The sequence below is a fragment of the Moschus berezovskii genome, chromosome 21, assembly GCF_049115385.1.
Source record: "Moschus berezovskii isolate FMDL1 chromosome 21, NW_MosBer_1.0, whole genome shotgun sequence".
In the NCBI taxonomy this organism is placed as follows: domain Eukaryota; kingdom Metazoa; phylum Chordata; class Mammalia; order Artiodactyla; family Moschidae; genus Moschus; species Moschus berezovskii.
The window spans coordinates 50,410,860-50,465,163 of NC_142480.1; the positions used below are offsets into that span (position 1 = coordinate 50,410,860).

At 45.2% G+C, this 54,304-nt stretch overlaps 1 protein-coding gene across 1 annotated transcript; it reads left to right on the top strand.

The window, feature by feature from the left end:
• Positions 1-428: 428 nt before the first annotated feature.
• DET1 (DET1 partner of COP1 E3 ubiquitin ligase) lies at positions 429-32,255 on the top strand. The gene is made up of 5 exons (XM_055417765.2): positions 429-561; positions 11,558-12,650; positions 16,796-16,983; positions 27,805-27,996; positions 31,589-32,255. Exons 2-5 carry the CDS (start codon positions 11,568-11,570, stop codon positions 31,776-31,778), a joined length of 1,653 nt encoding a protein of 550 aa, XP_055273740.1. The 5' UTR covers positions 429-561; positions 11,558-11,567; the 3' UTR covers positions 31,779-32,255.
• Positions 32,256-54,304: the final 22,049 nt, after the last annotated feature.

Sequence of the window (54,304 nt, forward strand, 5' to 3'; positions counted from 1 at the left end):
TTGCTGTTCAGTCGCCCAGTCGCGTCGGCCTCTTCACGACCCCATGGACTGCAGCACACCAGCTGCCCCCTGTCCCCCCGCCCGGCGTCCCTCAGCATCTCCTGGAGTTTGCCCAAGTTCAAGTCCATTGAATCAACCATCTCATCCTCCGTCGACCCTTTCTCCTCCTGCCCTCAATCTGTCCCAGAATCAGAGTCTTTTCCAATGAGTCGGCTGTCCGCATCAGGTGGCCAAAGTATTGGAGCTTCAGTTGCAGCATCAGTCCTTCCAAGGTTTAGGTGCCTGGTTCCATTTTTCCTTCGCAGCCACTCTAACTGTATTGGCTTTGAGCCCCCTCCGGGCACCAGGGTGCGCTGCAACGTCCCTTAGCGCCAGCTGGACTGTGCCGCGCTCTCCCCACTTCCCCTCTCGTTGCGCCGCACTTCCGGTAGCTCGCGGAAGCGAGAGCCCGCGGCTGCAGGCGCCGGGTTCCGAGGCATGGCGGGGGCGGGGCCGGGGCCGGCGCGCGCCCAGCAGGCCGCGGTGTCCCTTGCCCCGGCCCTTTGATCCCGGACCGGACAGGTGAGGACTTCTCCTTTCTTATTCCAGCCTCTCAGCCCGTCAGGCTCTCCGCGAGGCCTCCTCGATTTACCGCTATGGGGCTGCCCCCTCCCCGCATGATGCCTAGGTCCTGCGGCCCCCGCCCCCCTTAGAATGCTCTTCCCTTTGAGGCCCCGCCCCGGGCTTTTCTTTCTGGGGGCGCCCCCTTGGGCATGTGTGCCCGCCCCTCGGTGTCCCCTTCCCGTTTAGGAAGCCGTCAGAAAGAATGGAGGGTTACGTGCACCTGCCTGCATAGAGTCAGTGGCCACTTCAGCTAGGCTTTTTTCTTTCGTTCAGTTGATAAAGTACAGATGCATGTTATGGGCCAGCTCCAGTGCTAGGCTCTGAAAAAACTAAGGTGACTGAAGTAGGCATGGTTACTTCCTTTCTGGAGAATTTATGGGGGAGTCGAACAGTAAACACTTAGCCGTGCAAACGAAAGTACAGATTCACATTATGGCAGTGACTAGTAGGGAGGCAAACAGGTAAAGTAATGGTAAAGCGAAAAAGATCTCTTTCAGCCAGGGTGGTCAGAGAAGACCTCCTGAAGGAGATGACACTCAAGCTGCAACTTGAACAATGTGGCAAGGGCTAGAGGAAATACCTGCTAGGTAGAGGGAACAGACCCTGTGGATATTTGAGTTGGTAAAGAACGTTCAGAAAAGGAGGCTTACAATGGGTCAAATCCATGATGGGCTTACAGGATATAATGGTTGTGTACTGGTCAGGAGTTCATCGTCTAGAGCCAGTGCCATTTGTTGTTTAGTTGCTTAGCCTTGTCTGACTCTTATGACCCTATGAACTGTAGCCCGCCCGACTCCTCTGTCCATGGGATTTCCCGGGCAAGAATACTGGAGTGGTTAGCCGTTTCTTTCCTGGGGGAATCTTCCCGACCCAGGGATTGAACCGGCATGTCCTGCACCACAGGCAGATTCTTTACCACTGAGCCACCTGGGAAGCCATCTAGTGCCACAGACAGAAGTAAAATGCAGAGATGAAGTTGCAAGTGTGGTGAGTGTTAATGAAGGTGAGATATGACTGGTATACCTGATAGAAAGGTGAAGGAAGACTTCCCTGAGGAAGTGATGATTAGGCTGATGTCTGAAATAGGAGTTAACTTGGCAAATTGAAGAGAAGAGCTCTTTTTAGACTGAGATGAAGAGCATGTGCCAAGTTCAGAGACAGGAGATGGGTCGCCCGTTAAAGAAATGATTAAACGGGCAAAGAGAAGGCATATAAGGATTTTGATCCTTTATATTAAGAGCAATGGGAAGATACTGGGTTGGCCAAAAAGTTTGTTTCTTTCCCCTGTGCAACTTCCCTGGTGGCTCAGACAGTAAAGAATCCACCTGCAATGTGGGAGACCTGAGTTCAATTCCTGGGTTGGGAAGATTCCCCTGGAGGAGGGCATGGCAACCCACTCCAGTATTCTTGGCTGGGAAATCCCATGGACAGAGGAGCCTGTTGGGCTACAGTCCATGCGGTTGCAAAGAGTCGGACACGACTGAGCGACTGAGCACAGCACAGCACACGGATTAAAACAAGATGTAACAGAAAAACCTGAGTGAACTTTTTTTTGCCAGTCCAGTACTTGTTTTAATCCATAGGGGAAAGGATGTGATCAGAAACGAATATTGAAAAGATTGCTCTGGTTGTTAAGTAGATTGGAAGTGGACAGGAATTTAGGGAGACCACTTAGGGAGTGGTTGCAATGAAGTTATGATCATTTTGGGTAAGGGTGCTGGCTGGTCATGATAGAAAGAAGGTAGAGCATTAGAGGACAGTTGAGGAGGTAAAAGCTTCAGGGTTTGGGGACTGATTGATCAGGTGTGGCGGCCGAGGGAAAGAGGTCCCAAGGGAGACTCTTAGGTTTCCGGGTCCTTTGGCAGCAGGTGAGTGGCTGTGCCATTAACTAGAGTAAGGGAAGGATAGAGGGTCAGCTTTTGGAAAAAATATCACTAACATTTTTCGTAACTCCTACTCTGACTGGAAGGGACTTTCATTATGTACTTTTTCTATATTGTCTGAGTTTTTATGAGCATGTAGTTTATAATTGGAATAACAAGACAGGTTGAAAAAGACCAAATTCCACCATCTCTCTAAAAACTGTCATTGTGTGGTATAAAATACGGAGCAGGCAGAGAGCACACTGAGAGAAGGGTTGGGAAATTAAGTGAGGATTTTCTGTACAACTTGGAGCTGAAGCTAGCAGGCCTTCGCCTGCACCCAGCCCAGCCCTCTTCCCCCACCACAGTACTGGTGGCTTTTCCCTTAAAGAGACAAGTCAGAGAATTTAAGGTGGGACTATTCAAAAGGTATACACTTTTTTTTTTTTTTTAAGAATTAAGCATCGAGTTTGCTTAACATGATCTGTGACTGTAAGTCAGACAACTAGTATGCTTTATCTGATTCGGTTATTTGTGGTTAGTCTGCTGTGCATGCTCAGTCACTTCAGTCGTGTCCAACTTTTTGCACCCCTATGGACTGTAGCCCACCAGGCTCCTCTGTCCATGGGATTCTCTAGGCAAGAATACTGGAGTGGGTTGTCATGCCCTCCTCCAGGGGATCTTCCTGACCCAGGGATTGAACCCAAATCTCCCGTGTCTCCTGCTCTGCAGATAGATTCTTCACCTTTGAGCCACCAGGGAAGCCAGTTAGTCTGCTGCTGCTGCTGCTAAGTCGCTTCAGTTGTGTCCGACTCTGTGCGACCCCAGAGACGGCAGCCCACCAGGCTCCCCTGTCCCTGGGATTCTCCAGGCAAGAACACTGGAGTGGGTTGCCATTAGTCTGCTACGGTGTCAAATGCCTGTTCCTTCTTCCATTTGTGGTCTGTACTTGGCTCTCATCCCCTGCTGGTCTCTCTGTCTGACTCCAGCCCCCATCTTGGGTTCGAAGGATGCGAGTGGCGAAGATGTCCTGGACAGGGAGTGAGTGAGGTAGTTTTGTACATTACTTGGTATTTAAAAATGCTTAGACCTTACTAGTATGTTTTTTGGACTATATCAAAATGGGCACATTAACTATGTCACTGTGAAAAGGAGTAGCTGTGTGAAACTCAATATTGTTTATTTTTGCTCAGAAGTGGAGGATGTTGCTTGCTGAATCATGCCAAAATCCTTTTAGAAAACTTAATGAGAGATATTTTTTTAAAAATTCAGTGCTGGGAATTTTTGTGCTTCTTCCAAGCAGCTATTAAGTTTTTATCTTATTGGCAGTGTAGAGTCTATAACTGTGTTTTCCTGTGCCTTGTCTGCTGAGAAAGTCAGAGCCAACTTGGCAGTTCTGCAGTTTCTCATGGTATGCATTTTTGTGTACTTCAGACTTCAGTTTTTTGTCCTTTGTTTTCCCTTCACAGTGATTGTTTTCTAATTAAGAAAAATTCTGAGTAGGCACAAATATTACTTTAAAAAACATATGTAATTTTAAAAGAGTAACAGTACAATGAATGCTAATTCAAGAAAAAAAAAATACACACTTCAGAATTCCTCCAGGGTGTCCCTAACTCCCATCTCATTTCTTAAACTTCCTCAGAGGTAACTGCTTTTGAATCTTATGTTTGTAATTCCTTTACTGTTTCTAATTATATGCCATATGTGTTTGTGTTCTTAAACTAGAAATTTTAGCTTATATAAAGGAAATCACACTGTATGTATTTTGTAACTTGGTTTTTTCATTCAACACTGTGTCTGAGATTCATCTATGTTGTTATATGTGACTGTAGTTCATTAATTCATTGCTTGCGTGGGGGAATTGCTGGGCAGTCCAGTAGTTAGAACTCGGTGCTTTCACTGCTGGGGCCTGTGTTCAATCCCTGGTCAGGGATCTAAGATCCCACAAGTCTCATGGTGCAGCCAAAAATAAATAAAAAGATTCCCCTGCATGAATGTGCCTGGATGAATTTAGCTAGTCTACAGTTTTTGTTTTTTACCTAGTCTACTATTGATGGACATTTGGAGTACTGTCAAGATTTTGTTGTTGCCAACAGTCCTGCTACAGACATCCTTGTATATGTCTCCTGTTATATACATGCAGACATTTCTCTCGGTCAGGATTTTAAGCTCGTGGGCTGTGCGGTCTTTGGTCTTAACAAATTAACTACGCCGTTGTAAAGCAAAAGCAGCCATAGGCGACATGTGAATAAGTGGGTATGACTGTGCTTCAGTAAAAATTTATAAAAATAAACAGGCAGGCTAGATTTGGCCTGAGAGCAGTGGTTTGCAGTCTTTTGCTCTAGTATAAATCAGTAGGAAATGAATTGTGACTACTAGTTTGAGAACCTTGATTTGTTTAGTCATACAAGTGTGCACATTTTTAACTTGACTAACTTAGCTGGTAAAGAATCCACTTGCAGTGCAGGAGACCCTATTTCAATTCCTAATTTGGGAAGATCCCCTGGAGAAGGGATAGGCTACCCACTCCAGCATTCTTGGGCTTCCCTGGTGTCTCCGTGGTAAAGAATCTGCCTGGCAATACAGGAGACATGGGTTCGATCCCTGGGTTGGTAAGATACCCTGGAGGTGGGCATGGCAGCCCACTGCAATATTCTTGCCTGGAGAATACCCATGGACAAAGGAGCCTAGCGGGCTGCAGTCCATGGGGTCGCAAAGGGTCGGATACGACTGAGCAACTAAGCACAGCACAGATAGTATATATACTTAAACCAGGCATTTCCAATTTCAGGAGACAGAATGTAAACAAATTCCCATTGTCTGTATGTTTTTATTTCTAAGATACAGATTGGATCAGTCACTCCTCTGCTTAAAACCTGTAATAACTTGCATGATGTGGCACACAAAGTATTTTCTAATCTGGCTCCAATCTGCTTTTTTAGGTTTCTCTTATCACTGTGTTTCCTGTGTTCTAACCACTTGGAATTGTGTTTCCCAAGTGTACCACACTGCACTCTTTTTAAGTGTGTTTTTTAAGCTACTTTCTTTCTGAAATGTTCCTCCTTTATTTTTACCTAATATGTTGTTTATCCTGGATGACCTTTGTCAAATGTTGTTCCATTTATTCATTTCTATTTTATGAGCACTTGCTGTGCTTCAGGCGCTGTCCTAGGTGCTGGAGAGTCAGCAAGCAATTAGACAAGACCCTGCTTACTGTCCGGTGTTGGGAGACAGATACTAGAAAAGTAAACAAATGGTTTCAGAAAGTGATAAGGGCTGAAGAAAATAAAATAAGGTAAAACAGCAGATTGATGTGGATGGAAAAAGGCAGGACTTTAGGTAAGGTAGTCAGGGAAAAACTGAAGAGTTGCTATTTAGCTGAGATTTGAATGACCAAACAAACAGTTGGTTCAGCACTTTAAAAATGTTGTTTTGCTTCTTTCTGGCCTCCATAGTTTCTCATGAGACATCCACAGGTATATGAATTGTTGTTCCCTTGTGGGTAATGTATCATTTATGTGGTTGCTTTCAAGATTTTTACTTCATGCTTTAGTTTTTCACAGTTTGACTATGATATGTCTGGGCATGGATTTCTTTGGGTTTATCATGTTTGGTGTTCTCTGAATTTCTAATCTTGGGTTTGTGTGTGTGTGTGTGTGTGTGTGTGTGTGTGTTGGTCACTCAGTCATATTGACTCTTTGAGACCTCATGGTTTGGGGCTAGCCAGGCTTCTCCATCCATAGGATTTTCCAGGCAAGAATACTAGAGTGGATTGCCATTCCCTTCTCCAAGGGATCTTCCCAAGCCAGGTATCAAACCCCGGTCTCCTGCACTGCTGCTGCTGCTAAGTCACTTCAGTCGTGTCCGACTCTGTGCAACCCCATAGACGGAAGCCCACCAGGCTCCCCTGTCCCTGGGATTCTCCAGGCAAGAACACTGGAGTGGGTTGCCATTTCCTTCTCCAATGTGTGAAAGTGAAAAGTGGAAGTGAACTCGCTCAGTCGTGTCCGACCCTTAGCGACCCCACGGACTGCAGCCTACCAGGCCCCTCCATCCATGGGATTTTCTAGGCAAGAGTACTGGAGTGGCTTGCCAGTGCCTTCTCCTGCACTGCAGGCAGATCCTTTACTGTCTGAGCCACTAGGGAAGACTTGGGTTTATGTGTAGGAGGGTTTATTTCTCAGGTTTTAATTCTCTTCATTTGGTATACTTTTTATCTTATGTCAGTACCACACTTTTTTTGAAATCAGTAAGTCTGGGTCTTCTAACTTTGTTCTTTTACAAAATTGTGTTTTAGGGTCCCTTGAGGTTACATGTACATTTTAGGATGAAATTTTCTGTTTTTGCAAGAAATGATTTTAGAATTTTGATAAGAATTGCATTAAGTTTGTAGATTCCTTGGGTAGTATGGACATCTTAACAGCCCAGTAAATGTATTTTTTATATGAATTACACACTGAATATGATGTTTACACTGAGAAAATTTGATGTAGTTGAAGGTTTGTTCTTTTGAATATTCCCAACAGCTGAGCATACTTCGAAGGTCTTCCTAGAGAATTCGGTTGTTCCCTCAAAAATTGAGTTTTGATAGACTCAAAGCTATTTGGACCACTTACTAACTGTAACTTGGGAAGGAAAAATGCCAGTCACTGTCATCTTGGGAGCTCCTTCACCCAGGGTATATGGAGGAAATGTATTTGACTTGTGTATCCACGGTTGATCCTCGAACAACACAGATTTTAACGGTGCAGGTCCGCTTACACATGGATTTTTTTTTAGTGTCTCTGCTTTATTTTTTTCCTAAAATTTTTATTTAATAAATGGTACAAAGCGCAATGCCAAAAACATTAACAGTTAAAATTTCACCAAAAGAAAAAATACTATAGAATACACAGTTGTAAAAAGCTACATTAAGTTATTTTACAACTGCCTCAGGCTGCAAAAAGAAAAAAAACCCAGTGCCATGCCTAAGTTATCCCTCTCTCAAAATAATGCCATTTATGTTATAAACCATGAGCACTCCATCAAAAGACGGGAACTGCTTTTGTTAATTCATATATATATATATATATATATATAAAACTGTATCTCTTTGCTATACACCTGAAACAAACACAACACTGTAAATGAAATATAGTACAATATAAAATAAAAATAAGTAGAAAAGCCAAAAGCTGGTTCTTTGAGAGGGTAAATAAAATTGACAAACCACTAGCCAGACTCATCAAGAAACAAAGGAAGAAAAACCAAATCAATAAAATTAGAAATGAAAAGGGAGAGATCACAACAGATAACACAGAAAATACAAAGGATCATAAGAGACTGCTATCAGCAATTATATGCCAATAAAATGGACAACTTGGAAGAAATGGACAAATTCTTAGAAAAGTACAACTTTCCAAAACTGAACCAGGAAGAAATAGAAAATCTTAACAGACCCATCACAAGCATGGAAATTGAAACTGTAATCAGAAATCTTCCAGCAAACAAAAGCCCAGGTCCAGATGGCTTCACAGCTGAATTCTACCAAAAATTTAGAGAAGAGCTAACATCTATCCTACTCAAACTCTTCCAGAAAAGTGCAGAGGAAGGTAAACTTCCTAACTCATTCTATGAGGCCACCATCACCCTAATACCAAAACCTGACAAAGATGCCACAAAAAAAAGAGAACTTTAGGCCAATATCACTGATGAACATAGATGCAAAAATCCTTAACAAAATTCTAGCAATCAGAATCCAACAACACATTAAAAAGATCATACATCATGACCAAGTGGGCTTTATCCCAGGGATGCAAGGATTCTTCAATATCTGCAAATCAATCAATGTAATACACCACATTAACAAATTGAAAAATAAAAACCATATGATTATGTCAATAGATGCAGAGAAAGCCTTTGACAAAATTCAATTTCCATTTATGATCAAAACCCTCCAGAAGACGGGAATAGAAGGAATATTCCTCAACATAATAAAAGCTCTATGTGACAAACCCACAGCAAATATTATCCTCAATGGTGAAAAATTGAAAGCGTTTCCCCTAAAGTCAGGAACAAGACAAGTGTGCCCACTCTCACCACTACTATTCAACATAGTTTTGGAAGTTTTGGCCACAGCAATCAGAGCAGAAAAAGACATGAATCCAAATTGGAAAAGAAGTAAAACTCTGTTTGCAGATGACATGATCCTCTACACAGAAAACCCTAAAGACTCTACCAGAAAATTACTAGAGCTAATCAATGAATATAGTAAAGTTGCAGGATATAAAATCAACACACAGAAATCTCTTGCATTCCTATACACTAATAATGGGAAGATAGAGAAATTAAGGAAACAATTCCATTCACCATTGCAACGAAAAGAATAAAATACTTAGGAATATATCTACCTAAAGGAACAAAAGACCTATATATAGAAAACTATAAAACATTGGTGAAAGAAATCAAAGAGGACACTAATAGATGGAGAAATATACCATGTTCATGGATTGGAAGAATAAATATTGTGAAAATGAATATATTACCCAAAGTAATTTATAAGTTCAATGCAATCCCTATCAAGCTACCAACAGTGTTTTTCACAGAGCTAGAACAAATAATTTCACAATTTGTATGGAAATACAAAAAACCGTGAATAGCCAAAGCAATCTTGAGAAAGAAGAATGGAACTGGGGGAATCAACCTGCCAGACTTCACGCTCTACTACAAAGCCACAGTCATCAAGACAGTATGGTACTGGAATAAAGACAGAAATATAGGTCAGTGGAACAAAATAGAAAGCCCAGAGATAAATCCATGCACCTATGGACACCTTATCTTTGACAAAGGAGGCAAGAATATAAAATGGAAAAAAGACAATCTCTTTAACAAGTGGTGCTGGGAAAACTGGTCAACCACTTGTAAAAGAATGAAACTAGAACACTCCCTAACACCATACACAAAAATAAACTCAAAATGGATTAAAGATCTAAATGTAAGACCAGAAACTATAAAACTCCTAGAGGAGAACATAGGTAAAACACTCTCCGACATAAATCACAGCAGGATCCTCCAAGACCCACCTCCCAGAATATTGGAAATAAAAGCAAAAATAAACAAATGGGACCTAATTAAAATTAAAAGCTTCTGCACAGCAAAGGAAACTATAAGCAAGGTGAAAAGACAGCCTTCAGAATGGGAGAAAATAATAGCAAATGAAGCAAGTGATAAAGGATTAATCTCAAAAATATACAAGCAGCTCCTGCAGCTCAATTCCAGAAAAATAAACGACCCAATCAAAAAACGGGCGAAAGAACTAAACAGACATTTCTCCAAAGAAGACATACAGATGGCTAACAAACACATGAAAAGATGCTCAGTATCACTCATAATCAGAGAAATGCAAATCAAAACCACACTGTGGTACCATTTCACGCCAGTCAGAATGGCTGCTATCCAAAAGTCTACAAGCAATAAATGCTGGAGAGGGTGTGGAGAAAAGGGAACCCTCTTACACTGTTGGTGGGAATGCAAACTAGTACAGCCACTATGGAGAACAGTGTGGAGATTCCTTAAAAAACTGGAAATAGTACTGCCATACCACCCAGCAATCGCACTCCTGGGCATACACACCGAGGAAACCAGATTGAAAGAGACACAAGTACCCCAATGTTCATTGCAGCACTGTTTATTATAGCCAGGACGTGGAAGCAACCTAGATGTCCATCTGCAGAGGAATGGATAAGAAAGCTGTGGTACATTTACACAATGGAGTATTACTCAGCCATTAAAAAGAATACATTTAAATCAGTTCTAATGAAGTGGATGAAACTGGAGCCTATTATACAGAGTGAAGTAAGCCAGAAAGAAAAACACCAATACAGTATACTAACGCATATATATGGAATGTAGAAAGATGGTAACGCTAACCCTGTATGTGAGACAGCAGAAGAGACACAGATGTATAGAACAGTCTTTTGGACTATGTGTGAGAGGGCGAAGGTGGGATGATCTGGGAGAATGGCATTGAAACATGGATATTATCATATGTGAAATGAATCTGACGTGGTTGGGGGCTCCCCACCTCAACACTCTGGATTCAAGAGGCCATTCCTTCCGGAAGTGTATAAATTAGCCTGGGATAGAACCTGCACGCTGAATTTACTAATTAAGAAGTGAGAAACCAGAACTATAAAGGTGGCATAGAAATACAAGAAACCATTCTTAAGTAATCTTTTAAAACTTTGAACAAAGTTACAGATTTTACCATTTGTGATAAACTGGTATATATAATTTAACCAGAACCAAAAGAAAATTAGTATTGTGTGAATTTTGAAGCACTTTCAACATGTTGTAGGAATAATGTGGACTCTCTTGAGTTTTACACATTCATAAGTGAATGGTCTGTATCTCGTGCCTTTGGTGGCTTTCTGTGAGCTGTAGTTTCTGGGAAGTGAGCAGCTCTCATTCCTGTAACTCTTGTAGTCCAGTCATTCGTGTGCCTCCTTCATGAGGATTCAGTATGACTGTGGTGCTGTTGTCACTCTAATAGGAACTCTAACTCTGTGTAAAGCCCCAAAGGATTTTTTTTAAGCCATTCATAATTTTTATTTTATTTTTAGTGGAGGATGATTGTTTTACAGTGTTGTGTTGGTTTCTGCCATACAACAGCGGGAATCAGCCATAACTTTATATATTGCCTTCCTCTTGAGCCTCTTCCCACCCTTGCCTCACCCAGCCAGGGCATCGCAGAGCACCGGGCAGGACTCCCTGTGTTGGACAGCCACCTCCCGCTGGCTGTCTGTTTTGCACATGGAAGTGTATATATGTCATTGCTGCTTTCTCAGTTCGTCCCACCCTCTCCTTCCCCGGTACACCTGCATTTTTTCCAACAGTAAACACTGCAGTACTGCGCATCACTTGAATCCATGGATGTGGAAGATCTGTGGACAGGAAGGAACCACGTATACTGAGCCAGCTGTAAATTATACTCAAATTTTCAGCTGCAGAGGGTTGGTGCTCCTAACCCCCGTCTTGTGCAAAGGTCATCTGTATTTACGTTTTAGTAAATTTTTGTTTTCTTGACTTCTCTTTTTCACTTTCCCATGCAGAGATGTGATAATGGATCATCATGTTTCCACCATCAAACCTCGAAGAATCCAAAACCAAAATGTCATTCACCGCCTGGAACGCCGGCGGATCAGCTCAGGCAAGGCAGGTACACACTGGCACCAGGTCCGGGTGTTCCACCAGAACGTCTTCCCCAACTTCACGGTCGTCAATGTGGAGAAGCCGCCTTGCTTCTTGCGTAAGTTCTCCCCCGACGGACGCTACTTCATCGCTTTCTCTTCCGACCAGACGTCTCTGGAAATCTACGAGTACCAGGGTTGCCAGGCCGCCGAGGACCTCCTGCAGGGCTACGAGGGGGAGATTCTGGCCAACGGCAACGACCAGCGGTCAGTCAACATCCGCGGCCGGCTCTTCGAGCGCTTCTTTGTCCTGCTGCACATCACCAACGTGGCGGCCAACGGCGAGCACCTGAACCGGGAGTGCAGCCTCTTCACGGACGACTGCCGCTGCGTCATCGTGGGCTCTGCGGCCTACCTGCCGGACGAACCTCACCCCCCCTTCTATGAGGTGTATCGGAACAGCGAGTCCGTGACCCCCAACCCCCGGTCCCCGCTGGAGGACTACTCCCTGCACATCGTTGACCTCCACACCGGCCGCCTGTGTGACACCCGCACCTTCAAGTGCGACAAGGTGGTCCTGTCGCACAACCAGGGGCTGTACCTGTATAAGAACATCCTGGCCATCCTGTCGGTGCAGCAGCAGACCATCCATGTCTTCCAGGTGACCCCCGAGGGCACCTTCATCGACGTGAGGACCATTGGCCGTTTCTGCTACGAGGACGACCTGCTCACCGTGTCGGCCATGTTCCCCGAGGTGCAGCGGGACAGCCAGACAGGCATGGCCAACCCGTTCAGGGACCCCTTCATCAACTCCCTCAAACACCGGCTGCTGGTGTACCTGTGGCGCCGGGCAGAGCAGGACGGAAGTGCCATGGCCAAGAGGCGCTTCTTTCAGTATTTTGACCAGCTGCGGCAGCTGCGCATGTGGAAGATGCAGCTTCTGGATGAAAACCACCTGTTCATCAAGTACACCAGTGAGGACGTGGTGACTCTGCGAGTCACAGATCCGTCGCAGGTAGGAGTGCTGTCCTGCCCTTCGCCCTTCCCGTCTCTTTGGGAGGGCGTCTCTCTTTGCCTGTGGCCAGCCTCTCAGAAATAACACATTTTATATGGATCTTGAATTTTTGCTATCCCAGGGCTCAGCCAAACTTAAAACAACTCCACTTCTCTCTGGCCACATGTATTTATTTGGACAAATGGAAGCTAAATATCAAGCCATTGACATATAGGTAGTCAACCCTGTGAATATTATCCTATTTCTTTATTTTTTTTAATATTATTTTTATTTTTTTGAATTTTACTTTTTTGGGGCTGCACTGGGTCTTTGTTGCAGCAAGCAGGGTCATCTTGGTTGCCCTGCAGCATGTGGGATCTTCATTCCCTGACCAAGGATCAAATCTATGTCTCTTGCATTGGAAGGCAGATTCTTAACCACTGGACCACCAGGGAGGTTCCCCACCCTAATTCTTCTGCAGACCATTTTCATTACCCTGGAGAAGGAAGCCCGGATGCTCTAAGGTTAAGATTTGACTCCCTATGGATAGTGCTTTGGTTTTGTGGAAGATTGTACTTATTGGTCTGTTTTAGTTCTGGCAATGAGAATGAACCCACCATACAAAAGAAAATCTTCTAAAAAGTCTAGTCTTTTTTCTTATTTAAATGATGTCAATACACTTTCTCACAATATCTTTAGATTGTAACTAGTCTTTTTCTTACTTAAATGATGTCAGTATACTTCCTCACAAAATCTTTAGATTGTAACCAGCGGGACAGTTCATTTAACAGTTAAGCTCTATGACTTTACTCTGACCTTGCCCACACGCTGGAACATAGATTGTGAAGCAGTGATAAGATGGGAAGGAAGCCAAAGTTTTTGATCTACCAGTGAATCACCAGGACTGCAGGTTCTGAGGGTTTTTTAGTTTGGGTGAAAGATGTTGATAGGGAAGACGCAAATAGGAATAAGGTGTTAAGAGTACAGAAACCGTGAAGATGTTTGGGTTGAAACACCATGCTGTACCTCAGGGTGATGTGGACATTTCCCTTTGAGGAGCCGTCTACTTTATTGTTGATCAAGTGAGAGACCTAACTTCTTTACAGGTCAGTTCAGTTATTCAGTCCTGTCTGACTCTTTGCAACCCCATGGACTGCAGCACACCAGGCTTCCCTGTCCATCACTGACTCCCAGAGCTTGCTCAAACTCATGTCCATTGAGTCGGTGATGCCATCCAACCGCCTCATCTTCTGTTGACACTTTCCACTCCTGTCTTCAATCTTTCCCAGCATCAGGGTCTTTACCAATGAGTCAGTTTTTCACGTCAGGTGGCCAAAGTAGTGAAGCTTCAGCATCAGTCCTTCCAATGAATACTCAGGATTGATTTCCTTTAGGATTGACTGGTTTGATCTCCTTGCAGTCCAAGGGACTCTCAAGAGCCTTCTCCAAAACCACAGTTCAAAAGCATCAATTTTTCAGTGATCAGTTTTCTTTATGGTCCAACTCTCACAACCATACATGACTACTGGAAAAACCATAGCTTTGACTAGATGGACCTTTGTCGGTGAAGTCGTGTCTCTGTTTTTTAATATGCTAAGTTTGTCATAGCTTTTCTTCCAAAGAGCAAGCATCTTTTAATGTCATGGCTATAGTCACCATCTTTGGAGCCCAATAAAATAAAATCTCTCACTGTTTCCATTGTTTCCCCATCTGTTTGCCATGAAGTGATGGGACCGGGTGCCATGATCTTCATTTTCTGAAGTTTGCGTTTTAAGCCAGTTATTTCAGTGTCCTCTTTCACTTTCATCAAGGGTCTCTTTAGTTCCTCTTTGCTTTCTGCCGTAAGGGTGGTGTCATCTACATATCTGAGGTTATTGACTTTTCTCCCTGCAATCTTGATTCAAACTTGTGCTTCATCCAGTCTGGCATTTCACATGTTGTACTCTGCATTTAAGAGCAAGGTGACAGTATATAGCCTTTATGTATTCCTTTCCCAGTTTGGAACCAATAACCCCCCCCATCATTCTCCTATTTCCACATTGTCTCCATATATATGAGTTTGGAAATATACAACAGAACAAACCAGTAAACTGCAGTCAACTGAGTCTGGTTTCTCTCATTGACTGCCCTTAAGAGAAACTGTACAGGTAATTGTCTCCTGAGAACTTACCAACCATCCATGGAAAAATGGTTTCTAATATTTTTCTTCTGAATCATACCTTGTGTATTCTAAAAAAAAAAAAAAGGGAGGGGAGGTGACTAAAATGGTTGCTGTTTAGTCACTAAGTCATGTCCCACTCTTTGCAATCCTATGGACTGCCAGGCTACTCTGCCCATGGGATTTCACAGGCAAAGAATACTGGAGTGGGTTGCTATTTTCTTCTCCAGGGGATCTTCCTGGCCCAGTGATCCAACCTGCGTATTCTGCATTGGAAAGCAGATTCTTTCCAATGACACCAGGGAAGCCCATTGAGATCTGAGTAATAAATTTGTTAGACATTTTTTTTTTCTGAATTTTTTTCTTCCTTATTAATGATGAAGTCGCCATGAGTCAGTTACCATTGTGGGTGAGTGTCCAGTTCATCTCAGTCGTCATGAGAGGGTGTTGGTAGAGCCCTTGACTTCTGTACCCTTCTGTCCTGTATCTCCCAGTCTGCCCTGGTGGGAATGTTAGTAAATGTTTGTGTAATTCTGTATTCACACAGCCACAATGGATCCTGGTGAAGCCCTGATGTGATCAAAGTGTCGTCCAGGTTTATAGAAAGAACACGAGTCCATCTTGTATTTAGGTTTGAGCTATAATTACCTTTTTATTTTGGAGGGAGTATGTTGTCTGTGACTGCTGCATTAGAGATTATCCTTTTCTCCTTCACTAAAACATGACCTCCTTATATCTGGTGGCTACAGTAAGTCATAGCCAGCAACATTGCTAGGACTCTGTGCTTTGCTTACAGAATTTGTAACTTTACACCCGAACTCTCCCCTTGTTGTCCTCCAGCCTCCTTCCCCAGTTTAATTTGATAAGTTCCAATAAGGTTAATGAGTAAAAAGTGTACCTCAGCACAAAGCCTTGCTAATATTATGGGTATTATTCTCAGATTACCCTCCAGCCTCTTTAATTTACAGCCAAATTTAATTTCCAGGTGACCGCAAAAGTCATGTAATATAAGCTCTGGGAAGGACTAATTACTGGTAAAACAGGTGGGCCAGATGTCTCCAAAAATTGGTAATGAAGATTCAGGTTTAATTCTAGGAGGCGGAATACTAATCCTAGCGTTCTAGAAACTTCTAGAGTCCTGGTGGAAGACCCACACTGCCACATTCACTGTGACAAACACTCGGGGTACCTCGCACTTCCTTGTCAAGCTGAGCAGAGCACTGGAGGTTCAGAGAAGAGGACCAGGCACCTGGGGACCCTTTCAGAGAAAGCAGTAACTCTGCCACCAGTAGCATTTGAATGCTTTTCATGTTTCCCGCTCTGATCTGAATTGCTCCAAATGTCCAACATATGTTACAAACGCTCTTGGCTAGAAGAACGTTTATGAAGAAATGGAAAGCACTTTTCTGATTTTTTCATTTGTTCAGCAGCAGTCTGCCACTTGGTTACAACTTGCCTAGGTGGACGTGGTGTGTTTAAGATGTCTCTCTGCATGTTAGAAATATTAAGAGAGAAAAAGAAATGACCCCCAATTGAACTTTCTGCTATACCCATACAAGAGAAAATAATTTGCCAACAGGCAGCTCCTGACTGCAAATCACTTTCTCAGCAGGAAGGAAAATTAAATCTGACATTTTAGAAAAGTGTTTTTAATCTCAGAGTGGGTTGGGGCGTTAAGTAGGGAATAAGCATTTGTAAGGAAACATATTAAATTTGCACACAGTTTGAAATGAAAGATTGGAAGCCCTTTTATGCATATATGCTGAGCAATTCAGTAATTCCCGCAGCACAGGTACAGTGGGAAAGCGGGCAGCTCTGAGGCCCTTGATGGCTCAAGCCCACTGAGGCTTCCTCCTCTTCCAGAACCTCCTGGCATCACATTGCTGCTGTAGTGCCAGAGTGAAAGTGTTTGCTTGTTTCACTCAGGGAGTTTGAGTTTTCAGCCAGATGATGAATATGCTAGGTGAGGTCTTATACTCAGCTGCCCCTTGGGTCTCTTTTTCTGCAGGCATCTTTCTTTGTGGTGTACAACATGGTGACAACAGAGGTGATCGCGGTGTTTGAGAACACGTCAGATGAGCTTTTGGAGCTCTTTGAGAACTTCTGTGATCTCTTCCGGAATGCTACCCTGCATAGCGAAGTGCAGTTTCCCTGCTCAGCTTCCAGCAACAATTTTGCACGGCAGATCCAGCGCCGGTAAGCTGCTCCACTAGACTTAATAAGCTTAATTTTTCTGTACAAAATGTGTTGGTGTGGACCCAGTAGTTGCTTACTTCGGGAAACCTTCCCACGTTCTTTCTGCCCACCTGGTCTTGGGTTGGTCTGCCTGTTGTAACTTCCTGTGTCATCCTAAATGTCTCTCTCTCAGCACCTGAGGGATTACCTGTGTATTGTCCGTGATTCCTCCTAGACTGTCTGTTACCTCCAGAGAGATAGAAACTGTGTCTTTGTTTAGTTTATTGCTGTATCTGCAGTGGTGCACTGTCAAGCACTTAAACTAATTTTTGAATGAATCAGTGCAGTTCGGTTCAGTTGCTCAGTTGTGTCCAACTCTTTGCGACCCCATGGACTGCAGCAGCCCTGTCCATCACCAACTTTGAATGAATAAGGAAATAATTTTACAACTTTTGGTTAAACATGTACATTGAACACATGCATTTATCTCTGCTGTATCCCAAAATCCTACTTAAAGTGACAATAAAGGATGAAGAGATATAAACCTACAAGAGTGAAGAGAATGGGGAGGAAACATCAACAGAGTTTTAGAAGCTGAAGAGCCAATGGATGAGTGATAACTAACTTGACATACCTCAGAGAACAAAAAAGACTACAGAGCTTACCCATCAAGAAGTAAGTTGTCTTGCACCAGAGAATTCTGGAAAAAGTCAAGAAACTGGAGGCCCTATATACCTCTGAAGGATTGGATGACATTCTTTTTTAGTTTTGCTGTGCTTTGAAGCTTGTGGCATCTTAGTTCCCTGACTAGGGATCAAACCTGTGTCCCCTGCAGTAGAGGCATAGAGTTTTAACTACTGGACTGTCAGGGAGTCCCCTAGATGACAGTCAGATACTCTAGTATCTGACAGTCTTAAACAGATACTCTAGTTCCTTTCCTTAAGACTCCAACTGCCAAATGACTGTCTCTTCCCCAACTCAGCAATAGGTTAGAGGTTTATTCTCCGGAGAAATTGAACCATGCAGGCTCTGGTTTCAAGTTTGTGAAACATGGCTGAGAATAGAGATGAGACTCATCATGCTTAAACCAAGAAGTAAGTGAAAATTGATATACTGATGGGGTAGATGCCTATTCCTCTTATCAGATATGGCATCCAGGCATATACTCTTCAGGCAGGAGATTAGAGTTAATTCCCTAGGGAAACTGACCAACCCGAAGAAGAGACCCTTGGAGGACCTTCTCAGAACACCTAAGTCACCCTCAGTTGATCCCCACCTGCTCAGAACCAGAGCTTCTTATCCTTATCTGAGTATATTATTGTGAAATGACTGGTTATTTTGAACCAAGGGCCTGCATGCAGCCCTACTTAAGTCAGTCAGTGTTTCATCACGTTCCATGTACCTTAGCCAGTTATAGGAAATAGCTGCTTTAGGCTCCAGTACAGATCAGATCAGAGTGAGCGGATGAATCAGAATAGGCATTACTGCTGTGGGGGGAAATGGGCAAAGCAGATATCTAATTCACTGGCATTGTATTCCTATAGAAGGATAGTGCGTGATTGAAAACAAGTGGATATTGATTTTCAGACAAGTAGACATGCCCTTTTATTTTTTCTGGCTCACACACATTTTCAGCCTGACTGGCATCTCTCTTCAGTATAGAAGGGTTTTTGGAAGCAAAATATGGATCAGGTTTTGCTTTTTTCATTTTGAAATGAGTTTTGTCTTTTAAAATTGACTAGATATATTATCAACTAGTAACAAAAGCTGGGTACAGTTAAAATATCAAAGAGATCACCAGAAAGTCCAAGCTCCATGAGGGCAGGGGTTTTTATCTGTTATATATACACCGCCATATCCACAGCACCTCGGCCAATGTCTTCCATGTGGGAGGAGCTTGTTAGGCATTCGTTGAATGAATAACATCATCATGAATTAGAGGAGGCTATGTTTTCTGAAAATTTATTTCACAGTGTACCCATAATTAAGTGAAATTGTAGGAAGCCGCAGGAAGAGAAAATAAACATTCTAGCTTCATGATCTTCAAAATTTTGCTTCTTATCAGCAAATGGTTTTGAAAACTGTAGATCTCACACATTTATGTTTAAGTTGCTCTTTAAATTTCTTACTTAGTGGCAGAGGATGCAGTTTTCAGCATATTAAACATTGACATTTAAAAATAAAAGTATTACAAGATATAATTGGCATATAACATTGTATAAGTTTAAGGTATTAAGATTTTTAAATATAGCCAAGGGACTCTAATACCATAGTAATTTAGTATTCATATTTGACATAAAAAGCACAGGGTAAGTTTTTCCTGTACTGTTTGAACTTTTATATTTCTTCTTATTTTCAAATTTATCCATCTTCCCCACAAAATTGTGTCCTAATAACATTTTATCAATCATCTTATACTTTGCTGCATTGAAAATACAATGTATACATATAAATCAAAATTATTTTTGTTTCTTGTGAAGGCATGGTTCTGACGGGTCAATTTTACAGTCTTCAAAGAACTTCTGGTAAAAATGAGTGAAATGGATTATTATTGTTACTATTATAGGTTAGAATAAATGGTTAAGAAAAAATGGACATCAGAGATCACGAGTCACTTAAAGAAAGCCTTTATTTTGAAAGATGGAGACCAAAATAAAACAGTATAAAAAATGAACATGGTATAAACTGAAATAATTTAAACTATAAAAACAGGAACATTCCTAGAATAGTGATGCTAAGTGAGATACTTTAGAAATCCAAACTCTGTTAGATATAGTTTAGAAACTCTCCAAGAAAGTAGGAAAAAGAAGAGTAAGAAAATGGGAGAGAAATGATTAAAAAAAACATTCAGAGCATTTCCCCAGGAGATCCAATATGTGGCTACTTCCAGAAGGAGCAATAGAAAAAATGAAAGGGAGGAAACGATGTCAGCCATTTACTAATATTAAAAGACACACATTTCATGGGAGTTGCCTGGTGACCTAGTGACCCAGCTTCAGTCCTTGATTGGGGAACTGAGATCCTGCAAGCCACATGACATGGCCAGAGGAGAAAGAAGAATACACACACACACACACACACACACACACACACACACACACTCTTCCAGATTGGCAAGCACCATCACACACAGACACACACACACACACACACACACACACACACTCTTCCAGATTGGCAAGCACCATCTCACGCACACACACACACTTCCAGATTGGCAAGCACCGTTACACACACACACACAAACACACACACACTTCCAGATTGGCAAGCACCATCACACACAAACACTCACACACACACACACACACACACACACACACACACTCTTCCAGATTGGCAAGCACCATCTCTCTCACACACACACACACACACACACACACACACTTCCAGATTGGCAAGCACCATCACACACACACACACACACACACTTCCAGATTGGCAAGCACCATCTCTCACACACACACACACACACACACACACACTCTTCCAGATTGGCAAGCACCATCTCACACACTTCCAGATTGGCAAGCACCATCTCACACACACACACACGTCCAGATTGGCAAGCACCATCTCACACACTTCCAGATTGGCAAGCACCATCCCAGGGTGTGCTGGAGCTGGCTCTTTCTGGCTTGTGAGAGCAAACCGTTAAACTTTCAGGAGCTTCTAAACGCAAGTTGTTGAACACAGCCGTTATTAAACATTAATTATCTCCTAATTGTTAATTCACAGCTGCTTTACTCTTGCACTCTTGAGGTTATTTGTGTCTGATTCATCTGTCCGGTGAAAGCACCATAGAGTGGTATGCTGCTGCTCATCTCGTGACAGCTCTGCATTCAGTGATGCCACCTTGGTGCCTTGAAATTGACCACAGCAGGAGAATTTACACCACAGAAATTGGCAAGCACTGCAAACCATGACTTTTTTCCCTTCAGGGAAATTATTATTAAACCTGTCATCACATCACAACTCCATCAAGTACCCAGTACAGTCAGTAAAGAAAAGACCATAATGAGACATATCATCATGAAATTTTAGAACACTGGAGATAAAGAGAAAATTGTAAAAACTTTCAGAAAGAACACATACATTTCACATATAAAAAATTAAGCCATTAATGGTATCAATGTAATAATAATACTGAAAACTTGAAGTCATTACAGTCATGCTCTCAGAATTCTACAAAAAAAATATAAAGATTTTAAAACTAGATGTCCTTTTCATTATAGGGGACTGGAATGCAAAAGTAGGAAGTCAAGAAACACCTGGAGTAACAGGCAAATTTGGCCTTGGAGCATGCAATGAAGCAGGGCAAAGGCTAATAGAGTTTTGCCAAGATAACGCACTGGTCATAGCAAACATCCTCTTCCAACAACACAAGAGAAGACTGTACACATGGACATCACCAGATGGTCAACACCGAAATCAGATTGATTATATTCTTTGCAGCCAAAGATGGAGAAACTCTGTACAGTTAGCAAAAACAAGACCAGGAGCTGACTGTGGCTCAGATCATGAACTCCTTATTGCCAAATTCAGACTCAAATTGAAGAAAGTAGGAAGAAACATTAGACCATTCAGATATGACCTAAATCAAATCCCTTATGATTACACAGCAGAAGTGAGAAATAGATTTAAGGGACTAGATCTGATAGAGTGGCTGAGGAACTATGGACGGAGGTTCATGACATTGTACAGGAGACAGGGACCAAGACCATACCTATGGAAAAGAAATGCAAAAAACCAAAATGGCTGTCTGAGGAGGCCTTACAAATAGCTGTGAAAAGAAGAGAGGCGAAAAGCAAAGGAGGAAAGGAAAGATATAAGCATCTGAATGCAGAGTTCCAAAGAATAGCAAGGGGAGATAAGAAAGCCTTCCTCAGCGATCAATGCAAAGAAATAGAGGAAAACAACAGAATAGGAAAAACAAGAGCTCTCTTCAAGAAAGTTAGAGATATCAAGGGAACTTTTCATGCAAAGATGGGTTCGATAAATGACAGAAATGGTATGGACCTAACAGAAGCAGAAGATATTAAGAAGAGGTGACAAGAATACACAGAAGAACTGTACAAAAAAGATCTTGATGACCAAGATAATCACGATAATGTGATCACTGACCTAGAGCCAGACATCTTGGAATGTGAAGTCAAATGGGCCTTAAAAAGCATCACTAAGAACAAAGCTAGTGGAGGTGATAGAATTCCAGTTGAGCTATTTCAAATCTTGAAAGATGATGGTGTGAAAGTGCTGCACTCAATATGCCAGCAAATTTGGAAAACTCAGGAATGGCCACAGGACTCGAAAAGGTCAGTCTTCATCCCAATCCCAAAGAAAGGCAATGCCAAAGAATGCTCAAACTACCACACAATTGCACTCATCTCACACGCTAGTAAAGTCACGGTCAAAATTCTCCAAGCCAGGCTTCAGCAATATGTGAACTGTGAACTCCCAGATGTTCAAGCAGGTTTTAGAAAAGGCAGGGGCACCAGAGATCAAATTGCCAACATCCGCTGGATCATGGAGAAAGCAAGAGAGTTCCAGAAAAACATCTATTTCTGCTTCATTGACTATGCCAAAGCCTTTGACTGTGTGGATCACAATAAACTGTGGAAAATTCTGAAAGAAATGGGAATACCAGACTACCTGACCTGCCTCTTGAGAAACCTGTATGCAGGTCAGGAAGCAACAGTCAGAACTGTACTGGAACAACAGACTGGTTCCAAATAGGAAAAGGAGTACGTCAAGGTTGTATATTGTCAGCCTGCTTATTTAACTTATATGCAGAGTACATCATGAGGAACGCTGGGCTGGAAGAAGCACGAGCTGGAATCAAGATTGCTGAGAGAAATATCAATAACCTCAAATATGCAGATGACACTACCCTTATGGCAGAAAGGAAGAGGAACTCAAAAGCCTCTTGATGAAAGTGAAAGAGGAGAGTGAAAAGGTTGGCTTGAAGCTCAACATTCAGAAAACAAAGATCATGGCATCTGGTCCCATCACTTCATGGGAAATAGATGGGGAAACAGTGGAAACAGTGTCAGACTTTATTTTTTGGGCTCCAAAATCACTGCAGATGCTGATTGCAGCCATGAAATTAAAAGATGCTTACTCCTTGGAAGGAAAGTTATGACCAACCTAGACAGTATATTAAAAAGCAGAGACATTACTTTGCCAACCAAGGTCTGTCTAGTCAAGGCTATGGTTTTTCCAGTGGTCATGTATGGATGTGAGAGTTGGACTGTGAAGAAAGCTGAGCGCCGAAGAATTGATGCTTTTGAACTGTGGTGCTGGAGAAGACTCTTGAGAGTCCCTTGGACTGCAAGGAAATCCAACCAGTCCATTCTAAAGGAGATCAGTCCTGGGTGTTCATTGGAAGGACTGATGCTAAAGCTGAAACTCCAATACTTTGGCCACCTCATGTGACAAGCTGACTCACTGGAAAAGAGTCTGATGCTGGGAAGGATTGGGGGCAGGAGGAGAAGGGAACGACAGAGAATGAGATGGCTGGATGGCATCACCGACTTGATGGATATGAGTCTCAGTGAACTCCGGGATTTGATGATGGACAGGGAGGCCTGGCATGCTGTGATTCATGGGGTCACAAAGCGTCGGACATGACTGAGCAACTGAACTGAACTGATCTGAAAACTAGAATTCTACATCGAAATAACAGGGTTTAATAAAGACATTTTCAGACATGTAAGGTCTCAAAAAATTACCTCCCATGTTCTTTTTCTAAGGAAACCTCTGAAAGATATTATCCCCCAATGAACCACGAAAGAATGATACAGGAAGTAGAGTCAAACAGTGGAGAGAAGCACAGAGAATTCCAAGGATAATGTTAAAGGGAGGTTCCAGGATGACAGGCCACAGGCTGGACCAGATAGAAACAGGAAGGGGGAGGTTTCCATCACAGATGTACCCAAGGAAAGGTTACAGTTACTGGAATATCTGTTGGGTTTGAATGTATTAAGATGAGATTGTCTGTGCTGTCCTAGCAGGGTTCTCAGCATAGGCCTCACTGAGAAGGTGACACTTGAGTAAAGCTTTTGAAGGAGGTTAGGGAGCAAGCCCGGAGAAGGCAATGGCAAGCCACTCCAGTACTCTTGCCTAGAAAATCCCACGGATGGAGGAGCCTGGTAGGCTGCAGTCCGTGGGGTCGCTAAGGGTCGGACACGACTGAGCGACTTCACTTTCACACATTGGAGAAGGAAATGGCAACGCACTCCAGTGTTCTTGCCTGAAGAATCCCAGGGACGGGGGAGCCTGGTGGGCTGCCGTCAGTGGGGTCACACAGAGTCGGACACCACTGAAGTGACTTAGCAGCAGCAGCAGCAGGGAGCAAGCCATGTGGCCATCAGGGGAAGAATAGAGCAAGCAAAGGGAATGGTAAATGTAAAGGTCCAGAGTTGAGTCTCAGACATTTGAGGAACACTGGGGAACTCAGGGTGGCTGGGCTGGAGGGAGCAGGAGGCAGAGTAGGTAGAGTTGTGTGGTGAGAGAGGACCAGGCACGTATGGCCATTCTGAGGCTTTGACTTTAACTGCAGATGAGATTGTGTAGTGTTTGAAGTGTCTGAGCGGAGGAGTGACATGGTCTCATGGACATTTTTTTGGCCGCACTCTGTGGCATGTGGGATCTTAGTTCCCTAACCAGGGACTGAACCTGTGCCCCCTGCCGTGAGAGCTTGGAGTCTTAACCACTGGACCACCAGGGCGGTCCCTCTCACTTATGTTTTAACAGGGTCACTCTGGTTGCTGTTTTAAGAATAGATCATAGGGGGATAGGCTGGAAGTTAGTAAACCATTGCAGTGATCCAATAATAGTACTAGAATCTGTTTCCTGATGGGAGCTTTAAAAAGTTTTCTTTTCATGGCTTCTGTCAGTTACAAAGAAGGCAGTGCCATCCAGGAGGGTGAACTTGGAGGGTGGGGAGGATGAAGTCGTCATCTAAGGGAGAGGGTGCTTTTGAACTGTGGTGCTGGAGAAGACTCTTGAGAGTCCCTTGGACTGCAAGGAGATCCAACCAGTCCATTCTAAAGGAGATCAATCCTGGGTGTTCATTGGAAGGACTGATGCTAAAGCTGAAACTCCAATACTTTGGCCACCTCATGTGACAAGTTGACTCGCTGGAAAAGACTCTGTTGCTGGGAGGGATTGGGGGCGGGAGGAGACGGGGACGACAGAGAATGAGATGGCTGGATGGCATCACTGACTCGATGGACATGAGTTTGAGTGAACTCCGGGAGTTGGATGGACAGGGAGGTCTGGTGTGCTGTGATTCATGGGGTCGCAAAGAGTCGGACACGACTGAGCGACTGAACTGAACTGAAGGGAGAAGGTGACTTGCCGGACTGTGGGAATGCAGCAGGAGTGCCTTGCAGCATTACGGCAACATATGTATCCATGAGTTCATGGGTATAAAGTGTGTGATTTTAATGATGGTGAAATTTAAGCTGACTCCGGAAGGAAAAGAGGTCATGATGGAGGCATAGGATGGCGAGAAGTTGGTAGAGTCAATGGCATTTTGGTCCCATTTCAGTTGAAGGAAGTTGAACCTGGGATAAGCAGAGTGAGTTATTTGGAAAATTAGGAGAGAAGATAACTGGAGTCTATGTGCTGCTCCCTGAGATTATGGAGGTGCAGTCATTGGTAATAGTGAGATTGAGGGTATGTTGTGGGAATGCGTTGCTGAGGCAGAAAGGAGGTCCAGGAACTAGGAAGCCATGGTGTAGGAAGGATCACCTCTGAGAACTTTGAAATCATGAGTTGAGAGAAGGGTGGTTGGACAGAGTGACAGTGCGCCAGGAGTTAATCAGCTGAAGACATCAGAGGGGTGACAGCTTCATCTTTTAGTTGTTGGGCATCTGAGAGTAGAAGTGGTGGGCGTTGTGGGCAATGGGAACTGCTTCAGCCTGTGGATGGTCACAGAGGCTTTGATTTGTGGTCATCACAACCACAGGTCAGCCCCATCATTTGAAATCATCTTTTGAAGCCAGTGAGCCAGGCAGGGTGGAGAACTAGATCTTGGCTGACAAAGGGCTGAAAACCAAAGAGCCCAGGATCTTTGATACCAGCTCAAATGAAAAGGAAAGAAATAAGTTTTGTGTGGCCCAGGGTTTAATTGTATGATTTACACTGAGGCTGTGAAAAATTACTGTTAAGAGAAGTAATGGAAAAGCAGTGTTGACGCTCGGCTTCCTTCTAGGGGAACTGAGAAGTGTTAATGTCCATCTAGCCCTGCAGGTTGACAGTGAAAACAAAAATCAAAACCCACCTCATCAGTCTCTCTAGTCTCATCAAAATTAGGAACATTCGAGTTATTTTATTCTATTAGTTTCAAGGGTGAGATGTTATATCGCATTTCCCCTGGACTGAAAAATGATTTATTTTCCCTTTGATTATTAAACTGTGTGATGTACTTCAATGTAGAGATTTTAAAAAATAAAACTGATAAAAACAGCTATGACCATTTTGATGTATTTCCACTGTTTTTTTTAAAAGATGTTAATTTGTGTGTGTGTTTTCGATCATACTGTACATACAGAACATAGCTTACTGGTTTTTTTTTTTTTTTTTGGTCATGCTGTGTGGCTTGCAAGATCTCAGTTCCTCAAACAGGGATTGAACCTGGGCCACAGGCAGTGAAAGTCTGGAATCCTAACCCCCATTCCACCAGGGAGCTCCCTGTACCTTACTTCTTTTCCTTACCATTATGATAAACATTTCTTCTGTTACCACGTTATCTTTGAAAATAATAGTTTTCCATTAGGTTTTTAATATTCCTGTCATTTTTTTTCATTTTCATAACCACTGGTATATTGAATGTGCACAGGGAGTTTTCTTCCCTAGGGCAAATTTCCAGAAGAATTGAAATATTTGGTCAAAGGGTATTAAGTTTAGTATTCATTATAATGGTGAGAAATAACTGTTCCATTGTTATTATTACTGTAATTATAGATAAGTGAGATAGATGACTCTGTGTTCGTATTATGTACTTCTGGATTCTGGTGTTTCTGCAGAAGTATAGGTAGCTAGTTCCCAACTTTATTTTTTGGCCAGACCGCATGGCATATGGATCTTGGTTCCCCAACCAGGGATTGAACCCGTGCACCTGCCAGTGGAAGCACAGGGTCTTAACCCCTGCACTGCCAGGGAATTCCCTCCCCAACTTTATTTAAACAAAGCATCAGTAATTTTTCAAGAGATTTGATGCAAGTTGGCTTATAACTGATCCCAAGAAGAGTCAGACACTACTTCTGTCCAGGATTCCTTGCTACTCCTTGTTAATGCAGTCGAAGGCTCTAATTTGGGAGAAATATATAAATTTCAACAGAAATAGTTGTCAGAGGTTAGTTATACTCGTTTTTAACTTTTGTAGGATCTTTACTAACTTTTCTTAAGTAACTTCGTGTTTCCAGTTTTTCATTCTGTTTTCTGCTTTTTTGAGAGTATTTGTAGGTATGTAGAGGGGCTTCCCTGGTGGCTCAGCTGGTAAAGAATCTGCCTGCAATGCAGGAGACCTGGGTTCAGTCCCTGGGTTGGGAAGATCCCCTGGAGAAGGAAATGGCAACCTGCTCCGGTATTCTTGCTTGGGAAATCCCACGGACAGAGGAGCCTGGTGGGCTACAGTCCATGGGGTCGCAAAGGGTCAGACAAGACTGATCAACTTTCACTTCTTCACGTTGGAGACGTGTAGACTTGGGAGGTGTGAGAGTTCAGTATCTAGATTCTGTTTTCAGGATATGTTGTTTTTAGACATGTTTGTCAATTTAAAACAAAGGCAACTTGTGCGCTGCTCACACAGTCTTCCTCCCCGGTGCTTTATTTCAGGTTTAAAGACACTATCGTCAATGCCAAGTACGGAGGACACACAGAGGCGGTTCGCCGGCTGCTGGGCCAGCTCCCCATCAGCGCCCAGTCCTACAGCGGTAGCCCTTACCTTGACCTGTCTCTCTTTAGCTACGACGACAAGTGGGTGTCAGTCATGGAGCGCCCCAAGACTTGTGGAGACCACCCTATCAGGTACACACCATCGCTGCTTCAGCTGTGCGCTGCCTCTGGGCGGGGGCGGCTATTCTCTTCCCTCTCCTGAGCGTCGCTTCACTGTGACTTTGTCTACTTGTACTAACAGGTTCAAGTCACAGGGCAGGCTGTTTCTTGAATGTGGGTGCTTTGGCTTCCCTGGTGGCTCTACTGGTCAAGAATCTGCCTACTATGTGGGAGACTTGGGTTCGATCCCTGGGTTGGGAAGATCCCCTAGAGAAGGGAAAGGCTGCCCACTCCAGTATTCTGGCCTGGAGAATTCTATGGACTGTATAGCCCATGGGGTTGCAAGGAGTTGGACACAACTGAGCCACTTTCACTTTCACTTTGGTCATTTAGGCATTAATATCAAAAATTAATTAGTTCTGCTCTTTCCCTCTGCTCAAAACATCCAGTTCAGATAAGTATTGTTCTCTTTTTAAGGTAGCCAGGGAAGAAAACCATACTTTTCAATTTAATGACCTAATACCATTTCACAGGAAACTTAAAAATAATTGAGACTTACATTTTACCCAGCTCAAATTATTTTATCCCCTCCTGTTACCTAATGGAAAGGAGAGACAGTCTGGGGAACAGGTAGGTTTTGGAGAAACTCATGCTTCCTCGGTTGGAAGAGTGTTGGAATGCAGGTTGCCATGTTGCTCTCAGAACCTTGCAGTTCCTTCGTCACGGGTGTCCAGCTCACAGACCCCCCTGTCCCTCCATACTGGGAGCTCGGGTTCTGTGTGTGCTTTCCCAGATGCTAGAGACAGGAGCTGGCACCACTTCCACTGTGGGGTTACTTCAAGGGAGGTGTGAGCTGGGTTCTGGAAGGTCTTCTTCACATAGAAACAGTGGGAGTTAGTATTTCATAATCCAGCTTCCTTGTGTATTAAGTAGGCTTGTGTAACATACTCTGTGCGATTAATTACTGCTTGTAATATTTCCTTTGGGAAATTGTAATATCGAGTTCTGAAAACCAGTTAATTTTTTTATTATGGAAATTTTAAACATATGAAAGTGGAAGACTGTAATGAGCCCCTCTGTACCCATCACCCCACCTCAGCAGCTATCACTCATGGTCAGTGTTGTTTCATCTCTTCCTACCACCACTGCTGCCCTCCCACCTGCCAGCCTGGATTCTCATAGCTCAGGTATCATAGCATTTCACTTGTAAATATTTCAGTATGAATTTCTAAAAGATAAGGACTTAAAAAAATATAACCTCGATACCATTATTCCATCTTACAAAAATTAAACCTATATTAAGATCACTGCTATCAAGTGAGTTTTCACATTTTCCTATTGTCTTGTATGTATTCTTTTTACAGTCAAGACCTAAAGAAGGTCTGTATGTGTTTTTTGGTTGCTGTCCTCCTAAGTCTTTTTTATTTTATGGGTTCTGCTTCCCCGTTACTTTCTCTGTAGTGAAGTTGTTGAAGAAATCAGGTTGTTCGTCTGGTGGTATTCCCCACATTCTGGATTTTTGCTCATTGCATCCCTGGCGGTTCTCCTTTCCCCCTGTTTCCTGTAAACTGGTAGTTAGATTTAGGAGCTCCAGCAACTGGCTTTACATTACAAGCCCTTTGTGTGCTGGGGACCGTGTGGGTGAGGGGAAGGTTTTCACACATAAAAGCAGATAATGGGGCTCATTTGACATTGTCACATAGCCCACGATAACATTTCTCTCCCTTTTGATTGCCCTGCCTTTCTGATTTGAAGAGGTTAACCTAAGTAACAAATCTGGAAATGCCATTGACCCTGACTTCTTGTAATTCTTATTTATGTTTTAATTTAAAATGAGAAATGTAAGGATATTAAAGTCATTTGAAGAGGTAATGCCATTACTCTAACAGCTTTATTGTATTAAGTATATTCCATTCTAGTCTTTGCCAGTGTGTGTGTTTACATTTATGCAGTTGTAGTTGCAGTTGGCATAGTACCTTGTAGCCTGCTTTTATTTAATAAACATTTTCCATATTGTTACACAGTCCTTAAAGTTACAGTCCTGACGACGGCATATTATTCCATAAGATAAATGTAGCATAATTTATTTAGCTCTTCCCCTGTTACTGAGCATTTATTCTCTACCTGCATTTTTACTTTAGAGCTAATGCTATGTGTGTGCTAAGTTGCTCAGTCGTGTCCAACTCTTTGCAACCGTGGGACTGTAGCCCACCAGGCTTCTCTGTTCGTGGGATTCTCCAGGCAAGAATACTGGAGTGGGTTGCCATGCCCTCCTCCAGGGGATCTTCCCAACCAAGGGAGCCAACCACATCTCTTATGTCTTCTGCATTGGCAGGCAGATTCTTTACTGCTGAGTCACTGGAGAAGCCCAAAAGATGCTATAGTAGCCATCTTTATTTACGGCACTATTTACTTCACTTAAAATAAATTCTGAGGATATAAGCTCTTGGATTATTGAGTCAAGGGATACAAATATCTTTGTATCTTCTATGTATTTGCTTTCCAAGAGGGACATGCATTGTAGAGTTCTTTATTTCAGAGCTCCTTGTTTTCTAGAGCTTCCTCCAATTCAGCCCCAACCCTGCCAATCATCTCTGGTTCCCAAGTTCACAGGGCAGTTGCTTTGCATATGGGCAAAAGGCATTTAAGTCCTGGGATGGATGGAAGCATCTTTGTTCTCACCGTGTTAGATGAAAAATTAGAAACTAATTAGTATTTTGTTTTCGTGTGTGCAAAAGAAGAACTTTCCAAAAGAATTTCTTCTTAATAATGAAAAACTCAGGACTTCCCTGGTGGTCCAGAGGTTAAGATTGCACCGCAGTTACTGAGCCTACTCACTGCAGCTGCTGAAGCCCGAGCTCTAGAGCCCATGCTCCTCAACAAGAGAAGCCACTGCAATGAGAAACCCTCACACTGCAACTAGAGAATAGCCCCTGCTCTCCACTAGAGAAAGCCTTTACACAGCAACAAAGACGCAGCACAGCCAAAAATAAATAAATGAATTTTTAAAAAGAGGAAAGAAAAACTCAAGATATGGGCCTAGATCTGCACTGTCCACCAGCCTCCCGTGGCTGGTGAGCCCTAACGTGAGATGTGCTCAAGTGTCAAATACACATCAGGTTTCAAAGACTTAGTACAAAAAAAAATGAAATATCTCTTTAGTATCTTTTATATCATTGGTTGAAATGATAATATTTTAGATGCCCATGTTAGGTTAACTAAAATATTATTAAAATTAATTTCACTTTTTCCTTCTTACCTTGTTTGACGTGGCTTCCTGAACATTTAGGCATGCCTACTTGGCTTGCATTATCATTTCCAGCCCTGGCCTAGGCAGGTAGGTAGCCTGGCAGATAGCTGCTGGAAAAGGGGAGGCCATAATCCAGGCCATAACTAAGGGTCATCTTGGGAAAGACAAATGACCCAGTGATTCAGGCCAGCATAGTGAAGTTCATAATCTCCCTGCTCGTAAAATGAGCTGATCAGGCGTGGGCGATTTTGACTGGGGGCTGACGTTAGAGGAGATTTCGTCAGTGAGGGTAATTCACGAGTCCCCTGCCGTTCAGGTTTCTGGGTGGGGGTGAATGTCTGTCCCACGCTCTCCTCCTCTCATTGTTCTCCTTAGGTTCTATGCCCGGGACTCTGGTCTGCTCAAGTTTGAGATTCAGGCAGGCTTACTGGGCCGTCCCATCAACCACACGGTGCGACGCCTCGTTGCCTTCACCTTCCACCCTTTCGAGCCTTTTGCCATCTCTGTGCAGAGAACGAATGCCGAGTATGTCGTCAACTTCCACATGCGACACAGCTGCACGTAGGTGCCTCACGGAGCCGCTCCTCGGGTCTTCCAAGCCTCTGGCCCCCCAACCCCTCCACCCCGTCACGTCTCAGTGGACTGTGAAGCAGAGGCTCCTGACGCCCAGCCTTGGGGTTCCAGGCTGTACCTCCGATGTGGAGAGCCGGAGACAGGAGGAAAGAGGCGTGAGGGTGGCTCAGCCCTGCACACAACACAACTACTGATGGATCGACTTGCCTTTTCCCTGTGGGAATGCCCAGCATTAATTAAGTCCATTTAATTTTTTGTCTTATTTTGCATTTTTTTGTTATGAAGATGAGAGCATTACACCTCTGCCCCCTTCATGTCACTTCTTTGGCATTACAGTATGCAGCCTGCAGCAGGAAACTCTTGTTTCCTTATGAGAACTCTGTACATCCTTTCAATTAGCCCACAGCAGGGCTGTCTTTATAAGGAAAAAATAAAAAATAAAGCCTTGGTATTTTCTTACTTAAATATATCCCGTTTGAGGACTGTCTTCTGTTCTGATCTCACCAAATGCTTTTCAGATACATGGGTTCCAGCAAGGCCCGTGAAAGGACTAGAGGCTGCGGACCCAGCGGCGCCGGCTGGTAGGACTAAGTGGGGGTGGGCCAGTGTGGAGACCGGCTCTCTTCCAGGCTTATGTCCTTCCCCAGGGTGTTCGCCCGGTAATTGTTACAGCTGGAGGAACAGAGCCTAATTGCCCGTCCCCGTGTGGAAGCATGCTCCCATCTGTGCCATCTGTGCTGTGCAGGTGGAGAGCAGGCCGTCCTCTCCAGCCACAGCAGAGACAAGCTCTGTGCAGCACGTACTGTCATTTGGAGGGGTGGGAGCTGACAGGCCCCAGGCGTCCCTAAGGAGATCAGCCGAGCTGTTCCTGTATGGCTGAGCCATCACCACACTCCTCCAAACACCTGCCAGGCACCAGGCAGCATCCCTCTGTCACATTCTCAGCTGGTCTCCCCCCCAGGGATTGTCAGGACATGTATGTTTCATCCTCAGAAATGTGTCCACCATTTATGAAATGAGTTGGTTGTGCAGCCTGACTTTGAAGCTCACTCTGGAGTGTTGGGTTTCAGAGAAAGTAGGGAAAGAAGCCGTGGATGCAGACAGCTAGATCCTCCATCCCTCTCCCGTCTAGGGACGAGCTTCCCTTGGGAACATAAGAAATGTGATACGAGATGCTGAGCCCCACCAAAACCAGTTCAGCTAATTTCATCATCTTCAGTCTTGACCAGCTAAATTCATTCTTGTTCAGCATTCAACATAAGATTTGATCACCTACTATGTGTCAGGTAGATGCTGTGCCGAGATGTTGAGGATGAGGGGCGGAATAGGCAAAATGCTAAAAAGCCCCCGAGGTGTGTATCTGGGACCAGTAGAGGAGATTGGAGGAGAAGCAGAGAAGGACAACCGTGCTGGGGAAGGGATGCTGAAACTGTGGGAGTGTGTCATGTGGGCCAGGACAGAGGAAGCCTTGAGTCCTCACCTCTTTTTCTCTATATATTTTTTAGTTGATTTCATCCATTTTATGGTTTTAAATTCTAGGAATAAGCTAATGATTCTCGAAACTGTAACTCCAGCCCTGACTCCTTCCTTGAGTGCCAAATTCACATATCCCTTGGCTTATGTGGCCTCTTCATGTGCAGATCTAACAGGCATTTCAGAATCCGTGCATCCTAAATAATATTCTCTATTCCCACACCCACCCCCAACCTGTTTTTCCTACAAGGTTCCCAAATGACTTCATTATCTAGCCATTTACTTGCAAAACATAAGGAGTTACTCTCAATTTCTTTTTTCCCCGCATCCCCCATGCATCTGACTTCACTCTAGGGATGTGCCCTAAGCAGTCTCAGCCAATCATGGTGGTCTCATACGAATTGCTAGTTACTATAACTAAGCTAAGACCAGTTGGCATAGGGGTTAGTGTAGGAATGTCATGTGACGTAGTTCAGGTCAATGATTCCCTGAGATAAAGGCGTCTAGTGCCTTTGAGGGAACATTTGTCTTTAGAATAGGCTAGTGAGGGGGAATTCCCTGGTGGTCCAGTTGTTAAGAATCTGACTGCCAATGCTGGAAACATGGATTTGATCCCTGGCTGGAGAAGATTGCACATACCACGGAGCAACTGAGCCCGTGCACTGCAGCTACTGAGCTCTTAAGCCCAAGAACCACAACTGCTGCAGCCTGTGTGCCGTAGAGCCCGTGCTCCATAGCAAGAGAAGCCACCGCAATGGGGAGCCTGAGCATTGCAACAAAGGGTAGCCCCCGCTCCCCGCAACTAGAGGAGGCCTGTGCACAGCAGCGAAGACCCAGTGCAGCCAAGAATAAATAGATAATAAAAAGAAAAGAATGTGTTAGTGAGGAAACATGTAGCCACACTCCCGCCATCCAACACCCTGTGATCATATTTCACTGAGAATCAGCCTTAGGATGAAGCTGGCCTTCTGGGCGGTAAAATGAAGAGAGAACCTGAATCACAGATGACAGAGCTGGCCAATTAGATCAGCCAGCCCTGAAACCCACCCTCCATCTGGATTTCCAGTTCTGTGAGACAGTGATTTCCTTACTGTCTAAGCCGCTTGAATTGGATTTGCTGTTTCACGCAGTTGAAAGCAAATTAATAGATGCAAAGAGAAAGGCAGGTTGCCCATGGAAAGAGTCATAAAGTTCCTGGTGTCTGGGGACCTTCTTCAATCCCGTTCCAGTGTCCATGAGGCCCCATTATGATTCCCATTCTTAGATCCCTGTTCTTGAATTTCTGTCAGATTTCTGGCTCTCCTGTAGGCCTCTGCAGCCATACCTGAGCCTGGCTGGCTGTTTTTCGTACCTAAAAGGATTTAACTAAAATGGGAGATGAAGCACTCAGCACATTGAATACTTGACCCATAATTAGTTCTCAAATCCTATGTATTTGTTTACATTAACTTTGTTTCTAAGGGATTTAAAGCTGTGTTAAGTAAACTCTAGTGTCTTTTCTCCGCAAATGTTCACCCAGTAAACCTCAAGAATCTTTGGAGAAAAAAGCTCTTTGAAACCAAAATGTTTAAGAAATGCAGAGACTTCAGATTTAAATTCTTCTCTGAACCTCTTTCCTCTTGTTCCTACTCGGCAGGGAGCTGGCATGTCAACAGTCAGTTTGAGGCTGCTGTGGACCCTTAGGGAGAAAGCGTCCGTGTAAATTGAGCAGAACCTCTTTCATTTAGAGTTCTTGCAGAGAAGCACATAAATCAGTGAAAAGCCTAAATTAGATAATTTTTAAAAGAACCGTAGCTTCATTATTTTCAAGTACACAGAGTAACTCCATCTCAGCCATGAAGTGTTCCTTTGCAGAAGCCCTTAGGGATGTTCCTTAATGAGTAGATCATAATTATTGGTAATCAGCATAACGGTTCTCAGTGTGTGCTTCCAGAACGTTTGAGTGTGTTAAGTGGTTTTGATGTTCTGTGCGGTAATTTTGTTTACAACATTAAACAACATTGCTCAGTGTATACCTTTATAGCTATAACCCTCTGTTGTTTTTTTTTTTTTTAAATTCTGAAGGCTGTCTCCATTGGACAACATTTGATTACCAGAGGCAGAAATAATGTAGGAAGCAGAGAGATGCATAGTAAGACTCAGATGCTTTACAGATGGAGCCCTGATAGAATTATGAGAACAGCTCAGGTTTGCAAATGAGGTCTGTGCTACTAGTTATGTGACCCTGGGGTTGATAATGAGAACCTGATAGAGTCTTAGTTTCTCCTCTGTAAAATGGGGATAATTTCTCATTTGCAGGGTCAGTGTGAGCACTGAATGAGCATTAACTAAACACTTCTTTATTCCTTGGTGACCAAGCAACATAGCTTGCCTTTGCAGGCCCAGCTCCTGATCACCCCCAGGATACTGGTAACGTTACCTCTGTGCCCACTCACCCGTGTCTGAGAGGATCAGAACCTCCCTAACCCTCTTTGCAGCCAGACATGTTGGCTAGAAGGGAACTGTGTTTGCTGAGTTTGTTATCATTGATTGTTAGCATTTTGTAAGAGCTTATTATCATGGACCTGGTGGTTCAGACAGTAAAGAATGTGCCTGCAATGTGGGAGACCTGGGTATGATCCTGGATTGGGAAGATCCCCTGGAGAAGGGAATGATAACCCATTTCAGTATTCTTGCATGGAGATTTTCATGGACAGAAGAGACTGGCGGGCTATAATCCACGGGATTGCAAGAAGTCAGACATGACTGAGTGACTCACAATGTTTGTCATGGAGCAGAAGCTCTGTTAAGCACCTCACACAGGAAGGGATTTGTGTACTACTGCATCCATTCTGGGATGCAGTTTTCAAAATCGGACCCTATCTAAAGTTGGCATCTTCTGAGTGTCAGCCAGGCGACAGTTGTGACGTCACTTCTGTCACCTCCTCTGAGTGATCACGTTGAGCATAGTCATCATGTCATCACTTCTACCAAGTAATATGCATTACTGATGTGACATGTGTTAAAGCTCTGTGCTGTTTAACGTGTCTTCCAAAAGACTGAACTGTAATATTTGGTTTTCTCTTTCTGACTTACTTTACTCTGTATTAACAGACTCTAGGCCCATCTCCATCTCTACAAATGACCCAATTTCATACCTTTTTATGACTGAGTAATATTCCATCATACATATACCATATCTTTATTATCTGTTCATCTGTCGTTGGACATTTATGTTGTTTCCATGTCCTGGCTAACGCATATATGTGGGATCTAGAAAATAACCTATTTCCAGGGCAGGAATAGAGACACATGTAGAGAACAGACATGTATGTAGAGACACAGAGCCGGAAGGGGAGGGTGGGATGACATGGGAGATTAGGGTTGACATGTATACACTGTCATATGTAAAATATATAGCTAGTGGGAACCTGCTCCATAGAACAGGGAGCTCAGCTCTGTGCTCTGTGGTGACCTAGAGGAGTAGATGGGAAGTGTGGATGTATGTATACATACAGCTGATTCACTGTGTTGTACAGCAGAAACTAACACAACATTGTAAAGCAGTTACACTCCATTTTAAAAGAAAAAAGCCATTGTACCATGATTTGGTATTACAATGAAAGGTTATTTTGTACTCAGAAAGGTACAGAAGCAGTTTGAAAATGAAAGTGTTGGTTGTTCAGTTGTGTCTGACTCTCTGTGATCCCATGGACTGTAGCCCGCCAAGCTCCTCTGTCCATGGGATTTCCCAGGCAAGAATACTGGAGTGGGTAGCCATTTCCCTCTCCAGGGGATCTTCCCCACCCAAGGATCAAACCCACATCTCCTGCACTGAAGGTAGATTCTTTACCATCTGAGCCACCACAGAAGCCCTTAGAAGCAGAGCAGTGGGATTTATTTTGGTATTAATGAAGCAGAGGTTTGCCATTTTAGGAATGAACATGAGGTAGTGTTTTTTGAAAAACTGCAATCAGGTGCATCTTGAAAGTGATGTGAAAGTGTTAGTCATTCAATCGTGTCTGACTCTTTGTGACCCCGTGGACTGTAGCTCTCCAGGCTCCTCTGTCCATGGAATTCTCCAGGCAAGAATACTGGAGTGGGTTGCCATTCCCTTTTCCAGGGGATCTTCCCGACCCTGGTCTCCTGCATTGCAGGCAGATTCTTTCCTGTCTGAGTCACCACGGAAGCCCCAAGTGCATCTTAGAACTAGAGGAAAAAAGATACACACTAGTAATTGAAGTTTTACTGACATGCTGAAATTAGTGCAGAACACAAAACAGGGCAAATGAATGATGGGAAAATCGTCCCATCCTTTGGATTAAATGGAAGAAGTTTCTAATGCAGTGAGAGGCCTGGTGTGACCATTTCATGCCAAACTGTCCATGAAATTCTTCAGGCAAGAATACTGGAGTGTGTTGCCATTTCCTTCTCCAGGGCATCTTCCTGACCCAGGGATCAAACTCTCATCTTTTGCATCTCTTGCACTGGCAGGCAGGTTCTTTACCAGCTGAGCCACCAGGGGAGCTTATATCCTTCATGTTTTAAAAATTATTTTTTATTGGAGTATAGTTGCTTTGCAATGCTGTGTTAGTTTCTGCTGCACAGCAAAGTGAATCAGCCAGATGTCCATTATACATACATACCCTCTTTTTTTTGGACTTCCTTCTCATTCAGGACACCACAGTGCATTAAGTAGAGATCCCTGTGCTATACAGTAGGTTCTCATTAGTTATCTATTTTATACGTGGTATCAGTATTCAACTAATTGTTGAAAAAATAGAGTGGGGTCTATATTTCTACTAAAAAAAAAAAAAAGGAATGGAAATATTCTGAACAGTTGAAAAAAGTAAAAGGTAATTTTCAGGCTTCTCCCTAATAGTTTTTGTTGGGGGTTAGAAGGATTAAAATATATCCTTATGGAGGAATGTGTTGCTCAAAATAAATTGCCTCTGGACTGTTTTCCCAAGTCAATAATTTTTTTAAACTTTAAATGCCATTCTGTTTATATTTTTTTAAAAATAAAGTTTATCTGAAAAGTGATTCTCAACTCAGCATTGGTTAGGGTTAAGATTGAATCTGTGGGCATGTTCAAATCTTGAGGGAGATAATGTTGAAAAAACAAGTTGGTAACCATTTTTATTGAAAAAATGAAAAATATGGGTAAGTTTTCACATTACAAACTGGAGACATTGGAAAAAATCTTATCTGATGAGGTTAAGCAAGAAGACATAGGGATTCATAATTGGGACACATTCTTTAAAATATCCTAGAGGGACAGAAGATTTTCCTGGTTATCAAATAGGGAGATGTATTTTGGGAGGCTGGAAAGCATTGTGTTAGAAAGATGTTGGATTTCATAAAGAAAGGTAGAATGGAAAAAACTGGAGAAGGAACATTTCTTTCTTTTTTTTAATCTTTTTGCCTCACCATGGGTCATGTGGAATCTTAGTTCCCCCACCAGCGATTGAACCCCACCCCCTGCATTGGAAGGCCGAGTCTTCACCACTGGACCACCAGCAAAGCCCCTGAGAAGGAACATTTCTATGAGAGCCTGAAGAGAAGATTCAGGGAGGGGCAGGCAGCAAGTGCCAAGGTCAGAGAAAGAGAAGGGATACAAAAATGAACGTAATTGCTGAGGTGCCATTGTCTTCTAGATTTCCATTTATAATTTTGCGGTGAGTAAGCCCCTTTTAAGAAGAGAAAAAAAATCCTCACTAAAAATTGAATACATGCAAATGGAAACTTGGGAAAAATTACCAAAATAAAATCTAATGGCAAGTAACAATCCATTTGTCAAAGGATTGATTTCCCTAGTTTAAAAACATTTAAAATATCAACTATAGTTCTCTCTGCTACACAGTAAAACCTTTGTTGCTTGTTGCATATCTATTTTTTTAAAATTAGAAATCTAGCACTCTTTTCATTCTAAGTCAAACAAAAAGATGAACTATCCCAAAGAAAAAATGGGCCCAGGGTATTATTAGCAGGGTGTTCACAGAAAAATAAATGCATGGTCAAAAACTACATGAAAAATGTTTATAGTATTTATTTTTGACTGATCAGATTAGCAAAGGTTAAAAATACTTGATGACCCAGTATTGTCAAGAAGGTAGGGTGCTCTCACCCACTGTTAGTGGGAGAGAAAGTTGATTCAGATTTCTTGAAAGACAAAGAGCAGCGTCTTAATAAATGTGCATATCTTTTAGCTCAGTTAAATGGTACGTTATTAAGCCAAAACATATGTATATGTGCCTGAGATATATGCATGAGGCTTTTCACTGCAACTTTTTTATTATGAAAGAGTGGAAACTACTGAATGTGCGTCAAGAGAGACAGACTAAGTAGATTATGGAACATCCATAAAATGGGATCCGATTCTGCTGTTAAAAGCAATGAAGCACATCCATGCAGATTGATTTGGAGAGCTCTCTGAGACATATTAATTGAACAAGTGTGTTTAGTGTGATGTTCTTTTCTGTAAAAAAGAAAAACGAATCTGAAATGAAATTGAAATCAATATAGACATAAATGCATACATATTCTTAGAGTCATAAAACATTTTTGAAGGCCCATAGAAGACACTATTATGGTGGTTCCCTCTGGGCCTGGGGCTGAGGGAAAGTGGACATTCACTTTTTAGCTTATCCTCTTTATCTCTGTGATTCTTTTACTGTGAACATGTATTTCTTGAAAGTTTTTAATGAGTTTATTCCTGATTTGTAACTGTGGTAAAAAAACATATGACATGACATTTACCATCTTAACTGAGTGTACAGTATTTCTGAGCATACAGTATTTCTGGGTATACAGTATTTCTGGGCATACAGTGTTTCTGAGCGCACGGTGTTTCTGGATGTACAGTATTTCTGCGTGTACAGTTCAGTGGTGTTAAGTACACCCACATTGTTGAGCAGTCCATCTCTACAACAATTTCATTTTGCAAATCTGAAACTCTACAACTTTTTCAGCTTGCGAAACTCAAACTTCTATACCCACTAAACAGCAATCCCCCCATTTCTCTGTCATGCCACCCCTGGTAACCACTATTCTACCTTCTGTCTCTCTGAATTTGACTACTTTAATTACCTCAGATAAGCAGAGTTATACAGTATTTGTCTTTTTGTGTCTGGCTTTTTTCACTTAGCACAATGTCCTCAAAGTTCATCCATTCGAGGGCATCTTTTTTAAAGGCTGAATAATAATCCATTATATGTATATACTGGGGCTTTCCTGGTGGCTCAGACACCCTAAAGAATTTTCCTGGCATGCAGGAGACCTGGGTTGGATCCCTGGATTGGGAAGATCCGCTGGAGGAGGGCGCGGCAACCAACTCCAGTGTTCTCTCCTGAAGAATTCCACGAATGGAGGAGCCTGCTGGGCTGCAGTCCATGGGGTCGCAAAGACCGATAGACTAACGTTTTTTCCAAATGTATACATAATTGAGTACATTTTGTTTAACCTATTCATTCATTGTTGCTGGACACGGGTTACTTTTACCTCTTTGCTGTTGTGAATGATGTCTATGAACATAAGATGAGCAGATATCTCTTTGAGATCCTGCTTTCAATTCTTTTGGATAATTACCCAGAAGTGGGATTTAAAGAGCTTTTTAAAAAGTGTTTAACCAGTGAATTTGCTTGTAGCAACAGAAGTAGCCACTCTGTGGGCTTAGTTGAGCTGAGTGGTCTGAGGTCATGATTTTCTTTACTTTACCAACCTCCTAGAGGTTGAGCAATTTCATTCCTGCCCCCTGAGCCTTTCTTTTGCCCAGACAGAGAGGCCTTAACACGCTCGTGAACTTGCTGCTCCCTGCCTGCTCCTACCTGCATTGATTCGGCACATTTCTATAGCTCCCTGAAGGAAGAGACGTGCAGTGGCATTTAATTAGAGGCCGAGAACATGCTTTTCCAAGGACACGACTTATTCCTCAGCCAGCTGTTGCCAGTGGCTCCCTAGCAACGGGGTGCCCTCTCGCCTGATTGCTTCTCCCCAGACCAGGTGGGTGGCGTGCCCACCTGCTGTCACAGCCTGGGGTGGGAGGAGGTGGGGGTGGTCCCTGGGTCTCGGGCTAATTCTCCAGGGGAAGTGGGTGATCTGAACCTATTATTCCTGTAAAGCCAGAAAGGGGGCTCAAACCTCTGACCTACCTGCTCCACCCTGCTCCCTCAAGTTCATGATTAGCGCAGAGAGAGGTCACCAGTTAGAACACGAATGGAGCAATGTGATCCAGGAAAGTCTGCAGGGCTTGTGAAGTGCAGCTGGGTGACTCTGGGGCAAGAGAGGGGGAACTTGCCCCACAGCAGGCAGAGCCTGGCTTTGGGGATGGTCAAGGGGGAGTGGCCGGGGGGGGGGGGCGGTGGTCCCTGGGGGCACCTATCTTGGGCACAGAGAAAAAGGAAATCCTCATTCCAGGTGGCCCCAATGGCTTTGGGTTTCCTGGGCCTTTGGAAAGGGGTGGGGGTGGGAAGATGTCAGCAGAAGCCACACCCTGTATCTGAACTCACCACCCTTCCAGGGTGTGAGCAATGGCTACCCAGGAACCAGACTCTAGGCCTGATTCCACCCAAATGCTTGCACACAGTTTGCAAACTAGACATTGTGAGATGAGATGCCATTCAGTGACATGCCTTTATGGTGTATGTGGGTTTTTTAAAAATAATTATTTGGCAGGGTCAGGTCTTATGTTGCAGCATGTGGGATCTAGTTCCTTGACCAGGGATTGATCCCATGCCCCCAGCATGGAGCATGGAGTCTTAGCCACTGGACCACTATGGAAGCCCCATAGTGGTGTTTTTACAGATTTGAAGGTTTATAAAATATCCTGCATTTTCACATTGCCATTAGGCAGCCTGAGTCCCATGGCTGGGGTCATCTTAGACTGGGCATGTGTGTCTCCAGCTTGCATAACCCACTTCACTCATGTGTTGGCCCATTTGCCCTGTGACCCCTGCACTTCTCTGTATCCATGGTGTGAACAAGGTTGCTTCTGCAGTGGTCCACTTGTACTCACTGCTGAATTCTTTTTTTATTTTTTCACTCAGTTCTTTCCACAAACATTTCTTGAGCTTCTTCTGAGCGTCACAGCCTTAGCTAGGCACTGGGCTGAAAGGACGGGAAGGCATGGTCCTTTCAGACCTGAGTTTATGGACCGGATGGGGAGACAGAGAAGGAAGCAGGCTGGAGTGAGGGAGGTCACGGAGAGCAGGCGGGAGATGGATGCACAGGAAACGGGAGCAGAGACCCAGGCACCTGAGCCAGGCTGGTGGTGTCCAGGAAGGTTTCTGGCAAAGCTGAGACCTCAGCTGAATTCTGAAGGATGAGAAGGGTTAGCCTGATGAGGAAAGGGGAGAAGAGGAGACTCCACCAGAGGTACCGACCATTCCAGAGGGAGGGAGGCCAGGGAGTGGCTGAGACTGTTCTGCAGAATTCTCATTCCATACCTTCTCAGTCTCTGACCCTACAGTGTGGCCTTTCGGAGCCTGTTTCTTACATAAAGGTGCATGCGAGCCCAGTTGTGTCCGACTCTTTGTAACTCCGTGGACTGTAGCCCTCCAGACTCCTCTGTCCCTGGGATTCTCCAGGCAGGAATACTGGAGCGGGTTGCCATTTCCTTTCCCAGGGGATCTTCCTGACTCAGGAATTGAAGCCACATCTCTTGCGTCTCTTGCATTGGCCTGCGGATTCTTTACCAGCTGAGCAACTGGGGAAGCCCCATAAAAAGGCATAACAGTACTGACTTTCGAGGGCCATTGTGAGGATGGAATTAGAGCCTGCACATCTGGGCCCCACCTGCGTTATAGCGGCTGCCCAGTACCCGGGGCAGAAAATGCTTGTCAAACGCTGGGCTGGGCAGCCCCTGCCTCCCTCCCAGGGAGCACACGGGTGGGTACAAGTGAGTGTTTGAAGAGTTAACCTGGCATTTTCAGTCATTCTACCCATGGCGAGCCAGGACTAGCTTTCCCCATTTCTAGACAGGCCGTGGGGGATGGCGGCCCATGTTTCTGCCTTCCCTTCCAGCTGCTGCTTGTAGTTGAAGTGAAAATAGGAAGCCGCCCCCTCTGGGTTCGTCCACCGCAAAGGCAAAGGCCAGCCTGTCTCAGCCCGTGGACGCCTTCTGGGTGTGGGTTTTATATTGTGCAAGCCTCATTACAACAGGACGCCCGCTGAGAGGTGGGTGTGGAGGAAGGCCGGGGAGGGGTGCGTCCTCAACACACCTTCTCTGGGAAACAGAACAGAGCGAGCGGGCTCGGGCCACCGGTGCTGCAAGGAGCACAGGGCAGAAGGCAGTCGGGCGTTGCAGCGTCCCCATGCTGACCGCAGGAGAGGCCATGAGATTCAGACACGTCCAACAGTTTCAGGTTCAAGGCCTCTATTCACCCTTACATTGACTTCAGTGGGCTCTCCCCCATGGTTCTGCATTTCAGACCACGGAGTGCCTTCGTCATCTTGACTTCCCCTGGTATTTGAGCCTCTTTCTGGGTTTGTAGATTCTACATTTTATGAGTTCTAATAGGGGGCCAGGGCTTCTCTGGCGGCTCAGCAGTAAAGAATCTGCCTGCCAATGCAGGAGACCTAGGAGATGCAGGTTCAATCCCTGGGTTGGGAAGATCCCCTGGAGGAGGAAATGACAACCGTCTCCAGTATCCTTGCCTGGGAAATCCCATGGACAGAGGAGCCTGGAGGGCTGCATTTCATGGGATCGCAAAGAGCTGAACATGACAGAGCTCGAGACAAAACAATAGGGAGCAAAGACCAGCTTACTCTTCGGGGCCTCACAGCTGAGGCTCTGCCAGTCGGCATACTGGTGCAGACTTCCTGGCCTGCTGGACAGGAAGGATACAGGGGGAGCACCCTTCCTAGGGCAGTGGCCCCCAAATATTGATATTTTAGTCTAAAACTTTGTTTTCTAGATCCAGTTCCCATCAGGAAGCAGCGTCAGTTGTTGAGATGCTGCTGTTGGAGTGATGGGGCTCAGGCAACGTGATTCCCAGGTTATGGGCCAGGAAACCAGCTAGAGAAGAAGAACGAGGGAGTCACTGACGGGGCCAGCATTAGCCTGCAGTCTTTCCACTAGTTTCTTTTTTAATAACTTTAAAAAATTATTTTAAAATTTATTTTTGGCTGTGCTGCGTGTAGTTTTTCTCTAGTTGCTGCGGGCGGGAGCTGATCTGTAGCTGTGCTGCGAAAGCTTCTCCTTGTGGTGGCTGCTCTTGTTGCAGAGCACGGGCTCTAGAGTGCTGGCTCACAAAGCACCGCGCTAGTTGCCCAGAGGCAAGTGGGATCTTCCCGGACCAGGGATCTAACCCACGTGTCCCCTGCATTGATTGACAGGCGGACTCCCAACCGCTTGACCACCAGGAAAGTCTCTCCACTGAATTCTTAAGGTCCTCATAGACTTCAAGACACTTTCCAAAGAGGGTTTTAAAATGACTTCTTTGGCTCTCCTTAAGAGAGTGCAGACAGCTGGAGTTGAAGGCTCTGCTGGAGTTCAAGGGGAGGTCTGCTGCCAGGGGTGCCTTCTAGAGGTCAGAGGGAATGCAAGGGTCTAAAAAAGAGTGAGCATTTCTTGGGCATGTGAGCCAGGCACTGGGTCATATATTCTTTATGCATGTTAACTAATTGACTCAGTTCTCTGAAGTGCCTTGTCTCCATCTTAGAGATAAGGATTCAGGCACGAGATGAAGTAACTTGCCAAAGGTCACAGAGCTGGAGTCAGAATTCAAATGGACTTCAGCGTCAGCAGCTCAGGCCTGCTCCATGCTGTGTGTGATCAGGGGCCTGGGGAAAGGGCACGAGATCCCTGAGGGCAGACGGCATGTCTGGGACTCACTGCCGGCAGCCAGCCCTCTGGGAAGGGTGGAAAATCTCCATATGAGCCGCAGAGCCAAGGCAGGGGGACAGAGGAGGGATGCTGTGAGGGTTAAGGGCCATCTTAAGGACACCTGAGCATCTCTGGCCAGGAAGGGTGGGTGACAGATGGGCAACCATGGAGCCCAGCCCTGACCAGCTGTTGTTTGCAGAGTGCATGGTGACAGCTGGATTAGGTGTACCCTGCAACCTCAGTGACCACTGCGGGGAAGGGGGAGGAGAGCACACTGGGCCCTTCTGGCTGGCCCCTCCAGCACCTCCAAACCTGGGGAGCTTAGTGCTTGCTAATCTCTGTCCCCATGGCAGCAGGAGGTGAGAGGGCCATCGCTAAGGCCATGGAATCTTCCACTTCTTGATGGCCAGAGAGCTTTTCCAAATGATCAGAGAACCTCCTCTCTCCTAGAAAGCAAGATGTCCAACTAAGACGATGGGCCCAGGGCCATCTGTAACTCTGGTGAATGGTCTCTCTCCTGTCCTACTCAGTCCCTCTTTGGTCCACATGCTTTGTATCTGCTTTGATTTGGGGCTGCAGATTTCATTGGTTTTGTCTGGCCTCCTGTCTGTCTCCTGCCTCATTTCACAAAGGATTTGAAGCAGCTTTCAAAAATATATAGAAAATAATGTTGTTGTTCAGTTGCTAAGTTGTGTCCAACTCTTTGAGACCTCATGGACTGTAGCACACCAGGCTTCCCTGTCCTTTACTATTTCCTGGAGTTTGTCCATTGAGTCAGTGATGCTATCCAACCATCTCATCCTCTGTTGTCCCCTTCTCCTTCTGCCCTCAATCTTGCCTAGCATCAAGCTCTTTTCCATTGAGTTGGCTGTTTGCATTAAGTGGCCAAAGTATTGGAGCTTCAGCTTCAGCATCAGTCTTTCCGATGAATATTCAGGGTTGATTTCATTTAGGATTGACTAGTTTGATCTCCTTGCAGTCCAAGGGACTCTCAAGAATCTTCTCTAGCACCACAGTTTGAAAACACCAATTCTTCGCTGCTCAGCCTTCTTAATGGGTCAGCTCTCACTTCCATACATGGCTGGTGGAAAACAGAATAATGAAATATGTATTTGAGTAACTGGGGCCAGAAGACTGTATGGGTAAGCCATCAAAGGTGTGTATGGAATGCCAGGATCCCTTAGTGGCCCCTTTTCTCAATACTGCTTCTGGAACCACTCTAGTCTTTAATACTTTAATGCTTAGAATGACATTTGGGGCATATTTTCTTTTTCATGTAACAAAGGAATTTGATTAATTCAATAAATATTAAGTACCTTTTTAAAAAAAGAAGCAGCAAAGTGTTTCCACTATTTGCATTTCTAAATTCTTTTGTCATAGTTTGGGGCCATCAGTATGGTGTTCTTTGAAAATCAGATATGCTGGCTGGTGTTTTAAATTCCAGTCAACACTCCAGAATTCACTACTACATATCATTTTAAGTGTGCATCTTGGTAAGCCAGAGTCTTTTCCTTATTGTCATGGAATGTTTCTCCAGAAATGTTCTAGAAAACCATTTTAAAAATCATGTTTTTCTAACGCTCACCAACTCTCTCATGGTATTACCCAGATTGTGGCTGAGTTTGTAACTGGGTATTGGCTGCCCGGCAGCATGGGCCAGTCTGGGAAGTCCTGGATGACTGAGGTTGGAGGCGAGGCCCCCACTTTAGTCACTGGTTTAGGCCCCTTGATTCAGTGAGATTTACAGACATTTATTGATCCCAGGTGGTGCTAGTGGTAAAGAACCTGCCTGCCAATGCAGGAGATATAAAAGATGCAGGTTCGATCCCTGGGTCGGGAAGATCCCCTGGAGGAGGGCATGGCAGCCCACTCTAGTATTCGGGCCTGGAGAATCCCATGGACAGAGGGGCCAGGTAGACTTACAGTCCATGGGGTTGCACAGAGTTGTACACGACTGAAGCGACTTAGCACACACATGTTGAGCACTTTCTTAGACTTTGGGCGCTGTGAAGCCACCAGTCCCTGTGTTCTTGGTGTTCCGTTCTAGCAGACAAAGAAATGAGAAAACTAATAGGGTGACATCATCTGGTTTATGTTTTGGCAACATCCCTTTGGCTGCTGGGTAGAAAATGGGTTGTGCTTAGGGCAGGGGCTGGTAGGAAACAGGGAGACCACTTAAGAGGCCAAGGCAACAGGCCAGGCAAGACAAGGTGTGGCAGTAGATGTGGTGAGAAGCGATCAGACTGGGACATATTTTGGAGGCAGGGCCGGCTGGCCCAGTTGCAGAGTTCTGTGTAGAGGTAAGACAAAGGAATCAAGGATGCATCCAGAGCTTTTTCGCCTGAACTGGGAAATGGTTCCATTAGCTATCTTATGTTAGACTGGGAGAGGCAAAGGGTTTCTGGGGAGGGGATGAGAATCAAGAGTTTTATTTTGGCCTGGGTCGAGATATCTATGAGACAGTCAGTAAAAAGCTCCACAAACTTCTAGTGATCTGTCAGCACTTCACTGAATCTGGGCTGGGTGTGCAGGAGCAGAGGGATGGTCTGCAAGGAACAGGCTGCCCAGTGCCACACTGCCTGTGATCAGGGCCACCCTGGACTCCCCTGGAATCCTCTTGCCCAAGGCAGCTTGCCCTAGACTTCTGCATTCATTCATTCATGGGTCACATTCAACACATATTTATTGAGGGCCATGATGGTTATTTTCCATTTGCCCCTCAAAAGTGCATGTTTTTGTGTAATCTAAATGGACAACATGTTCTTTTCTGGTGTTCCATTTAGTGTTCCACTTTTGAAAAAAAGCACATGAAAGCCAGCAGAGTGAGTGGCTCCATTTATAAGATAGTTAATAAGGCTGACGAAGCTGGACTCCTGTAATCCAGGGCTGGTGGAAGGACATGTGACCTTGGAACCCTTTTATCTTGTGTGTCTGCTCCTCGGACCCCAGTCCACCCCCTGAATGCTGTCATGTCTCTGATCAGAGCCCTGTTCAGAATCCTTAGGGGTGCACCAGATTCCTTTGCCTGGCCTTATCAGCCTGGCCTCAGCCCCTTTCCAGGCCTTCCACTTGGCATTCCTAGTCGACCCTGCCCCCAACTGCTTATCCTGACCCACGCGTGGATCAAGAGGGCTGTTTACAGAACACGCCGCCCAGCCTGACCTTGACGTTTTCCAGCCTTCCAGTCATGATCCCACTGCTCCACACCCGCCCGTGATGCTTGGCAGCTGTGGCCCCCCGTGCTGTCCTCCCCTGGTCTGCCGCCGGAATGAGCACCTGGCTCTGCTGTGCTTCTAAAGTGCTCATCCACTGAGGGACTGAAACCCCCATCCAGCCAGGAAGCACTTGCTTGTTTGTGTCTGAGGAGCGGGATGAATCCTTTAGTCATAAGACATGGAAGGTGGGAGGCTGGGTCCCCAGGGCCCATGGGGCTCTGTGCGAGGTAGGAGCTGGCCCACCATGATCCTGGGGGTCCCCAGTGTGTCTCATTCCCCACGACGCCCCCCACGCACCTAGCCCAGCCTGCACTTAGGCAGGATGGTAAAGGGGCTTCTTCATGCTGCCTTGGAACTTCCCCCCCGTTGGGGGACCAGAGATGTTCAGTATCCTCCCAGGCTATAGCTGTGCTCTTTGCGGGGGGTGGGGGTGGGGTGACTCCAAAAGCACTAGCTGGGGCTTGTCAGAAATGCAGATTCTCAGGTCTCAACTGAGATCCACCACATCAGAACCCACATTTTAACAGGGTCCCCAAGGATTTTGCATGCTCAGTAGAGAATGAGAAAGGGAAGGATTATCATACCCATGCAGGACTTAATAAAGGATAGCAAAATGAATCTAACACCCACCACCCCAAAAGAGATTCGGGATTCGAAAAGGTGTTCTATGCCAGTCAGGTTCACAGTTGCAGGAAACAGAGACCACTCTGGCGGTTTTAAGTAGAAGATTTGTTACTGGAAATTCAGTATTTACACTGATGGAAGGAACCAGAACCCACCTGCAGAATCTCTACAGAGTTTCTGCCTCAGCCTTACCAGGAAGGCAGGGCTTCAGGAATGACTGAGGCCGTGGGCGACCTCAGTCCACTGCTTCTCTTTGACTTGAGGATGGGGACGTTGCCATGGCCACTGCCACAGCAGCCTCTCAACACTGACCAAAAAAAAAAAAAAATCCAACATCTCCTCAACCAAAGCAGCACGGAATCCCCCTGCCCAAGGCAGCTTGCCTCTGCCTTTCTTCTTCCTTTCAAACCTAGTGCAAGCACAACTAATTTGCGGAACTGCTTGTAGCCAGGACTGCTTTCCTCTGCTTTGAGGTTAATTGATGGAAGAAGAGCATTCAGAGTTTGGGCACTTATCAGAAGAAGAGAGTGGTGTCTCATGCCTTAGCTGGTAGCATACTGGGGTGGAAAAAACCGGAGCATGTTCCATGCCATCTCTAAAGCAGGGTTCAAGAGTGTTCTCGGGAGCAAAACACTGAGGGTATCTCAGGGAGCGTGGGCGGGGCGTATTCGTGAAGATGGAGGGTGGTGCCTGCTTCTGGCCAGGAGCAGCCTGGAGGAAGTCAGCAGAGCAGGGCAAAGGGACAGGGGCAGCAGCTGGGTAAGCCACACTGCTGGCCTTTGGTGGGTTGAGGATAAGTGGGGTGTCCCTAGGATCCTGTGTCTCAGTGGGGACTGTGGAGGGAGCTGAGCTTGAGTCAGCATTGCTGGTACCCCACTCACCTAATGGGGTTCAGAGGTCCCTGTAGGAGGACCCTGGGTGGGATGGGCCACAGGGTCAGGAGCTGAGACGGGTGGGGAGGGGTCAGCCAGAGAGCACGTGCTTCTCGCTAAAGGGGTCATGTTTGGGTTCTCCAGGGAGCAGACCCTGAGACACTCCTGGGTGGGGGATGTTTATTAGGGAGTGGTCCAAGAGTGACCCAAAGGAAGGGACGGAAGTGGGCAGGGTGGGCAGAGAGAAGGCTGGCTGTGCTGCAGCCTAAACCGACCCCCAGGGGCCCGTCAGAGCTGGCCAGGCCCTAATGCCTGGGCCTCCATCAGCCACTGGATGAATGTGCCATTGGAAGGGTGACTGCTCTCTGCGGCTGTCTCTGGGGCTGACAGAGGCTAGGCAACAGACCCTTCCTTTGTGGGGTGTCTGAGCAGCATCTCCATGTCCACCACAGAAAGGCCCAGGGTAGAGCTCTCTGCATGAAGGGGTGGGGACTGGCCCCAGAGAAGCCACCACGGACCCAGGCGAGAGCCAGCCTGTCATGATGGAGGTGCGATGATGGCCAGTGTCGGCCAAGAGAGCCCCACGGAGGCAGGAGGAGCTTTGCACTCCCGCCTCGTTCCATCCTCCCTTATCCTGACCCTGGAGAAGTGAAGACAGACTCTACAGAGGGGCGAGGGGAGGAGCTTTGAAAGGCCTGGAGATCAGAGTTTTCTAAGAGATTTGACTGGACTTTTAGATCCCTGGAAGACCAGGATAAGTCAAAATGGGACCTCTTCTTTTTCAAATTTTTTTGGCTGCGCTGGGTCTTCATTGCCGCTTGTGGGTTTTCTCTAGTTGCGGTGAGAGGGGGCTGCTCATGAATTCCGGTGTGCAGGCGTCTCCCTGCGGTGGCTTCTCTTGTTTCAGAGCGCAGGCTCCAGGTGCATGGGCTTCGGTAGTTGTGGAGCATGGGCTCAATTGCCCCTCAGCATGTGCGATCTTCCTGGACCAGAGGTCAGACCTGTGTCCCCTTACTTGGTAGGCGGATTCCTAAGTACTGGACCACCAGGGATGTCCCCAAGTGGGACTTATTCTTACAATTAAAGAAGGCCATGGAATTTTCCTGAGATGAGGGTTTAGGTCTGTATAGAAAAGGAGATCCGACATAGTTAAGGCGAGGCAGGGATGGGAGAAAACTGCAGTTGTACCCCGAGAGTCCAAGTTCAGCCTGTTTCCTGAATTGGCCCTCGCTGAGGGACTGCACAGAGCTGGCGGTGTCCTTGGTGGAGCACGGCAGGTGAGTGGGCCTGGGCTCTTTGCTTCTCGCATCCAAGGGGCTCTGGAGCCCTTGTGGTGACCCAGTTTTCTGCCTTGACTGAGCAACACGCGCTCTGATTATAGGGGTGTGAAGGCCCTAAATGACTGTGAAGAACTTTTCAATCAGACAGAAAATAGGTGAGAAATGCATTTCCAAGAATGCTCCAATTATCCCAGTCTCAACAGGACAAAAACTTGTGCTTTGCCTACTCCCAGGGCCGTGTCTTATGGTCCCCATGGTTTTCTCCTGGAGGCCGTGCGTGCTCCGCTCTCAAGGCTGAGGGCTGGAGAGGATCCTTGGAAGCACAGATTTTATTTTCTTGGACTCCAAAATCACTGCGGACAGTGACTGTAGCCACGAAATTAAAAGACACTTGCTTCTTGGAAGGAAAACTATGACAAAACTAGACAGCATATTAAAAAGCAGAGACATCACTTTCTGACAAAGTCCTGTATAGTCAAAGTCCTGTATAGTCCAGTAGTCATGTACGGATGTGAGAGTTGGATCATAAAGAAGGCTGAGTGCCGAAGATTTGATGCTTTTGAACTGTGGTGCTAGAGAAGACTCTTGAGAGTCTCTTGGACTGCAAGGATATCAAACCAGTCAATCCTAAAGGAAATCAGTCCTGAATATTCATTGGAGGAACTGATGCTGAAGCTGAAGCTCCAATACTTTGGCCACTTGATGTGAAGAGCCAAATCACTGGAAAAGACCCTGATGCTAGGAAGGGTTGAGGGCAGGAGGAGAAGGGGATGACAGAGGATGAGATGGTTGGATGGCATCACTGACTCAATGGACACAAATCTGAGCAAGCTCTGGGAGGTATTGAAGGACAGAGGAGCTGGCGTGCTGCAGTCCACGGGGTCACAAAAAGCTGGACACGGTTGAGCAACTGAACAGCAACTTGCGATAGTGGAGGCTCTTCCTCCTGTCAGAGGCCTGGAGGCCTAGCCCGGGAAGGCAGCCCTGCAGGATCACAGAGGCAGGGCCCACCTGCCCTCCTGTTAGACACTCACCATGGCAGCTCTGGCGCTTCTCAGCCCCCTGCAACCCAGAGAGCAGGTTTGCCTCCTAAACCTCTCTTGAACGCGTCCTGCCCTGCAGCCCTGCCTCTCTGCTCTCGGTCCTACCCTCACTCTCCATCTCATCTCCAGGGGAGAGTCTGTTCTGGCTTCTACCAGCTTCTGGCGGCGGCAGGCAGTCCTTGGCTGGTGGCCGTCTGGCTTCAGTCTCGGTTGCGTGGTCACATGACCTCACCCTCCTGTGTAGTCATGTCTCCAGCGGCCTCTGTTTCTTAAGGGTTCATGTGATCCCATAGGGTCCACCCTGATCATCCGGGATAATCTACCCATTTTTTTTTTTTTTAAAGATCCTTTAACTTAATCACATCTGCAAAGACCGGGTTTCCTAATAAGATGACATGTTCAGATTCCAGGCCTAGGATCTGCTGTCTCTGGGGGCCGTTATTCAACCTGCTACAGCGCCCCTCCCTCCAGCTTCGCTCACATTGTGCTGTAAACTGTTGGTAGCTTACTGCACAGACTGTCATTCCTGCCCTCTACCGCTTGTCCGTGCGTGCACCCTCTCTGCGGAAAAGGTCACCCATCGTCCCTAACTCCTCACACTGTCTCCTAATGGTCACGCTTTTATCTCTTTGGCTGCACTGGGTCTTAGTTACAGCAGGCGAGATCTTTAGCTGCAGCATGTGGGATCTAGTTCCCTGACCAGAGGTCAGACCTGGGACCCTGCATTGGGAGCTTGGAGTCCTAGCCACAGGACCACCAAGCAAGTTCCCAAATGCTTACTCTTGTTTTGAGCTCAGGTTCAACTCCTGTAGGAAGTGTTCTGTGATACCTCTTCTCATTACCACTACCATCACACACACACACACACACACACACACTCCCCTGTCTCACACACACACACACACACACACTCTCTCTCTCTCTCTCCCCTGTCTGTGGTAGGACCAGGGAGATTACAATGGACTTTTTCTGAATTTATCTCTCCTGCTAGCCTCAAAGTTGTTGAGGGGCAGCCACTAGGCTCTAGATTTATTTTATCTGAGCATGGAAGCATTTTCAGCGAAGGAGGGACAAAGAAAGACTCCTGGAAAATAGACTTCTGAATGATTTGGCTTTTAAATTTAATTTTTGGCGTCCCATTTGTAACAATCTGGCTTAATCTACATTTGAGTGGATTTAAGGGAGGAGGTTGAGTGGTTGGCTCCTACAGAACATTTTCTGATTAAAATCACAGGGAAGAGAGCTTTGGGAATAGTAATGGTAACCCTGGCAGCGAGATAGGCTTGCATCTGCATCCGCCACTGTTCTCTGCCAGGACCCCGCAGACTGGGGCCCAAGGGAGCAGTGTGGAAAGAGCTCAAGGGCCGAGCGTGTACACAGCTGTCTGGGCGGACACACATAACTGTCCCATGCAGGTGGAATAACTGAGGGTCAGACTGGTGCTGAGCCACGGTTCCAGCCAGGGCTGGCTGTCTGCAAAGCCCCAGCCCTCTCCACTGCAAGCAGGCTGACAGGACCGGGCAGCTGGGGGTCCTGGGGGGGAACGCACGGCAAGGAGCCAAGGGTGTTTCTGGGGCAGCCAGTAGGTCTGTGTCGCAGCCCTGAGGCTTCCCTCTATCCAGGGTAGGCTAGTGCATCCGATCCCAGGCTGTCTTCCCTGCCATGGAGGAGCCGTGGGCTCCTGGGTGCCATGTCCCATCCATCAACTGCCTCTTGGTCCCCAGGGGGAAACTGAGGTCCATCTAGGGGAGGGAATGTGGCTGACAGCCTGCTGAGTCGGTACTCCAGCTGGGTTGAGACAAGTGTCCTGCCAACCAGGGCCCCCCTATGACACCACACTGCCCCTCAGTTGACATTTGCTTTGGGCCCAAGGGGATTACGCAAATCCGAGGTGGTTAAGCTGCCTCAGGGCACTATGGAAACGGGGTGCTGAGCTCTGTCTGCCCCCACCTTCCAGCCAAGCAGTAATGACACTGCTTTTCTGACTTTTCTGGCCAGACTTGTTAGGCTGAATTGCAGGGCATGTGCACAATTTAATTTGAACTCGGGCAGGCAGAGGGGAGAAACCAGATTGATTACCAGAACAAATTGCAGAGTCAGGTCAGAGGACCTCCTGGAAATACTGGGCCAGCCGCCGGGTAGGGGGTGTTATAAGTCCGAGTGTGTCAAATGTCTATTAAAAAATGTGATGTGCACACTTCAGGTAAT

What these genes read in the sequence shown, in the direction of transcription:
- DET1 (XM_055417765.2), top strand. Translation starts at nt 11,568, where the DNA reads ATGGATCATCATGTTTCCACCATCAAACCTCGAAGAATCCAAAACCAA. An exon ending in GCACGGCAGATCCAGCGCCG is followed by an intron (nt 16,984 to 27,804) that starts GTAAGCTGCTCC and finishes GCTTTATTTCAG; the next exon opens with GTTTAAAGACACTATCGTCA. An exon ending in TGTGGAGACCACCCTATCAG is followed by an intron (nt 27,997 to 31,588) that starts GTACACACCATC and finishes TGTTCTCCTTAG; the next exon opens with GTTCTATGCCCGGGACTCTG.